This window comes from Bubalus bubalis, chromosome 2, assembly GCF_019923935.1.
Source record: "Bubalus bubalis isolate 160015118507 breed Murrah chromosome 2, NDDB_SH_1, whole genome shotgun sequence".
In the NCBI taxonomy this organism is placed as follows: Eukaryota; Metazoa; Chordata; class Mammalia; order Artiodactyla; family Bovidae; genus Bubalus; species Bubalus bubalis.
This window is the reverse complement of record NC_059158.1, coordinates 26276886-26336503: the sequence shown is the minus strand read 5'-3', so window position 1 is coordinate 26336503 and position 59618 is coordinate 26276886. Positions and strand designations below refer to the sequence as shown.

The window sequence follows — 59618 nt, the reverse complement described above, 5'->3', positions numbered from 1 at the left end:
GGTGGACGCTAGGAGAAGAACCCAGTGTTTCAAGGACTGATGCTCAAGTTGAAGCTCCAATACTTTGGCCACCTGATGGGTAGGTTCGACTCATTGGGAAAACCCCTGATGCTGGGAAAGATTGAAGTCAAAATGAGAAGGGGGTGGCAGAGGATGAGATGGTTAGGTAGCGTCATCGACTCAATGGATACCAATTTCGGCAAACTCCGGGAGATAGTGAAGGACAGGGGAAACCTGGTGTGCTGCAGTCCATGGAGGTCACAAAAAGTCGGACACAACTTAATGACTGAACAACAGCAACATGTGAAAGAAAGAAGTATGGCAGGGTACAAGGGTGCAGAGGCAGGAAGCTTGCTCAGTTAGTGTGCTTTTCTTTGAACTCCCGCCGCCCCGCCCCCCAACATTCAGAAGATTCTCCTATTTCCAGTTTGAGATGCCTGGCTATCTCTGTGAGTGCATTCTCTGGGATCCTGGGAAGAGTCTACAAGTGTTGACACGCATCCTGTGGTCCTTTTAATTCCTGGACTGTGTCATCCACGCTAATTTGCTAGTCAATTTGTATAAGCTTCACCAACTCTTCCCATGAGTGTTATCACTACAAGATAAAACCTGCAGCAGAGTCAACTGCATATGATTTCATCACTTTCAAAAAACCACGGATGGCAGTTTGTGATTGCTTTAACACTTCTGTAACTTTTTCACAAAAGTAAAATTTGAAGTAAAAATTTAAATATAAACGTACATTTTAAAATGAAAACACTTCAGAGGAGTTGGTTTGTCAGACACTCTTTGGATTCTAAGACAGGGATGGCTCTAACAACACAAGAAGCTCTTCAGTTTGGACTGTAGGACCCTCAGAACTAGGATTTATCTCCGCTCCCATTCCTAAATGTTTGGGTATTTTAAGCGCCATGCTGCAGAAGTTCCACTGCTTTTTAATTTTTATACTGACTTCTGGAGGAAAATCTGTAAGAAGGAGAGATTTTTGTTAAGAAAGCTGAATCTGAATGAGAGTCTTTGGGGCCAAGTGCAGTGTTAAAGTTACTCTATTTTTGTGGCATGGACTTTAGAAATCACCATATTCTTCCTCCCCTTTAAATGATTCCTCTGTAGGATCTCACTTTGTCACTGATTCTTTTTCTTCCTGGGTTTTGGCCATGTGGTAATGCAATGCTTCCCTTTGATTTGAAGGAGCACAGTCATGGCCCTAAGCCCTGGAGGTCTTGGGAAGGGAAGTCCAATGCCATGTCCATTGTGTCTCCTGCTGAGGCCAAGGTGACATGGATCGGGTGGAGTAGGAGGAGGATTCATACACACCGAGGAGCTTTTAGAGCTGTTTCCCAAGCATTTATAACCACATCACCTCCATCTCTATGGACCCGAGATATCACAGAGGGGCCTCCAATACAGTCACAGATACAGAATAACTTGCCTATGTCCCCTCAGGATTTGGACTAATCTTCAGACGGTTTATCCCTGGGAACACAACACCCTTTTTTGGGGGCACAGCCTTCCCAGAGGTCAGGGTTGCTGACTTGCTTCTGTTTGGTCAGCTTCCTCCTGCACATGAAGCCCCCTGGTGGGTTCACTTCCACCTCCTACTGTCCCTGTAACAGGCAGATTGAACCCCTTATTTTAGGCTCAAATATTACCTTAAAGGGAAGGAATCATTCCCCTCTCTCAAATCTAATGATCTTTTAAATTGTGTCAAAAAAAGGGCACATTTGCAAGTGGAACAAATCCAAGAAATACTATTTTAAACAATATTTCAAAGCTTCAAGTTCCTTCCAAATAGCAGTGAGAGTCAGACGTTCTTGTCTGTAGTTTGTTCCAGAGCATCAAGGCTGATGGAGGAAGAAGGAATAGAAGGACTAAGTTAGCCTTCCTTAGGTGCCATACTTATGAAGAAAGATCATCATCCAACTCTGAGCGTCAACTGCCCACCCCATGCTTTGGGGAACATTAGACCCATGATTCAGCATTTGGGTGGGCATCTCAGAACTCTATCAGTGCTTTAAGTCAGAAAACAAACCAAGCAGACAGCAGAATGACAGACAGACAGCTCAGCCACCAGGATATGAGGACTTTTTTTTTTTTTTTTTCCCTTTTGCTGGAGAGAACTCTACATTTTAAGACCCATTGCTAAGGGACTCCATGAAATAATTATTATCTTTCTGGCGAGTTCACCTGACAACTCTCGAAATAGATTTCTTACCAGGTCCCCCAAATAGAAACTGGCAGTGATCACCTGAATTTCTCTGAATTCATAGCAAGGCTAATGTCCTCTCACAATAATCCTTTTCCTTTTTTTCTGATTTTCATTTAGTTCCTTTATTGCTTTAGTCGCCCTTCTTTCCAAGACTCCATACTCCTAGTAATGAAGCCTAAGACCTAAATAGGAATTTTGTTTCACAGTTATATTCTCATCCTACACTTTCAGGATTATTTTAATGTGAGTAGTTTATAAATAAAGAAGCTTGCCCTAGTTTATAGCAAACCTAGAATTTAAATCTCAGGGATCCTAAACTCAGTGTTCCTTTTGTCATCTACTAGCTGAGAAAGTCATGAATGTGTATCATACAAGACAGCAGCATCTGGGGGAGAAAGGGTCTGGAGTGAGTGAGATTTTGAACAGAAGCCCTTGGGGGCAGACAGTGAACAGGTTTCTGCTGCCCTCTCGTGGTCATATTCACGAATTACACCCTTTCCTTCTATTCTTCCGCCTTCTCTGAATCCTCACTTTTCCTGCTTTCCTTAGTGTTATGAGCAGTTTGTCTTGTTTTCATGCCCTTCTCTTTCAAATACCAGCATGTCCCTACACAAAATGAACAACCATAATCACAGCATAATTGACGGCACAGTTCTTATTTCAAAACTGGTGTCCCCTTGAGAAAGCATACGTAAGGGCTTTTTGTGAAGAGATGCATACAATTCTAAGCAGAGCTTATTTTAAGTGGTCAGTGGGTACTAATGTGTCTGATCTCTAACACAAGGCAAAGATAAGTCCTAAAGTCCTGGGAAAATCCCAGCACTTTACATACCATCAAGATGATACAGAATGTGTGTAACAAATAGCTTTTGATACCGCAAAATTGAGTGTGAGAAAATAAAGTTCTGTTTTCCTATTACTGATCCGAATTTTTATATCAAGCCCTATCATGTCTTAGAGCAAAGGGGTCAATCTAGTAATTTCCAGAATACTCCACTTTCTTGACTATTAATAATTTAAAAGCAGCCCTCTCTGCCCAGGCTTATTTCTAAGTCCCCAGGCAGGAGGTGGTGCAGGACTGCTGGAGAAGGCAGTCCTCATATTTACATAATGACTCCAACTGTATGTCATGGTCACGCTGCCCCTGGTTGTCCCTGTCCTTCCCGAATGGGTGATGATGACTGTTATATCCATGCCATCACTCTCCTCTTCCTGTATCATCCATGCCAGCATTTGAGGCAGTAATCTTTCATTCTAAGAGTTGAATCTTCCAGGGTCCACCTCTTCTTGCTTCGAGTAGCTTTCCCTTTGCTGCTGCTCTTTGGGGCTGTTGTTGGAGAGACACACCTATGGCATCACTGCCATTCTGGGAACCAGAGGTGAAGTGGGGCAGTGTCCCCTTCACCCTCATCGAGAGAGAGAAATGGGGTAAAGGAGTTTTCACCAAGGTTTAATTACTTTTTTTCTCCTCTTCAAACACCTCATTCACCATGAGAAAGGTCTTTATCTGCACTAAAGATTGCAGGGGAAAAATTCTTCATTAAGAATAGCAATCTCAAGTTAGCTAGCCCAAATGTGGGCAGACCTTATCAGGGGAGAGGAAGAAACTTCAGGAAAAAAATTCGTTTAAATGCTTTCACATAGTAATGTTGCATATGCTTACATTTTATATTGAAATGAATATTTACAGTTGAATTGTCTTGGAGAACTTTTTAATTCTTGAGAAGCCATACCTCAGGGATACTGTGGGTGTGGTTCCAGACCACCACAATAAAGTGAATATGGCAATAAAGTTTTTGGCTTCCCAGAACTTATAAAAATTAACATTTATATTCTGCTGTAGTGTATTCAGTGTGCAATAGCATTATGTCTAAAAAGCTATGTATCTTAATTAAAAATACTTTATTACTAAAAAATGCTAACTATCACCTGTGCCTTCTGTGAGTGGTAGGAGTACCATCAAGGCTCACTGACCACAGATCACCACCCAAATATAATAATAATGAAAAAGAAATACTGGAAGAATTGCCAAGCTGTGACATGGAGACATGAAGTGAGCAAACGCTGTTGGGAAAATGGCGCCATTAGACTTGTTTGGCTTATGGTTGCCACAAACCTTCAATTAGTTTAAAAAATGCAACACCTGGGAAGCACGATTAAAGCAAGTACGCAGATCCCAGCGATACTTGCCCTCTGATTCAAGGAATGGACTTAAGGGGAACTTAAAGGAAAATCTAAGTTAAACCAATGTGCACGTACATGCGTGCGCACGCACACACACACACGAATGTGCCTATAACTTCCCTCATTATAATTTTTGTGCCTAAACATAGTATTGAAAAGCTTTTTAAATTTCTTTGGTTCAGTGTCTGTAATAATTAAGCTCTTTATTACCCATCAAAGGGAGATAAAGAACCAACGTTAAAAGAGCAATAAACTAGCACGGAGAGACCTTGGCCTGGCGCTCTGTTCCTGGAGAAGGTAGCTCCTATCTCTGGGCCTCGGGCTTCTCATCATTAGAAGAGGGGAAGGATACTTGATACTCAGTCTTGCGTCCAACTTTAAGCCCCGTGGCGACCTGACAATACGCGGGAGTCCTTAACGTGTGGGGAGGTAGAGGGGCTGTCTAGACAGGCCGCCAGCCTGAGGTGCTGTGAGGATCTGCCAAGGCGCCCCAGGCCGGATGTGAGGTGGAGCCTGGCTTTCTGGGAAGAGGTGAAAGTGTAAACATTACAGTTTGGTCTGAGAGTTGAAGGTCTGAAGGTCTCACAGAACTCAGGTCTGAAGAACTCATAACTAAACCCAGTCAACGTTCACTTGCCACCCGCGTTTCACTTTTCAAAGGATTACAGCTAGGAGGTGAAGATGTGATTCTGACTGCAGTTTCATCTTCAGGGATTTGGCTTTTCCTTCTGTTTGGGGGAGGCGGCTTGACACCTCCTTCACCCACAGCCCAGGGGACCCGGGGGGCCTCCCCCCACCTTTGACTGTGCCTCCATTCTTGCTCCAGGCAGCACTTCAGGCTCTGACCTGTCGGTGGAACCTGCTCTGTGGATGAAGGGTACACCTGGGACCAGGTGAGGAGAAAGCCCAGCAGCCCCCTGCCTTCACCCTGAAGGAAAGAGGGAGACGTGAGTGGACTGGAGAGTCCCTGGTGGGGGAGGACGAAGATGGGGAGTTGACTAAGATGAGGAAGCCGGGCGCAGAGACACCTGGCAGGGAAGCTCTGCCGCTTGTTGTAACACCCCTACTGGTATTTCGTACTCACTCCACCCTATGTTTTTCAAAGCGCTGCCGAAGCGTATTTGAGCCTCACAATATTGCAGTGAAGCAGGCTGGGTGAAGAAGGGGCTCTAGATTAAGCCTTAGAAAACCAGGATCATATTACTCGTTTGTCTTGTCGGAAGCTGTGCTTGTGCCCCTGAGCCTTGCTTCCTTGTCTGTCATGTGGTGATGATACAACCGGAAAAATCTTACGAATGATTGTCCCCTTCAGAGAGCAGAGAAAGAAGAGGTTCAAGAAATAAAATGAGATTCTCAAGGTCATGGAGGTAAACACAAAGTCACCTTGTTTCCGAGAAATCTCAGGTTACTTTACTTTATAAAAAGTCACTGTATTTAAGTTAGTGTAGATAAATAGGCTTCAAACTTCATGAGCTGATTTAATTCATTATTACCTGTTGATTACTACGGTTACATGGCATTTTGAGAATTTAACTTTTGAGGCTTTTTACTAAAAAAAGAAAATCTTCTAATAACCCTTACTGTGTGGAAATTTGTAATTTTGTTTGGCATGGATTTGAACAGTGCATATGTAGACCTTGAAATTTGGAATTGCTATTTACCCATCGCCTAAGTACAAACTACCACTTATCTCATCCTAATAGTTGCACTTTATCCAGAAAATGAAATGAAATACGGAATTTTAAGAATTTGAAGAAACACATGCATACCCTATCATATTACTTGACAATATCCAAGTTTACCACATTTAATATCAATGGTGGTTTCAGAAGAGTCTTGGCTTACATTCAAATGGTAATACAGAGATGTCAAAAGCTTATAATTAAAATGCTTTGATTTAAAGCTTACAGTGTAAGTCCAGTTATTCATTTACAAAAAACAAAAAAAAAGTGTCAAAGATTTTCAGCATGCTGATAGCAGATGGTCTATGGCAGCTCTTTTCCTTGCTACTAGGATTCTCTGGTAGCTCAGCTGACAGAGAATCCACCTGCAATGAAGGAGACCCTGGTTGGATTCCTGGGTCAGGAAAATCCCCTGGAGAAGGGATAGGCTACCCACTCCAGTATCCTTAGGCTTCCCTGGTGGCTCAGCTGGTAAAAAATCTGCCTGCAATGCGGGAGACCTTGGTTTGATCTCTGGGTTGGGAAGATCCCTTGGAGAAGAGAAAGGCTACCCACTCCAGTATTCTTGCCTGGAGAATCCCATAGACTGTAAAGAGCTGGACACGACTGAGCAGCTTTCACTCTTTTTTCGTTGACATTTGGGACTGGGTGATTCTGTAGGGGTTTTCCTGTGCATGGTAGGATGTTTAGCAGCAGTGGTGGCTGGTACTTATTATATGTCCCTCTCCCCTTAGGTATGACAACCAAAAGTATCTGCAGAAATTGTCGAATGCCTTCCAAGGGCAAACCCTCCTCCCTCCCCACCGAGAACCCTGGTTTAAGGCATTTATTCTCCCTGTTTATACTCTCACCAATCTCTTTCTGAGCCTCATTGAAGGTTAATATGCATTTTCACAGCTTTCTTTGAAAGCTTCCCTGGTTTGGACAGCTTTTTCCTAGAGTACTTTTGCCAGTTTTCTCTCTGCTTTCCATAAAAAGTCTAAAGGAACATAAACTTACAAACTGATTTGTAGCAAGTGTGGGTCCTTCTTAGTCTGCCTCAGTGAGTGATGGTACTTTGGCATGGATTTTGCAGGTTTTCTTAGCTTTTACTTGCTGGAACAACATGTTTCTGAGAAGGAGTTAAGAAGTCAAGATGGTAATTTCCTTCCAGCTGAGGGGACGTGACTGATCCTTTTCAAGCAGCAAACTACTACTGTTCTATGCTATCTTCTAACCCTCAGGCTCATTTTCCGAAAATATTTGACCACTCTTTCAGGTATTGTGGTCTTGTGGCTGGGCTTGTATCACATTTCCTGGAGATATTTTAGATGAAAGGGGATTCCCTGGTGGTTCAGGGATAAAGAATCCACCTGCAATGGAGGAGACGCAGAAGACACAGGTTCCAATCCCTGGGTTCGGAAGATCCCCTGGAAAAAGAAATGACAACCCACTCCAGTATTCTTGCCTGGAAAATCCCATGGACAGAGGAGTCCGGCAGGCTACAGTCCATGGGGTCACAAAAGAGTTGGATACAACAACAAACAACAACAGTGTATCACTTTAGAAAGTAAACAGTCATAATACAGAAAACACAATCTCCTGGACCATTTGGTTCATCATCTCCATTTCAGATGAGTGTTGATTTTTCCTCCTGCTCTATAAAATCGTATTGGTGTTAGTTTTGGCGGCGGGGTGGGGGGTGGGGGGAAAGCAATAACTTATTGCCCTTGTGCAAGTTTTTATATTTGGTGTGAAGTTTTTCTTTCCATGAGATTCTTGACACAGCTGATAGACTAAAATCTTAGATACCTTTCAGCCTGAGTGTTTCATTTTCCAAAACTAAATCTAGCATTTTAATCTTGGTAGTTTTAAAATATTTTAACTGTGTGGAAGTATTTTTATGTTGTTCGTTACAATGGGCATGTTGAGTTTGCCCATCTCTACCAATTAGGCTTTTTCTTTTATTCATTTCTATGTGTCTTCAGGATGATACAGAAAGATGATACTGAAAGGTTATTCAAGGTCATTTCCTTGGTCATCTTCTTCTGTATCACCGTTTCCACTATTATTATCTTTACTTTCCAAGGCATCCCCTTGCCCCTGTGTTCTCCTGGTGATAGAGTCCTGCTTATGATGACTTCTTGCTCTTTCCTTTACATCCAGGAGACTGTAGAGATGAAGGACTTTGCAGAACAGACTGAAAGGGGAGGGGTGAGAAAAAGTAACTGAATGCCCTCTAATTCTGCATGCTCAGAGTAGATGGACCTAAGGAGACTTTTTATAATCAAAGCATCATTGTCCCTTTAGCCCCAAAGATCTTTTCATTTCAATCAGAAATCTACCTTAAGTGCCCCAAATAGCATAAAGTACAACAGTGTAAGTAAGAGGTTGGAAATGATGGATAAAAGCAGAGAAAGGGAGCCAAGCCCATTTCATCATTTGATTGTGGAAGATATTGATGTTGCTTCCCTGTTACGTCTCCGTAACCACTGGAAACCACAGAAGCGCTTGTGCATTACAGCCACACTTAGGTACAGTTGTATTTTCTCTTGTGTTTACCCCAGGGAGGATGGTGGAGCTTCCTGGATACAGCCTGTCTGGTGTGTTTGCCTCCTTCTTCTTTATACTTCTCAGCATGAAGCAATCAGGTAGGATGCTCTTCTTCCCTTTACCATATATTCCAGTGTCTCAGAGGTCCCGTCTGGGTGACGACTTCCAAATTCAAAAGAGCTAGTATAATATTAAGAGTAGGGATCCAGGGGTCAAAGCCCTTGTGTTCCACAAAGACCTCCTTCTCCTCCAGCTGTGTTATGTTTGGAAAGTTACTTGAATACCTTCTGCCTTAGTTTTCTCATCCTTAAGATAAGAATAACAACCTAACTGTATCTCATAGGCTCACATGGGCTTTAATATTAAATGAGGGTGTACATGAAAAACACTTGAATCAGCACCTGGAACACGGTGAGTCATTCATTCTCCTGCTTCTATTCAGGATAACTCTGCAGGGCAAGAAAGGAGGCTGCTTCTTACCGTAAATTAAACAGTGTGAAAATACATGGAAATAAACTTGAAGGAGAGTTGCAAGAAATGGGCTTGGAAATCTCAGTAGCTGAATTTTCTTGGTTGAAATATTGTAACTTGAAAACAGATTGTGAAAAGTCAAAGTCAGTGGGTAGCATCAGAACCCCCAGTAAAATGCAGGATGACAAGGTGGGAAAAAATCATGGCACAGGACATCGGAATCACTTTTCACTTTCATGATTGGAGAAGGAAATGGCAACCCACTCCAGTATTCTTGCCTGGAGAATCCCAGGGACAGAGGAGCCTGTTGGGCTGCTGTCTATGGGGTCGCACAGAGTCGGACACAACTGATGCAACTTAGCAGCAGCAGCAGCAGACAGAGGCTGCCAGGAGCTATATGATGTGGTGAGGCTGCCCTCCTCTCTAGTGATGCACTTTCCTAAGCTGTAAAATTCACCCAGATGGCACAACTTGCATTCTAGTGTTATGCTCAGATTTCATCAACACAGAATACCAGCAGATATCCACCTGTGCTCCATAGTGAGCACTATCGACTTGATGCTGAACAACAACTCAACAAGATGAAGTTCCTTCTTAGGAGTTTTGGATCTGCACAGAGAAAGTGCAACTGGCCCTGGAATATTTTAGGATGAGAAAAAAACATAATATACATGACATGAAATTAGGAAGTATAGGAACATGCAGAATTATGAAACATCTCTTCAATTTGTAGATAACAAAGAAGTCAAACATGACTTAAAATTTTATCGAAAGGCTCGAACTCTTTATACTAATCACTGCCTTTAATCTGCCAAAAATATCCTTGCAAAAGCTGCATTTTACATAGCCCTAGTAATTGGAATCTTGCCTGTTTCAGAGAAAAACAAAACAAAACAAATCCAGTTCATTACTTAGGACAAGACAAGAACAATTCTGAAAAGCCTAAAAATCTATTGAATAAATCTATTATCTAAAATTTAGGAAAAGTGATTACAACGTCAGTCACTAAAGTGAAATTGTTATTGTTCAGTCGCTAAGTCGTGTCTGACTCTTTACATCCTCCTGAACTGCAACATGCCAGGCTTCCCTGTCCTCCACTATCTCCCTAAGTTTGCTCAAACTCATGTCCGTTGAGTCAGTGATACCATCCAACTGTCTCATCCTCTGTGAAATTACTAACTATAAAATAAATCACTGTAAAATATAAAATAAGCCACTAACTAATAAAGTTTTCAATTAGAAAATCAGTTTACACTTTAACTTATTTGAGAATAAAAGCAGTGTAGAGGTGGTAATTGTTAATCTTAAAGATGAAGAAATTGAGATTGCAAATCAATTTCTCAAGAACAATGGGTTTCTCTCCAAATCACACATCTGGTAAGTGATCAATTCAGCACTCGTACTCAGGTTTTTGAATTACATGCTATTTTCAGTACACAAGATTGTCTCTGTAACCACCAAACATACATATCGTAATGGCTGGATTTCTTTAAAACATTGCAAATAAAACCTCCCCTCCTCCAGGTGCCTCTGTTTTGATAGACTAGACATCCCAAAGCAATCGTATTGCTCCTCCAGGTGACATCTCCTGATTCCTCTGTGTCACTCTTTTGTAGATGACTTCAGAGTGACGGGTTCTGCCCATCCTATCCTGGCCATGGTCGGGGAAGATGCCCTCCTCACTTGTCAACTCCTTCCCAAGAGGACCGCAATGCACATGGAGGTGAGGTGGTACCGCTCGGAGCCCAGCACTCCTGTGTTTTTGTATCGGGATGGAGATGAGGTAACGGAGATACAGATGGAGGAGTACAGAGGCCGGGTAGAGTGGATAGAAGACAGCATCACTGAGGGAAGCGTGGCTCTGAAGATTCACAGCCTCCAGCCATCCGATCATGGGCAGTACTGGTGCCGTGTCAAAGACGACAACTACCTTGCAGAAACAAGCCTGCTACTCCAAGTAGCCAGTGAGTATCTGGGGAAAGACACAGGCTCTCAGAAGGGGAGGTATATTAACTTGCATTAAGCTCATTTCCAGTTGAACAATTCTCTTTTAATCATGGAGGCAATTGCTGATGTCCAGTCTTCTGATTCATTTGGAGGCAAGTGGTTCTGTAGGCTTTAAAGTGAGCTCAGTTATAAACAATTTCCTCAAGTTTAACTTACACGGTTTTGGCTATTCTTGAGGATTATTTAAAATTGATGACACGTAGTTATTAGCAATTTTGCTGAGGCAAGAATTCATGCCATATGGGTTAGTGTGCAAAGGCAAGTCAGCTGCTGTGTGAGCGAGTCTAGTTGACAAGCCCCGCATCTCTGTTCTCTGCTGCTGCTGCTAAGTCGCTTCAGTCGTGTCTGACTCTGTGCTGAGCCTCAAATACACAGTCACTGGGATGTGAACTCACTGTCTGAGTAACGCTGCCTTCAGTTAAAAAGCTAATGATGAGACTGCAGAGGTTAAGAACATTGTGCCTTTATGGAGATTATGGATACTAGTGTTCAGTGAAATTGGGGCTCATAGATGATTTGGAGACATACCCATTGTGAGTGGCAAGGGCCTGCATGATGCTTTTGTGTTAGCAAAGCAGGAAGGGGTTGGAAGAAATAAATCACACTGAAGAAAGGATCGCTCTGTGGAAAAACAAATATCTGGAAGTAATGGATCATATGGCTCCCTGGCAGAAGTAACTACTTCATGTGCTAAAGAGAAAATTGCTGTTGTCATTTAGTCACTAAGTCGTGTCTGACTCTTTTGTGACCCCGTGGACTGTAGCCTGCCGGGTTCCTCTATCCATGGGATTTCCCAGACAAGAATACTGGAGTGGGTTGCCATTTCCTTCTCCAGGGGATCTTCCCAGCCTAGGGATTGAACCCACATCTCCTGTATTGGCAGGCAGATTTACCTTTACCACTGAGCCGCCAGGGAAGCCCAGAAGAAAAAATTAGGCAAATCCATTTACCTTATCAGGAAAATTGTTCTAAGGAGAATTTAACCTCTCTAGCTGATGCTGCTCTCTTCTTTGCTCCCCTACGAGGTTGATCTCCAACACCTTCTTTTTCTCAACACCTATGTGTGATTATTACTGTTATTAAGTTCAAGTTGACTCAAGATAGATGAAAAGAATCCACAAACTTCTGAGATATGGAGTGGGGAGGGCCCGTACCAAGGCATTTCACTTTCAGGTACATCTGAAAAGAAGCTATGCATTTTCTAAGGCTCTGGGTGAAGAAAATCGGTCTCTGTTCTCAACAAGTGGTAGAGACAAAATTGTCATCTATGGAAAATAGAATCCCCTTTGTTTGGGTTTGAGAGTTGTGTTAAATAGAGAAAGAACTTCATGATTATATAAAACTCGGATTCTCAAAAACATTTCCCATGGAATGGAATGCTTAGATACAGAAAGTCCTCATGAGACTTCCCATTTTGCATACCCCAGGTTATCTGTTTTCTCCCCCAGGTCACAACCACCAACAAAAGGAATGGGAAGAATATTCTCTCTGGAGAAGAGTTCTCACTTTACAGTAAATATTCTGTTTAAATTGGAGTCAAGATATCATCCAACATGTCCAAGTGCCTGACATAATAATATTAAGATGAAAAAGGCAAAGTCTGTCTCACAAGGGAGTTCATGAGTAAATTGTAACAAATCTTAGTTTTCAGTGCTAGAGACAGAAGCAAAATGTCATTATGTAACTCTTATTTTCCTGTCTGAGTTTGAATGAAAATACTGCTCATATGCTAGAATTTAAAGATCCAGACTAAGGTATAAAGTGTATGTGAGTTCCAGTTTGAATGGGAGGAGGACTTTGGGCCACCTTTTGCTCAGCAGAGCCTTGAAGTTCTGCTCTCTCCCTATGAGCAAGGTCACTGGACTCCCAGCTCTGTGATTTGTGCCTCCATGGGCTCCGGGACTCAGGGCTGTGTCTTTCTACCGCAGATCTGGGGTCTGACCCTTACATCCACATGGACGGATCTGTGGAAAGTGGACTCCAGCTTGTGTGCACTGCAAAGGGCTGGTTCCCGGAACCTCAGGTTTCCTGGCAAGACATCAAGGGAGAAAAGTTGCTGACTTTCTCTAATTATAACTTCCAAGATGAAGATGGCTTGTTTTATGTAGAAAGCACTCTTGTGGTCAGGGATGCCTCTACAGAGGCTGTGTCCTGCTTCATCCACAACCCCTCACTCGCCGAGGAGAAGGGCTCAGATGTCTCCATCCCAGGTCAGTGCTCTGCATCTAGGATCAAGATGCTCCCATTAGTAGGAAAGGTTGAAGGGACTGTTCTGTAGCACCTAATATTTTTTAATCAAGAAGAATATATAATATTTAGTAATATGCATTGTGTGTGTGTTAGTTGCTCAGTCATGTCTGACTCTTTGCAACCCCATGGACTGTAGCCCGCCAAGCTCCTCTGTCCATGGAATTCTCCAGACAAGAATACTGGAGTGGGTTGCCATTTTCCTTCTTCAGGAGATCTTCCTGACCCCGAGTCTCCTACATTGCAGGTGGATTCTTTACCATCTGAGCCACCAGGGAAGCACCAATATGCATTAAAAACTATAAAACATTTATGGCTGGAGATATACATACGCTATATAGCTATATTGTTAATGGCATTCCATTTATTTTTGGATTCTGCCTTTTCTTCTTTATTAATTTTCTTTTCTCACAAGTATGTGTTACACTGTGAAGGAAATACAACTATTCGTTCAACTGAAATGTTTTCTTGTGCTGTATTTTTGCCAGTTACATCTAGGAACTTATCATCTGAAGATAATCAGAGATGGAGACAACTATTTACACAGTAATGCATCTTTATTATAGCCTCATTTATAAATAGCAGCAAAAATAGCAGCCAGAAACCCAATGCAACAGTGGAGTGTTAAGTGTCTTATGTTACTATACATTATAGCATTGATGAAAAATAGTATTTAAAATACTATTTAAATTTAAATACTATTTAATATTTAAATAGTATTTAAAACAGTATTTAAAAGATTATTGGCTTTAAATAACTTAAAATTGCACTAAGACTTTTGGGACACCCTCTACATTTAGATATAAAGATGTAAGTACATAGCTATTTACATAAATGGTTATAGGGAAAAAGTTAAATGTTATATGTTGCTGTTAAAAGGAGTCAAATATATATACATATGTATATATAATTACAAAGCATATATTAATATACCTCTCAGTTTGTAATTATGGGTGATAATTGTCTTTGTCCACATATTATAAAGGTATAAAAATACACTTTTCATATATATGGAATGGAGAGGGAGCGTCTAGGGGAAGGCACAGGACAGCTAGTGTGAGTTTCTAGTGTGAGTAAGCAGTGCCATCGTGATAACTGGCCTCACGCACCAGCTGCACCCTCTCACCCTGCTATGATTTCTGCACGTGCTCTTTGTCCCAAGGGGCCTGCATTTATTAAAAATAATATTATTGTTTCAATACAATAGTTAAATATGTTAAAGATAAGCAGAAACAAGCAGAACCATGGGGTGGTAGAATTGAGAACATTCTTGTGCAGAGAAAGGGAAAAATAGCTGGACCACCAGGCGAAAAAAAAATGTCATTATTTTTCTACATTTTATTTCTTTCTTATGAATCAACTGTTTTGAGAAAATGTAGACCTTGCTTTTTTTGGGAGGGGGAGGAAATATTTTCTCTCCTTTCTCTTAGAACAAATTCCTTAATATGTTATTCTCATTCTTTTTCCAGAAAAACTCCAAACAGAGCTGGGTAAGCAGAGATGGTTGGTGTGCATGAGTGTACACGAGCCTCTGCCCTCCCTCCACCCCTGAGGAAGGCGATGCTCCCTGGACAAAGCACACACAGTGAAGGCGACACTTCGTGACCCAGATGAGAAACTGGGGCATGATCTTCCCAAGTCTCACCTTAGTACTGGAGGGACCAGCAAAGTGCAGTCTCACGCAGGCACCTTTACACTGCATAACCTGCTACTTTCTGTGTCCGTGGGGACCATTGTGAGCCCCAGATGGGTGCCTAAAATGGGTGCAGATGGAAGCTCTGCCCCACTGGGCGGGAGGAGAGGGAGTGTGTAGGGGACGGCACGGGACCGCTGGTGTGTTTCTGGCGTGAGTAAGCAGTGCTGTCGTGATAACTGGAGGTCCTCACCCACCCACGCCTGCACCCTCTCGCCCTGCTATGGTTTCTGCACCTGCTCTTCACCCCTGGGGGCCTGACCTCATCACTGTTGGGAGGAAGCTGTGACTTTCCTGGATGCAGCCTGGGACCCTGTGCTCCAGGTGGTCATTTTCCTCTTTTTCTTTACTTACTAGTTGGACTGCAGATATTATTTTATGGTACCTAAGATAAGTGGTTTAAACAATAACCAACGGATTTTTAAGCCTCTTTCAGTTTCTCCTTTGATGCCTTGTATCTTCCCCCCTCTCCTCCTTTCTGTGACCTCTTCTCTGAGCCCATAAAAACCAGTCTGCTACCCACCTGCTCATTTTCTCCTTCCGTTGATACCCTGCTCTCCTTTAAGTCACCTGCTACAGGAATATGTGTGAAGGTGTGTGTGGGTGCCTGTGTGCACGTTAGGTTTCAGCCCATATGGGAGTTTTCAAGGAAAATTAAGGTGGAGAGCACACCCCAGTCTCTGCCAGAGTCTAGTGTGATACTTTGGACACCTTTGGGCCATAAAGATAAAGAGAAGGACCTTGGAACAGTCAAAGGTAACTCTGTAGACTGAGGAGATAAGATAACTCTGTAGACTGTGCCCCGATAAGCCTTACCCTCCAACTGAAATCCCTTCCCTCCTGGGGCGGACAGAAAGCTTGACTGGCAAAGCTTGTCAGTTACAGCTCAGAAAACCGAGCCAGTGTTGGGCAGGCTGGCCTACATGTCTGTCCCTTAGGAAGATCCTCTCATTTCTCTGAGTTATTTGAATCAAAATGACATGCTCCTTGGAGACCCAGCACACAAAGTACAGTCTGATGTCCTGTTGTTTCTAAGTGGTGCATGCCTTCTGGGACCAAAGGTAAATAAGATGAAAAGACCAGAACTTCCCTTCGCTCTGCCCTCAGGAGCCTTGAGGATGAGCTGGTAATAGAGAGATCAGGGAGTTCAAAGCTGCCACTGTGTTGTTAGAGCTTGTGACTTAGAGCTCAGAGGCTGCTGGCAAACCAAGATTTCTATAGAAGTCCTGAAACTGAAATCCTAGTTCCTACTCTGGCAAATGTTATTGGTTATAAAAATAATAACTAATTTTTTGAAATGATAATCACATGCCCAGCATGATGCTAAATGATTTTGGGGAGTTATTTTCTTTTTTTCCAATAATTTAAAAGGTGAATAGATTTATCATCATTTTACAGTTGGGGAATAATCAATTTTAGCTCTTAATTATCAATCTCTGGTAGGGAAATCTAGTTTGAGATTTAATATGTACCACAGCCTGGATTTCTATTATAAATTATCTTTTTGTTGTTTAGTTGCTAAGTAGTGTCCAACACTTTGGAGAAGGAAATGGCAACCCACTCCAGTATTCTTGCCTGGAGAATCCCATAGACAGAGGAGCCTGGCAGGCTACAGTCCATGGGGTCGCAAGAGTCAGACACGACTTAGTGCACTGTCTCTCACTGTCTCTCACAGCCCATGGATAGGAGAAAAGAAAAAAAACCTCATATAGATAACAAAGATGAGGAAATAGTCTGCTTTATTACCCTAAGACACATGGATGGAGAAATAGCAGCAAACTAACTCCTAGCTCTTTTTTATCCTGACTCCTACATTTGTATTTAGATTTTAACAGGTTCATATAAAGTAGAAATAATATGTTTTAGGTAAAATTGCAAAACAAAGCAAACAACATGCTGGAAATAACTGGGAGACAAATTTTATCAAGAATAGAACAGAATAATCTGAAAATTAGAATTATGTTTCTAGAGAAGTACCTAGAAGATTACCTATGAAATACATAATGAGGACATTTTGCCTTTGATCATTGATTCCTCACACAAACAAGTGACACATTTATGCCTGGATTTCTATTATAAATTATCTTTTTGTTGTTTAGTTGCTAAGTAGTGGCCAACTCTTTGCAGCCCCATGGACTGTGGCCCACCAGGCTCCTCTGTCCATGGGATTTTCCAGGCAAGAATACTGGGCAAGATTCTAGGCAAAAATAACATTATAAGATCATTATAACATTTTTCAAGATCACCCGAGAACACTGACTAGTGTGTGTTTAGAGGCTCACATATGTGGGACCTTGGGCACTGAAATATGATGACTGGATCTGACGTATAAGGTATTATAAGGGCGTTTCTTCATACTTCATTACTAAAAAGCCACCTCGTTTTCATTTCGTTGCCATTATCAAGGTCTATAATGGGATTGGCTCCAATAACCTCAGGTCGTGAATCTCTTGCCTCACTCACACTGCATTGCTATCATTGTAGTCCTTTATATACGGATTATTTTTTTTGAAAGTGAAAGTTGCTCAGTCACGTCCGACTCTTTGTAACCTCATGGACTATACAGTCCATGGAATTCTCTAGGCCAGAATACTGGAGTGGGTAGCCATTCTCTTCTTCAGTGGATCTTCCCAACCCAGGGATCAAACCCAGGTCTCGCAAATTGCAGGTGAATTCTTTACCAGCTGAGCCACAAGGGATGTCCAAGAATACCGGAGTGGGTAGCCTATTCCTTCTCCAGGGGATCTTCCTAACCCAGGAATTGAACTGGGGTCTCCTCCACTGTAGGAGGATTCTTTACCAACTGAGCTATCAGGGAAGGCTTAACTCCAGGCAAACCTTTTTATTTTGATAGTGACATATATGTCTTGTAGTATAAGAAACTGAGACATACACAGATTAAGAAGTAGTTTAAGGTCATGCAAATTTGAAATGATAAAATGTTAATTTGATTTTAATTGCAATATTATTTTCTTATGGGTCTATAAACTAAATGAGATTATAGGAAAGGGCTGCAGGTGTGGGTTTAATAAGTGATAATCTTCAGATGCAACCATGGGGTGGTTCTGCCTTGCACAGGGGCAACCTCTATCCTGATTCCACCAGATCTCCACCTCTGTAAAGAATACCTTTGAACCTCAGGCCCCCCCTCCGCCGGATGTCCCGAGTCCTAAACACTACTTGAGATGTTCTTGCAGATGACACTATTTGCTCCAGTTTGAATCTTCCATTGTGCTTTGTCTGCTGTATTTAACAGCTTCCTTAAAAGTGATTGGACCTTCCCAGCCCATCCTTGTTAGAGTGGGAGAAGACATACAGTTAACCTGCTCCCTGGCCCCAAAGACTGATGCACAGAGCATGGAGGTGCGGTGGGTCCGATCCCACCGTCATCCTGCTGTTTACGTCTATACGGATGGGGCCCATGTGGCTGGAGAGCAGATGGCAGAGTATCGGGGGAGGACTGTGCTGCTGAGTGATGCTATCAGTGAGGGGAGGCTGACCTTGCAGATAAACGATGCCAGGACTTCAGATGATGGGAAGTATCGGTGCCTTTTTGAAAAAGACGGGGTCTACCAGGAGGCCGATTTGGATCTGAAGATCATAGGTAAGGATTCTAGACAGATGTTCTGAATTCAATGTCTGTTCCTACTGCTTTTAACTTGCTGGGTCCTGGAAAATTTCTCTGGCACCTGAAATTTTCTTAATGTCCATTCACTCACCAAATGTACAGTAAATTCTCCCACATGCTGGAGCTATCATAGATACATAACGTCCACAAACTCGAATGGACCAGACCTAATTATTTGTGTGTAGAATTTGTATCCTTCCCAGGATCTCCATAAAGTGGCCATACCTCTAGTGAAATGTGAGATTCTTACTCCATAATGACACAGGACTCATTATTTCAGTGTGTTACTAAAATATTGGGAAAGATGTAGTTATTAGGAAATATGGTAATTTGAAGGTTAAACTGTTGGGTTGGCCAAAAGTTCGCTCAAGTTTTTCCATCTTAAAATGTCTTAAAAATAAACTTTTTGGCCAACCCAACAGATCTACCATATAGGAAAAAAATAAAAATGTCGACAGTATTGGCAGGGATGGAGGAGGGACAAGATCACTCCCTGCATCATGATTTCCCTCTGTCTATGTTTGTGGGTGAAAACTGATTTTTCTAAGGTTGGCAACTGCCATTGAGGACATTGCCTAACTCACAGATAATCTGTTTCTCCCACGGGTGGTGTATCCAAATTAATAAATATGTTTAGAAAACATCCATGGGAGCACAAGTTAACAAGTTTAATGAACGTCATAATTTTCTGCCATTAGAAACATGTATTTATAAGATTTTGTTCTTTGAGAATATTCTCTTATCCGTTTTTCTGGCCATGTTGATTCATGACCTTATCAGAGTTAATTTTTGGGGTATAGAAGAATAAAAATTGGATTTGAAATTTATTGCATCCTTTAATCTGTCCCAGAATAATTTTAGGAATGCAAAACATAAAAATATGCAAACAAAAGGAAACAAGGGTTCCAGCTAGTCTCATTCCTGCTGCTGCTGCGAAGTCGCTTTAGTCGTGTCCGACTCTGTGCGACCCCAGAGACCGCTAAGTGGCGTATAAACTTCGCTTACCCCATAAGCTTCATTTTCTGCTCCAAGCATCTGAACCCCTCTTTCCCCTCGCAGTGAACTCACTATGTAACCACTTGCAGAGGCTCTCAGTTGCCTTCCTTGATCTTTATTCCCAGGTCTGGGTTCTTCCCCTCAAATCTCCATGGAGGGACCGAAGGATGGAGAAGTAAAGCTAAAGTGCACTTCGGAAGGCTGGTTCCCACAGCCCCAAATGCAATGGAGGGACATGGAAGGAAACACAATACCATCATCTTCCCAGGACCTGACTCAAGGCAGCCAGGGGCTATTTCAAGTGGAGGCATTTCTACTGGTCACAAACAGCTCTGTTGTGAATGTGACCTGCTCCATCAGCAGCCCCTTTATTGGCGAGGAGAAAAAGACAACTTTTTCTACTTCAGGTTAGTGATTCCGTGTGCTCCTCTCAGCTTTGTGAATTAAATACGAAGACCAACCGAGACTTACTCATTTTACTGCTTTTCTATTTTTTTTTCCTTTTATGATGAAGTCTATTGCTATCTCTTGCAAAGCTGGTCTTCAAGACATCTATAGATTCTACTCTTTTGAGCTTCTCCCTGAAATCCCCCTCTAAAGCCATAAGGTTATATGGTTATATCATCAGCTACTAAATTCCAAGAATTGACTCTATCATCACTGTATCTACAATCTCTTTTTCAGTGCAAAAACATTGACATCCCTTCCCCCTGCCCCTCATGACAGGTTTTCTTCCAGATTAGAAATTAATTTTCCATGGCACCATTTTCATGGCTGCAGATTCAGTAAATTTATCTTTTTGCCATTCTTGCTGTTCCAGTGTTTGTGGTGATGATAGAGTTGGAAAAGAGAAAGGGGAGAAATGTGTGTGTTTCTGAGAGGGGCTAATGGGAAAGCTAGCATGAACCTCTAGTCTCTCCTTGGCTTGTGCAGAGCAGGGAGCAACAGACCAACTTTCTTCTGGACAGGACCAATTCTCATCCTCCTCTGCAGCCTAGGAGCTGCTCAGATGAGAAGAACAATCCTGAAATTCTCCCAGTTTCAGGATTTAATGTGATTCTGGGGCTTCCTTTTCAGAGTCCAGGATGATTTATTCATGGAACATACTGCTGATTTGGGGATTGCTTCTTCTTCTTCTTGTTGGAGTTGTAGGCTTGATCTGGAGGAAAAACTGCAGAAAAGGTGAGTTAGGAGAACAGAAACAGTGTGGAACAGGCTTTGCGGTAGGAACCTTTTCAGCAGACACTGAAGCACAAAGGCATCCAGTGGATATTCAGTAATTAATGAAACATGAGAGTCCATGGCTTACATGCATGTAATTGAGGATCAGTGTTGAATGAGATCAATTTACAGTAATAACAGAAGCAAAAGGAATAAAAGATAAAAATTTAATCTCCTAGTGCACATTCCCAGGTGATCTAGTGGAGGGAGATTAAGAAAAAAAATGGCATAGACATCCTTGCTCTGAAGCTGAGACTTAACTGGATTCTGTCAGCATGAACTGATTTCACTGAGATCATTAAAATACGATGATTTACTTATCAGTTTTCCTTGCTCTGAAGGAAGGGCTTCTCATATACTGGTGATTTTGTGAGCCATAGAAAGTTCTTCCACTTTAACTTTCTTAAGTCGTAGTACCTTTTTTCCCTGTTAGGATGTTAATATCATGAAATTAATATTTTAAAATATTCCTATGTTGCTTATTATCAGAATGGATTTTCTTTCTCTGCAGTGAATGAGACATTGGATTCAAAAACAGCTCACCCAGAATGAATCCTTTCTGAGGGAAACAAGCTTGTGACCTACAGAGAGTCACGCAGCCAGATGTCCCGCAACAATTTGACGGCTTCCTTTGCAAGCTGGGACTGGAGGGGCTCGTCTCAGGAGGGTGGTACTGAGAGGCGGAGGTTAGGGATAGGACAGGATAGGCCTTGAGTGTTGCCAAGGACAGCATCCTGAAGAAGTTGTGTCTGTATTATCTGAGAATGCGTTGGGATAAGGGGTTGCTATGGGAATGAGTACTGGGCCATTTCCTCTCCTCTAGGCCTCCACTGCCTGAAGATGTCTCTAGGGCGTTAGAATCTCCCTTGACTATACCTCTGGAGGCTTCTCCTTTGATAACGTGAACAAGTGCCCTATTTATGGTGCGTGAGTTCTCAGTTGTAAATTTTAGCACTGTGCCACCTGGGAAGCCTTATCTATACTTTCCCCCAATATTCTTATCTGATATTCTGCACCCCCTTCTTTCTTTGGTCTCCTAGTGTAGGTTCTTCTGAATCTTTCCTGCACCCAAAGGAGTCTCAGCAGCACCTCCAAGGAGAACAATTACTATGGATTCTGGAAACCAGGGTTATATTCTAAGTCCCAGTTCTTTTCTCTTTTCACCAACTACTAGAAGGGGACCGGCCCACTCACTCACTCAGCTAATCAAGAGGATTTAACCTTACTCTCGTGTCATATCTGACCTGGAGACTTAGCCTTTCTGTGAGCTGTCGTATCCCAAGCTCTCTAATATCCTGCCTGCTGATCACAATCTGATATCTGATAACAAAAGACCTTTAGAAAATCCAATGGAAAATGCAACTTAGCCTAGAGGAGGAAGGGCAGGGAACAATCAAGTATTTGATTTGTGTCTCTAGAAGGGTAACAATTATCCCAATGGGACTGAGAAAACAAAAAATACAGTTAAAATAAGGAAGAGAAAATACAGCTAAATGTAAGGAGGAAAATCTGATCACTAAGATATAATCTTGAAAATCTCATAAAGAGTGTAATTTCTGCATCAAACTTTCTCAGAAAGTTAATTGAGAGTGTGGAGTGAGGAAATTTTTCAGAAATACTAGTCCAAGAGGAAACTGTGTTACATGTCATGTATATGAAAATGTCAATTTTAGTTTTAGAGAGCAAAAGCATACAATTTAAAATTAATACTTACAAAATAAACAGAAGCAATATGTACAACACAAGCAATAAAATGCAGTGTAAATAAAAAAATATTTTATTTTATTTTATTTTTTTAAAAATTTCATTTTATTTTTAAACTTTACAATATTATATTAGTTTTGCCAAACATCGAAATGAATCCACCACAGGTATACCCGTGCTCCCCATCCTGAACCCTCCTCCCTCCTCCCTCCTCCCTCCCCATACCCTCCCTCTGGGTCATCCCAGTGCACCAGCCCCAAGCATCCAGTATCGTGCATCGAACCTGGACTGGCGACTCGTTTCCTACATGATATTATACATGTTTCAATGCAATTCTCCCAAATCTCCCCACCCTCTCCCTCTCCCACAGAGTCCATAAGACTGATCTATACATCAGTGTCTCTTTTGCTGTCTCGTACACAGGGTTATTGTTACCATCTTTCTAAAGATGTATATATATATATACATATATATATGTGTTAGTATACTGTATTGGTGTTTTTCTTTCTGGCTTACTTCACTCTGTATAATAGGTTCCAGTTTCATCCACCTCATTAGAACTGATTCAAATGTATTCTTTTTAATGGCTGAGTAATACTCCATTGTGTATATGTACCACTGCTTTCTTATCCATTCATCTGCTGATGGGCATCTAGGTTGCTTCCATGTCCTGGCTATTATAAACAGTGCTGCGATGAACATTGGGGTACACGTGTCTCTTTCCCTCTGGTTTCCTCAGTGTGTATCCCCAGCAGTGGGATTGCTGGGTCATAAGGCAGTTCTATTTCCAGTTTTTTAAGGAATCTCCACACTGTTCTCCATAGTGGCTGTACTAGTTTGCATTCCTACCAACAGTGTAAGAGGGTTCCCTTTTCTCCACACCCTCTCCAGCATTTATTGCTTATAGACTTTTGGATTGCAGCCATTCTGACTGGCGTGAAATGGTACCTCATTGTGGTTTTGATTTGCATTTCTCTGATAATGAGTGATGTTGAGCATCTTTTCATGTGTTTGTTAGCCATCTGGATGTCTTCTTTGGAGAAATGTCTATTTAGTTCTTTGGCTCATTTTTTGATTGGGTCATTTATTTTTCTGGAGTTGAGCTGTAGGAGTTGCTTGTATATTTTTGAGATTAGTTGTTTGTCAGTTGCTTCATTTGCTATTATTTTCTCCCATTCTGAAGGCTGCCTTTTCACCTTGCTAATAGTTTCCTTTGTTGTGCAGAAGCTTTTAAGTTTAATTAGGTCCCATTTGTTTATTTTTGCTTTTAAAATCACAGTTAATTAAAACAAAGAAGCCACACATAGGAGAAGAAGGAATGTGAAAAAACAAAGATTTGGAAAAAGTCTTAAAGTCTTCTGAAGTGAGACTGAGGGACACCTCCGAATGACAGACTGCACTTTCTAAGAAGGCAGACATCACGATTTTCACTGTCCTTTGAAGATTATTCATCTGTGACATTCTGGAATTTTCTCTTTTGGATCATGTTTTTTTTTTTTCCATACTTAAACTCAAATTTATATTTGAAGTTATGTACTGTAATATTCTAGTATGTAATATTATTCTTTCACAAGTGTATTCACGCTTATTTTATTTAGCTTTAAAATTTTTCCAATTGTGGTAAAATACACACAAAATTCATCATTTTAGTCATTTTAGAGTGTCTAATTCTTGTTGTTGTTTTAACTAAAAGGGAACCAAAATCCATAAACAGTTTTCAGGGCTTTATTCAGACTCTGATTTTACAGTTTCTTGAAGAGAGAAATCTCAATGGCAGAATGCAAAATGGGAAAGATGCTATTAGTAAGATGAGAAAGATATGTAATTGCTGAAATGATGTCTCAAATCTGAATTCAATTAAGATTAGGAAGGAATGTAATCAAAGTGTATTTAATTTTCCTATCCATTAAAGTTTTAAGGAAAAGAATAAAGTGTCCAAGACATCAGTATTTTTTCCATTCACAATACGTGCAACCATCATTAGTATTCAGTTCCAGAATATTTTCATCTGAAAGGAAACTCCATCACCGTTAAGTAGTCATACCCATTTGCCCCTCCCTCCAGCCTCTAGTCCACCTTGTTTCTGTAAATTTGCCTAGACTGGGTATTTCACATAAATGGAGTCATAAAATACTGTGCATAGACTTTTGGTGTGTCTGTAATTTTTTTTTTTTTTTTTTTTTTACTTAGTATGGTGTTTTTAAAGTTCATCCATGTTGTCAAATATTCCAGTACTTCATTTCACCTTTTTTTCATTAAAAGATTTTATTTTTTAAGAGTTTTTTTCCAGGTTTACAGCAAAATTGAGTGGAAAATCCAGAGTATTCCCATATCCCTCCCCTCTCATCCTTTAGTTTCCTCTATTATCAACAATTTGCATTGGTGTGGTGCATATGTTACAACATATGAACCAAAATTGATACAGTACTTTCAACTTAAGTCTAGGGTTTGCTTATGTGTCATACACACACACACACACACACACACGCACACACACACTCACACACACACACATAGGCTTTCCTGGTAGCTCAGAGGTAAAAGAATCTGCCTACAATGTAGGAGCCGCAGAGGATGAGGGTTCAGTCCCTGGGTGGGGAAGATCTCCTGGAGGAGGGCATGGCAACCTACTCCAGTATTCTTGCCTGGGTCTCAGAGTCAGATACAACTGAAGTGACTTAGCACACAGACACACACACACACACACACACACAAATATGTGTGTGTGTGTGTATGACAACAGTAAAATATCCCAAACTGAACCCATTGTCCTTCCTGTTCCATGCCACACTTTCAATATCATTGTATTCATTCTGTTGCTACCCCTACATATCTTCATCCAGCACAACCATTTGACTATGCCTATTAATATATTCCCCACCTTTCCTTTGTCTCTGTCTTGCTTGTTATTCAAGCCCTTCTTTTTTTGTAAGTAAAGTTAATATTCTGGGCTCTGGGTTTATTCTTCTTAGATTCAAATACTGACTGCCACTTAGTGGCTGTGTGTTAGGGAAATTTTGCTGTGGAGGTGTACCTTCCGAGTGAGACTGTTAAAGGGACTTGCCACTTAAAGATCTACTGTAAGGGCAGAAAAATTTAAGGGGTCTAAGTTGATCTCTTCTACTGTCAGAAAGAGAAGGTTCATTTCATAGGAGAAGCTTGTATTTTATATTCTTAAAGAAGTAGACTTTGTAATAAATAGCTGGAGAAGGCTTAGGTTCATTAAAGGTAAAGGGAAAACCCTCAAAAGTAGGAAGAACTGTGTCAGAAAGAAACAAAAAAGCCAGTATTAACAATAGCTTATTCTTCATGAAGGCTGAGGATGTTTCTTCATTCCTTTGACAGTTTATTTTTTCTCTGAAAATATAAATTGCAACATTCATTTCTTTTTTATTCACATACAATTCTGAACTTGCTGATCAGTAAGAACTTGTTTAAAAGAGGGGAGAGGGGCTCTTCCTTCCCAGAAGGCTTGGTCTCCTGTTGAAATTGTTTTACAGCTATTTATCAATCTTCTCCACACCTTGGCAAAGTCCAACTTTAGGAGCTGATGGACACTAAAGCCTGAAGAAAGGACAAGCTGAGCCAATACCTATAAAAGACTTGAGTAGATGTCTGTATCTCCAACAGTAGTATTCAACTGGTACCCTCCCCTTTAAACATCACTCCCAACTCCTTGGCTTCCCAGGTGGCTCAGTGGTCAAGAATCTGCCTGCCAATGCAGAAGATGCAGGAGATGTCAGTTTGATACCTGGGTCAGAAAGATCCCCTAGAGAAGGGAACGGCAACCCACTCCAGTATTCTTGCCTGTGAAATTGCATGGCAAAGAAGTCTGGTTGGCTGCAGTCCCTGTGGTCACAAAAGAGCTGGACATGACTTAACAACTAAAGAGCAACAACAACCCTCCTCCATATTTGATAACAAAAATAGTGACAACAGAGATTTTCACTTTAAATGTAGCTTTAAACATCTTTACTTCAAAACACAATAAGTACTAGAACTTAAGAAAGGCCCATATGTTTCCTTGGAGTTTCCTTGTAACAAATCATTGCTGCCCACATCAAGTACTTCCCCAAAGATAACACTAGAGGAAATTCCCCCAGACATTTTAGCTGTCCATTTCTCTTTCTCCCTCTATCTCTCTTTGAAAGGGGGTAGTTTATACCTAATGAGAATGACCTACTCTTCAAGAAGGACAGCTTTCTTGGACAACATACCTGTAAGAAGCCTGAACAGAGGCAGCGGAGGTGCTGACATTCACTTCTTATAACAGAGAGTTAGCTTCTTGGGGGACACTACTACTTAAATGAGTTAGAGAGGTCTTTGGAGAAGAGTCAGGACAATTCTCAGGGTGATCTGAAGTTGAGCAGATGGTCAAAGATGCGCCAGTACCCCGAAGGCTAAAATAAGGAAAAAGCGTCCCACAGAAGGTGATGCCAGTAAAAGAATAGATGTGGGACCCATCGGCCATGTTATAAAAGGACAGGTTCCCATCTTCCCAATCCAGGAAAACTCCTATCCTGCGGGGCTGCTGCCTAAGCGATGGAGAGTTTTTCTGGGAGTTGGGAAATAGGACTTTTCCTTCCTCGTGTACCAAAACCCAAAAATTCTTATCTGGACTTTCTACAAACCAGCCCTCTCTCTTTGCTGTCTCTGAGCAAATGCCCAGAGCACATCGAGTTGTAGATCCAGCTTCTGTCCTCGTATTTACTTCTACCTCCCAGTATTGTCTCTCCATGTCCCTCTGGGTGAAGGACTTATCTCCCAGAACACTGAAGATGGCTTCAGAAACCCCTTGATCTTCGTGTGTTGAGGCATCACCATTCTGGGAAACATTATTTTTTAAAGAAATGTGTTGATTGTTCTCAGATAAGACGAGGTTGGGGTGAGCTGTTTTCGGATCCAGAGTGAAAGCCACTGCAGGTATGGAGGGGAAAATAAAGGTCATTCCACAGTGGAGACTGGTTGGCTTTAGGAAAGATGCAAATTACGGGAAAGGGAGGATGGATAAAAACGAGAAAAATGGAAGATTAGGTAAAACAACATATGTTCTCTCCTATGTTCATTCACAGGAGACATGTGATGTGTAGCTCATAGAAGGCCAGGAATGAATGGGACCTTGGGTAACCATGTGTTCCAGACAGGCTGAGAACGCTTAACCAAGAAGTCTGTCTCATCTGAAAATCCCCAGGGTCATGTATTTCAAGTTGGGGCTTCTCTAACCTCCTGCTAATGCCAGTTGCTTTACTGCTTGCTCTTAATAATTAAGACATGTCTTATTTCCAATCACAATGTACTCACTTTCATTTAAGTTTCTTTGGGGCCATTTTTCTGTGAGATTAGGTAATAACTAAGCCATCTATAGTACTTATCTCACGCTCTTATTATACTTTTAATGGTTGAAATCCCAGGCTCTGTGGTCAGAAAGATCTGAATTTTATAATTACTCTGCTTTTAGTATTGGCAATCTTGAAGTTACTTTGCTTCTCTCGGCTCCACTTTAATCTCATGAAGGTGTACATAATTATGATATCTCAGCACAGAACTACTGTGAGAAGACAATGAGATAATATGCAGAGAACTTAGTACTACATTTTGTCCATGAGAACACTTGGTAAATTTTAGCTTCTGATGGTTATAGTAACACTATAGTAATAGTAGCAATAGTGTAAATACTAGTAGTAATGAGTCTGCTTCTGGTCAAACCAAACATCTTCAATAATTAAAATTTTTCTCATGAGAATGTGTATGGGAATGATTAGAATATATTTTAATTTTTGGAGGATTAAATTAACTAGGCAATGTTTGTGGATACAGGGATATTCAGAGTGAATAGCAAGCAGTAGAAATAGAGGGTTGTGATTTTGGGAAGATTCTAAGATTGTCAGGGCCCATTTTCCACTTGCACTGAGATGCAATGAGCCTTTCTCTGTCTCAGACAGAGTATACAGCAGGCTTCCTTCTGATTGAACATGAATAGTGAATAGATCAACAGTAGCACTTAAGTCTCAGAATAAATATAAATTCCTTAAGGGAATTCCTTGAATCCACCATTTTTCTTCATGGCAATCTCTTATTCCTTCATAATGCATCACAGTTTGTACATGCACTTTCCCATAAAGTCAGAGACCAAATCCACTTTATTTACTAGGCACTAAATAAATAGCTGTATAATTTAATGCTGAATGAATGAATGATGTCAGAATGGTAAGAAATCTGGTTACATTTCTGCGTTAGATTGAAGTGAAAGCCATGAAATGAATAACCAGTTAAGTATTGTTGGGAGTTTATACAAATAGTTTCTCAATTGTATAGAAGAGATTATGTGAGACAAATAATAGTAAAGTAACTCACCTGCTTTGAACTGTTCCTTCCTCCAGTCTAAAAAGGAAAAACAAAATTCAGATGGAAGAATATGCCAAGTTAATGTCCTCTGAACTAGTGAGAAGCTTCTCCCTTTATCCCCTTGTGTCTTTTTGGACTCCTAGATTCAAAATAAAATCTCCCGAGGATAGCTCCTATCTGAAAAATGCTCTGAAAATGCCTCACGAAATCCTGAAGTACCTGAAGCCCCAAGACAATATCAGTTACTCACCAGCATATAACTCAGCTTTTCTCCAGTCTGAAATAAAACAAAGGCATTAGAGTCTCCCATTTACAGCAACGTCACTTCAGAAAGTGAAAATCTGAGGGTTTACCACAGTACAGTATACTGTGTTCATGATCTCAATGACAATTCTGATGTACTTATCTTATTTTACATCTCCAGTTTTATTTCTCACATTTTTCACATTCTACACTTATGATTAAAATATGCAGGTTCATTTTTTTTTTTTTTTTGGTTGGGGAGAAAGCAAAGGTAGGCTTAAGTTTTGAGAATATATTGGAAAGCCTAAAATTTTGTGTGCTGCCTTGATACTCTTGAGCTTCACAGGGTTCCAAATGCCTAACTGTGAGTTCTCCTGCTCTAGCTCAGATGGTGAAGAACCTGCCTACAGTGCAGGAGACCCAGGTTCAATCCCTGGATCAGAAAGATCCTCTGGAGAAGGAAATGGCAACGAACCCCAGCATTCTTGCCTGGGAAATCCCGTGGACAGAGGAGCCTGGCTGGCTACAGTCCATGGGATCACAGAGTCAGACACAACTTAGCGACTAAACAAGAAATGACAACCTGCTCTCAGTAGACAGGTCCTCTAGCCATCAGGAAAGTCTCCCCTCTCAGCTAATTTCCCTGTTGGCCAAAACAGCTGAACCCCACCTGATCTTCAACCTAATGAATTTTACCTCCCTGTCAGCCTGCACAATTAATCAAACAAGCCAATTACATACTTCCACAGAAACAGGGTCACCTCATCCTCTTGTTACTACAAAACCTGCCTCCCACAGGCCTTGCTTTATTTGTTCCACTCTCAACTGCGACCTCCAGGTGCTCCGGCATGGCACATGGTGTCTTTCTCTCCTAGGATGCGAGTATATATGTGAGGATATATGTGCTTAAAAAAACTGCTGTTATTTGTCCGGTATTGGATATCATGTGGTTGACCATTTTATACTGTTTAGGGAAGCAGGTCCCTCTCTCACTAACGAGGTAAATAGAAGGCAACCAGAAGAAAAGGGCTGATGAGAGGGTTTCCCCAACTGTAACAACAGTATAACTCACCTTGCTGATATAACTCTTTCCTTCTGGCTGAAAAGGAATAATAGTCTGTGAGATGCCAGACATACAGCATACAGTAAGGACTTTATCTCCTACTTTAGAGCAATGAAGATGGAAAACTTACCAAGCTCTCTCTTAAGTGATTCTAAAAAGGAAAAAAAAAAAAAGGGTTTAACAGAAAATATTTTTTAGACTATGTTATTAAGCCCAGATTCTAAATGCTACTTCCATGTATCTAGAACAACAAAAAAAAAATCCTTTGAGAATTATCATTATGACCATTAAAAAAAATAAGCTCTATCTATGCCTATACCAGTGATCTTTCCTTCTCCAATGGACTCAATTATAATATTTTTTTCCTCAGGAAGTTCTTGAGCTCCATGTTTTGTTGGAGGTCTTGGGGCTCTGACTCGTTCTTACACATATCTCTGCATTCCCCAAAGATGCCATCCACATGCACAGCCATGCTAACAAATATATAAAGTCACACATCCCCACCAAGTCTGATGCCCAGTTTTACCTTTAGATGTACTTTCTTCCTTCTTTTCTTCCTCGACTTTTGATAGCTTCTTCTTTCCCTGTCGTTCTTTCCAGGCCAAATATACAATAGCACCAGCTGAAATCCCAAGTATCACCAAAGTCACAGCAAATGCTGCCTTCCAAGGAGAGGGCCTAGGGAAGAAGGATTCTGACACAGGATCCCCAAAACCTGGTTAAAAACATACACCAAGCAAGCTTATCCCATCCCATGTGCTAAATATTGCTTCCTTGTGTGTGTGAGTGTGTTTAGACACTCAGTCATGTCTGACTCTTTGCAACCCTGTGGTCTGGAGCCCCAAGGCTCCTCTGTCCATGGGATTTCTCAGGCAAGAATACTAGAGTGGGTTGCCATTTCCTCCCTCCAGGGAATCTTCCCAATCCAGGGATCAAACACACATCTCCTGTGTCTCCGATTTGCAGGTGATTTTTTACCCACTGAACCATCAGGGAAGCCCGTATCCCTTCCTTACTCCTCTCCTATCTCCCAAATGAGCAGCACGGACCTGGGATAAAAATGGTTTCCACTTGCTCTTGTCCAAAGAAGGGGTTCTTCATGGAACAGGACACTTGTGTCATTGAGCTGTCTCTCACAATGAGGGATGCCTCAATCTGAAACAAGCCATCATCATCTTGTGTCTCGTCCTCAGAGACAGATGGGATCTTCTTTCCCTTCACATCTTCCCATTGTACTTCAGGCTGGGGAAACCATCCCTTGCCTGTGCACTTCAACCTTATTCCTCCATCTTCTGGACCCACCAAGAAAACACGAGGACCAGAACCTAGACCTGGAGAGGAGAGTCATTCATCTGAGACTTGGAGAGTTTTTGTCCAGATGTCCCTCCTATTTCACAGCTACACCAGTGGAGAAAGATGGACAAAGCACTATAGTTCTCAGTGGATGGAAGGGGGTTCTTTTCTTTTCCCGTGAGATCAATGGTTATCTGAAGTTTAAAAGGTAAAAGAGCATTGAAGCTGATTCTGGGACTTATACCAATGTCTGTCATATCTCCTCAATACAAGCATATCTGCAATTGGCCATAGAAGGATAATAGGGAAGGAGCAGAGTAAAATCTGTTGATGTTAAATTCTTTCAGAAAAAGATTACTGTATCTATATCACATGTCTATTTCATCTGCTGCTTAAATTGAGACTTCTCATAGTCACTTCCTTAAATAATTTCCTTTCCTTTCTTTCTTCCTCTGAGTAAGGCTTACCTAAAAGATGAAGTTAACAAGGTAAAGTGAGTCCATGAAAGAGTCAAGATGTTTTAACTTCTCCATTCTCACGCCTTTCTTTTCTTTCCACTCCTCCTCTTCTTCAATTCTGCATGGGCAGGGTCTACTAGTAGGTTCACATAACCAACACCAGTGTTAAAATATAACACTACCAGAATACTAGATGAATCCACCATGTCTTTGATAATGATGACTGTTCTGACTTCTAAGACTATGTATTATTTGTCTTTATAAAACTGGATATCATAAAATATGGCTCCACCATGTCTGGCTCAGTCCTGTTCAACAAACTGCTTCTAAAAGATTGGACCTGTCTTCATACCCAGAAGTCAATAAACTAACAGGAAAGGTACTAAAAAATGCTGTCATTTGCATGAGGTTATTTCTGTAACTATGAAAGCTTTGACCTCTTACTGGGCGGATATTAAAGTGAGATCACAGTAACACAGCTCAGGAGAGTTTGTCACTCTTTCCTTCAAGACCTAATGGATTAGACTTTTCCACTAAAGTTATACACAAAGAAGAGGATAAAATGAGTGTATAGATAGTTTGACGAGTAGTATTAAATGAGAGTATTAATTTAAGGTAAACCTAACATATTCAAAGAATGAGAAAAACTTTACAACTAGAAAAACAATATGTTTGTCTTGGCAGAGAGTATAAAGCTTTAGAAATGGAAATACCAAAGAAATAGACAGATAAATCATTAATTTAGACTTACACTAGTTACCCATAAGAAGTTTATGGGAAGCAATGTACTGTACATCTGGTGGAGATTTCCTACACTGTTCACTATTGATATGGAGATAAGTGAATAGATACATTACAAAAAATTATTTTGAACTTATCATGAAATTGTATATCAAAAACATCTTTCTACAGACGCGAGATCTAAATGTAAAAGCAAAACAAACAAAAAAGAGAGAAATGAACTACTACAACTACATTCAATGAGCTACATAGGAAGATCTCACACATAATGGTGAATAAAAAACAAAACAACCACAACAAAGCAGACATAAAATAGTCCATGTATATGAAATTAAAAAACAAGCACAACGAAGCAGCATCTCAATGTACTCTGTCAAACCCTCATTTCCTCCAAACAGTGCGCGCGGGACTGGACCACTAACATTTCTAGTTAAGCCTCTGTCCCTCACAGTAGCCAGCTGGGATTCTCATCTCTGGGAGTAATGGTACATTTTGCTTATCACTGTGTTTTACCTCAAAATATGTGAGGAGAGACATAGAGGGAAGTAAATGATCTATTTTTTTGATAGATATTTAGGGAAATCATTTATTTTTAAAGTACATCCTAATAAATGCATAAATAGATTAAGATGACTTGAGGTTAAATTCAGTGCCTAGGATGTTGACACCTCCAAGGATACCTACTTTTGCCTTTTGTTCACCATCCTCCTCCCCTAATCACATACAGAACACTTACATTTCCCTTACAGTGATCTGTATTTTATGATAATTACTCACCTATCACCTTTAGCTCCAAAATGGCTTCTTCGAAATCAGTTCCTTTTTTAAAAAAGCACTTGTACATTCCATTGTCTGAGACCCGGAGGCTGTGGATTCTCACAGCTACTCTTCCCTCGGTGATGTAGTCTTTCACCAACTCAGCTCTCCCTTTGAAATCTACTAGTTGTTCTCCCACCTGCTCCATTCCATTCTGATACACAAACACAGCCTCTGAGAACTGATTGCGAAACCACCGGATCTCCATATTCTCCACATTCATGGCTGGGTACACACGGCAGGGCAGCACCGTGTCTGCACCCAGCATGGCCACGATGGGTTCCGAGGGGCCAGTCACCGAAAAGGAATCTGTGGAATGGAGTCACAAGTGAAAAGAATATTGCAATACCCTGCCTGTGCCTTTTAGAGCACAGCATCATCACAGGTCCCAGAGACCCATGGGCATTCTCTCTCTCATTAACGCAGCAATAATTTGTCACACATATTCAGGCTGAAGATGGCAGTGAACAAGACAAGGAAGATTTCCACCCTTGTGGAGCTCACAGTCAACAGAGTGATTGTGTATTAAACAGATGATTTTTAAATTGCAATGGTAGTAATGGAGGAAGATGAAGGAGTGCTGGAAAATCATGAAGCTAGAGTTTTGGCAGATCTTGGGCATCAGAAATGCATTCCTCCAGAAATTGAGATCCAAATGATTTAGAAGGCAACAGAAAAGAAATTCTACCTGGTCCTCACCTCTAAAATAATAGTGATTTATCTGCCCTTGTGTATGGGCAAATGCATTATTGTATCAAAGTAAAAGATTTGGAATTAACCTAGGTCTATAAGAGACACAGCAGAGTGGTTTAATGATTCTACTCAGAGGGTAAGAGAATCCAGGTATATAAAATATTCTCACCTGAGCCCCTCATGGACAGCTGGAAAAGCAGGATCAGAAAAAGGTCTCTTAGCAGAGAGAAGGCCAGGGAACACACCATCTTCTCCAGAGTACAGAACAGTATAACATTGAGGGAGTCCTGAAAATAGCTGGAGTAAAGATAAAAACGGGACCCACGAGGTAAAAAAGATTACAGCTAAGTGGTTCACAGGACTTCTAAGAAATGGCCTCCTGAAACCCTAGTGTCTCTCTCAGGGACCATCAGGGAAGCCTTTGACGTTCACAAAAGAGGGCCTTTTGTTTCCCCTTTTCCCAGAAAACAGTCTTTAGTTCAACCGCCATGCTCTGATGTGATAAATCTGACCACAGTCTCTCTAAACCCCTCTGAAGAAGAATCAGAGGGGTTTAGAGAGATGGAAAGACAGAGAAAAGGCAGTGAGCAGCCACTGAGAGAGATGGCTTGAGCATAAACATTGCTCTAGCCTTGACAGATTTTCTCACCATACATTCCTATATGACGAAAGAGCAGATACAACTTGGCTTGTCCCCTGTCTACCCCAGGATCTTTGACCAGATTCTCTCACTTCCCTCCCTCTCGCGCATCACCAAGAAAATGTACTACTCACACAGATTGTTCACGTCTTCTAAGTTCTTCTTAGGGGGATGAAGGCATCCTGGAAGTTCTCACTGACGCTGCCACAGGCACCAGGAATCCATGCTCTTTGTCGTCCCTCCAGGTGCCCCTCTGTGGGCTGCCTGCAGGTGTCTCCTGTGATACTTGCTCCAAGATGCCAGGGGAAGACCAGACGTTAGAAACCTTGGGGTCCTGAAGGAAGCCTTAGGTTTTTTTTTAAAGGGTTTCAGAGAACTAGAAGAAAGATGGCCCCTGCTCGGGAAATTCTCAGCAGTGCAATTCTCCTCTATCTTGCCAACATATTCAAAACTGAAAGTCAAATAAGAAAAGAGAACTTTGACCTGGCATGAATAATAAATCCATCTAATAATTGCACACTTCCAAGGAAAGGGTCAAAATCCAGAGGTTTCTTTTTCTCTGAGAGTGTATTTATCCAGGCTGCTGCTGCTGCTGCAAGTCGCTTCAGTCGTGTCCGACTCTGTGCGACCCCATAGATGGCAGCCCATCAGGCTCCCCCGTCTCTGGGATTCTCCAGGCAAGAACACTGGAGTGGGTTGCCATTTCCTTCTCCAATGCATGAAAGTGAAAAGTGAAAAGTGAAAGTGAAGTCACTCAGTCGTGTCCGACTCTTAGCGACCCCATGGACTGCAGCCTACCAGGCTCCTCCATCCATGGGATTTTCCAGGCAAGAGTACTGGAGTAGGGTGCCATTGCCTTCAAAAAATAAATATTAGAACTTGACTGGCTGAGTTAAAATCTTGGTAAGGTCACTTACAAGCTCATGGTTTTGATCAAGTTACATAAGCTCTCTGTGTGCCTCAGTTTTCTCATCTGAAAATGGGTTTAATAATACTACCTACCCTAAGCTGTCATGAGGATTACATGAATTAATATATGTAAACCACTTAGAAGAGTGTCAGTAACTTTTACGTTCTGCTGTGTGGCTACATAATTGATTTGTGTTTTGAAGATCCTTCAAATCCTACAAGTTTTAGAATAATTGCCTTTCTTGTCTAGAATGACAGACATTCTGAGTTAGAGTCTGAAAAAAATTTAAAAACTCTAAATTACATTTTTGATATTCTGGATCTAAGATTGAACATCTCTGTATGGATTGTAAGAGATATAGTAACAAGAGATAAGCAAGTATAAACCAGACATGGGGCTTCCCTGATAGCTCAGTTGGTAAAGAATCCGCCTGCAATGCAGGGAACCTGGGTTTGACCCCTGGGTTGGGAAGAGCCCCTGGAGAAGAGAAAGGCTACCTTTCTCAAACCATTATTCTGGTTTGAAGAATTTCGTGGACTCTATAGTCCATAGGTTCACAAAGAGTCAGACACAACTGAGTGAATTTCACTTTCCCTTTCACAAACCAGACATAGTCTAACAAAATTTTAAATATGGCAATATTAATTTTAAAATGAAAATAAAGTTCAGAGAGAAATCATTTAGAGAAACGAGATGACCCCTTCAAATGGTGACATTCATCATGAGCACATAACTTCCAGGGACTGCATGGTGCTAACAGCCTACAGCAGAATTAAAAAATGCAAAATCAGTTTGGAACTCAAAATAGTTTATAACCATAATTAATCAGAAATGAACAGAACCATTCCAGAACATATAAATGAAGTTAGAGAGGTTTTACATAATATAACAACTATGTCACATAAAATCTTTTACTTTTTGACTTGGTGAGATTTAACAATTTCTTTCAGTTTTTAATGAATAGAAATCCATTAGTAGAACGACCCAGTATGACACTCACCTAACTCCTTCTTCCACTGTGCTTAGAGTGCCAAGCCGCCCCCAGATCTGTCTATAAAATTAATACCAAACTATCTGCTTCTCCCAAGTATTCTCTTTGAAACTTGCTTAAGTATCTAATCTCACTAGAGATTTGGATTTGCATTTCCTAAATAGGCAGGGGTTTGACATGAGTATGAATAATGCTATCATACTTTTGGAACACGATTAAAATTTATAAAGTCACTGCCGCAGGAAAACCATGCCGTCATCATGGAGGCAAATACTCTATTGGAAGAAGGTATCAGAAAAAGGAGATTAAGTCACCCCATGATTCCTCCATTTCTACATGACTAATGTCAGGACATGCATGCATGCTCAGTCTTGAAGTAGTGTCCAACTTTTGCGACCTTGTGGACTGTAGCCCCCAGGCTCTTCTGTCCATGGGAGTTTCCAGGCAAGAATATTGGAGTGGGTTGCCATTCCTCCTCCAGGGGACTTTCCCCACCCAGGGATCAAATCCAAGTCTCCTGAGTCTCTTGCATTGGCAGGAGGATACTTTACCACTGAGCCACCTAGGAAGCCCATACTGCCAGAACACATTTGCTAAATCTCCTATCTTTCACTTTACTCCAAGTCAGATAACAAAGAGTGGGAGTAAACAACTACGGGATGTAGCCCAGCAGTATTTGTACCTTTTCTCCGCTCCAAGCCCTTGTGTTTAACCTGCAACCTTCACTTTTCATATAAGAGAAGTTTTATGAGAAAAAAGAAACAACTTCTGATTCCTTGCTTGTCCAGAATTTTCTTTTACACTTAATGCTAGTTTTGTTGTTTAGAAAATTCTAGTTTCTACTCAGGAAAGTGATGAAATAAAATTTATATTTTAAAGCAGGACAAGGAAATTTAAGCACAAAATTCTCTCTATTTGTCTGTTCGGGTCTCTTTCCTCCCCCTGTAATATGTAATGTGCTTCTGCATTGTACATTAACAAGACCTCCTCAAAGGCGAGAATGCTGGCTTGACTATATGATAATTTTTTTCCTTTCTTCTAATACTAGCAATGTAACTTCTTAAAAGAACAGCATTCTTTCCTGACTCTGTAAGGAATCGTGGAGACTTACTACTTGCTTTGTACATGCTTACCTGGACTAGCTCTGGTGAACTTTCATGTAAGATGTCAGTATGTCATTTTGATGACAATCTTTTGTCTTAAAAATGTGTACGGTGGTGCCTCCAATTAAAATAAATAAATTTATATTAAAAAAAGCACATGGGGAAAAAAAATGTGTACGGTGTACTTTCAACTTCTAACAGGTGGGAGAGTTCTCAGAGCTTCTGAATCTGTCTCTGAATTATAATCCTCAGTTGACTTGAATGAAATTCTCCCTTTGTTTTCTTCACTTGATTGTTAATTGCATTTCTGTTGACAAAAATGAAGACTCCATTCAACTGTTTTCTAGTAATTACTATTGAATGACATGTATGATGGAATCTGATTTTTTTTTTCTTTTGTACATAACAAATTTTTCTGCACCCTGGAACTTTGAGGTTTTGTGTTTTGTTTAGTTGTTTGTTTGTAGCTTTAAAACGTTACAAGAATTCATGTATAAATGACTCTTCTTCTCTAGTAGTCAGCTTTTTGTGAAGTACCCTTCCTTCTGATTCTTGCCTCTTATCTTTTCATCTTGGGAAACATTCTGGGTGAATGCCGAAGTTCTGGGTGGATTTGCTCAATCTAAATTTCCTAATTTTTAAATCTTTTTGATTTAAAGTACCACGTAGTAACTCCCTTTTTCTAACCCAATATTTTGATCTTCAGCAGTGTCTACTCAGAGATGACACCTCCATTTGTTTTCTATTTAAAAACAATTTTTCATTCCCAAGAATGCTGATTGTTTCTCTAATCCTACATCTTCTATGAATGAATCCTTCCTAATATACTTCATATTTGCATTAAAGATTTTTATATACACACATTCTTCTTTAGCTTTTTAAGTTAGAGAAATCTGAAAATTAGAAAGAACCAAAATTATAGACAGAAACACCTTTATTTCCTCCACTCAGAAATACATATAGCTGAGTGGAAATATTATTATTTTGCTGTGATTTTTCTATTTTTTGCAAAAAGCAAGATCATACTGTTCACACTGTTTTAAAAACTGCTCTTTAAAATTAATAATGCCCTGTAGCTCTTTCCCTCTCTCTCCCTTTTCACCTTTCTCTCTTAAACACACAAATGCTGATATGTATTCAATGTAATTCCCTCTAAATATTCTTCACAGATTAATTGGCTCAAACAATTCTCTATAATTGGGAAAAATGCCTAAATATGTATGTGAATTTTTAAAATTTATTTTTTCTAACTGTTGGAAATGTATATTAGTCTATCTACATTTTGAGATAGAATATATACACAAAGATGTATCATACATTTCAGAGTAAACAAAAGAGGCAAATAATATTTTCAGATAGTTCCTTTTCTCCTTCAGTTTTCCCTTCCCGTTCTTTAGTGTTTCAGACCTAAACCATAAGGTAGGTGTCAGACCCCTAATAAGACAGGATAGTTTTATGGAGGAGTGCTGCTTAGAGTGGTGTGAAAGAATTTGAGTGGAAGGAGATGGACCTGTATGAGGAAGGGAGACAGCCCTGAAGGAAATCCAGAATATATGGTCCTATATTCAAACAGTGTAATATTATGTGGCAAGAAAAAATTTTAAATGCATTGATACACACAATGCGGTTGAGCCTCAAATAAACATTTTGTTTAGCCAAAAAACCAAGCACAAAAGGGTGTATACTGTATGACTCCATTTTGGTGAAGTTTCTAAGAGTAGGCAAGATTAAGCTATCACAATTTATATCAGAATACTGTTTTTTTTTTCCCCTTTGGAAAGGATTGATGGACAGTGAACATGAGAGGATTGATGGACAGTGAACATGAGGAAAATTTCAAGAGACAAAAATGTTCCATTGTTCAATGAGGTGGTAATTACATGAGTGTGAGCATTTGTGAAACCTCATTGAAATGCATGTTCTAAAGCCATGCATTCCATTCTTCGCAAATTATATCTCAGTACATTTGATTTCTTAAAAAAGGCAAATGTACCTATCTCCAGAGAATATTTATTTAGGGTTTTGGTATTCATTTGTCCAGACTTACATATTAATATTTATGCAATTGCCTCTTTTGTCCCTGATTATCTGTAAATCTTGTGTGACATGAAAAGAACATGAATTACGCTTGGAAAGCCTGTGAAGTGGGAAGAAAACTCTGTGTGAGCATTTTGTATCTGGCACTCTATTACTGTGTTTTTACATCTATTCTATGTTGGGGAACCCCAAGGTTTTTTTTGAAACAGAGCCCTAATATTCTCAGAGCACAGAGTCCTCCATTCCTGATGTCTTATTGTCCCCCATGCAGTTCTGCACATGGCTTCCAATGTCAGCTATGGTGTGGTAGGAGGAAGCGTGCTGCTATTGGGTTTATCCTCTCAATCATCTAAATTTGTGAATCAAGCATTTGGATGACCAACTGACTTGGATATTATACAGGAAGATGATTCTTTCTCCCCAGCTGATGCAATTTCTGTCCTTTGCAGGTGGGATCAGGGAGCCATAATGAACACTGTCGATCAAAGCAGCTTTAGAGTTTCCATCATTCTATGGCTCAGCCCAGTCCAGAGTCCTCTGGGATGAACTATTACTTCCACTTTCAAAGTTAGTAGCAGTGCTGGAGGCAGGCTGAGACTTTCTCATTAAACCCATTCCAGAAGAGGCATTCAAATGCCCATTCTTCTTGGCAGCATTATTTGTCCTCCTTACTAAGAATATTCTCCTAATCGAGGAATGGGTTAGAAACCTGCTGTTTTCATCGCCTGCAGCCACACCCTTGGATGCTGACCACGAGAACAACCAGGTGCAAATCGTGTCTGGAGCCAGATCGTGTAGGTGCACTAAGGAGACCAGGAGCTTGGCCCAGAAACCCCCTTGGCTCAACCTGGATGGTGAGAAAAACACATGTGGGACGTGCAGGTGTGTCTGTGGGACATGTGGGTCCTGAGAAAAGAAGGGCTTGAGCTCTGGGCTCATGTGGTGAGAAAACTCCCTTCCCTTTCAGGAATTAAGCTACAGGAGTATTTGTGGTCAAAATAAATTAATATATGAATGAATGGATGAACAAGTGAATGGAGGGGAGAAATAGTTTGACTGAGGAAAGTGGATGAATTTTGAGTCTGATTTCATTTCTCAATGTTGAACTCAAGGTTTTCAATTTCAAGAGAGCCCTGGCGAGGTGGTGAATCCATAGATAAGCAAGCAAGCCCACAGGACACAAGAGAACGGTTTACCGTTTCCTACACCTGCTGGGGAAACGGTTTTCAGAAAAACAAAAGAGGGAAGGAAAAAAAAAAAACAAAACCCCATGGGAACGGTTGGGAGTTGGTGGTGTTTGTCTTAAGGTCTGTAAGGGAAAATGGCCAAAATCCTGTGTATAAAAGTAAGTCTTTGCACATGGGATTTGTTTTCTTTTCTTCTGAGAACTTTCACTCGGCTGGCTTCTCACCACCTTCTCAACATCCTTGGAATGAATGTTTTGTGCTTCCAGCGTGCTCCATGTTCTGCTCTGAAGAAGATGGCAGGTTTTCCTGGCCTCTTTCCTGCTGATGTTCTCCCCGCTCTCCTTCTCTGGGTGTCCATGTGGGGCTCCCCAGGTCAGTGTTTTCCCTCATACCTTTCATTTGTTGGTTTGTTTTCAGTGGCTCTTCTTATACAGTAGGTCCACCAGTCCCAACTCTGCACCCTCTCAAAGGCAGTTATACCTGGGAAAATTATGGCTCTGTCTTCTGCCAACAGAAGGCTTGACCAGTCAGGTGAAGGGTGGGAGCGATCTCCTTCACATCAACATCCTTTGAGCATATCTCATAAAAATCACAGCTATAATATTTATCTAAATCTTTACTGAATGTGAGTGATCTTAGTGATCTGTTTAAATTTGATGTAACTGTTAAAATATACTTTGTAATGTTTACACTGCCAAGAAAACCCAAATTTGAAAACAAAGAATTTAGACTCAGGATCCCTGAGCGGGTTATGATCTTGGACAAACCGTTTATTCTTTCTGGGACATGAATCCATCTTTCATAAAGTAAAAGGGGCCCCTCAAGTTGAAATTTTCAGACTCCAGGTTTGAAGATAACCAGCCATGAGGTCTCAATAATGATATTTTCTGATACTGTCTCTTTAATTGGATATCAAAAAACACAAATAAGAAAAATACATTTGGGTCTCACATTAAGAAATGCAGGTGGGTCTACCATCTCATCTCCTCCCCTACCGCTTCCCCTAATCTGTCTGTGATTTTCATGCAGTGTCCGGGTTTTCTGTGATGGGACCAGCTCAGCCCATCAAGGTCTCACTAGGAGCAGATGCCACTCTGCCCTGCCAGTTGTCCTCTGAGCAGAGTGCAGCCCACATGCAGATCCGATGGTACCGAACCCAGCTCTCCCCGGCGGTGCTCGTGTACCAGGATGGGCAGGAACAGGACGGGGAGCAAATGCTGGAGTACCGTGGTAGGACAGAGTTGGTGGAGGACTCCATCGGCAGAGGGGCTGTGGCCCTGCTGATCCAACACGTTCGTGCCTCTGATGATGGCCAGTATTGGTGTCATTTTAATGATGGTCACATCTCCCGGGAAGCTGTTGTGGAGCTGCATGTGATAGGTATGTTAATTTAGCATACCTATGTTGAGAACGTCTGGATCCCTAGACTGGTATTTCTCAGGATCTTCCATATGTTGCCTTGCAGAATGTCAGCTTCCTAAACTGTACAATGAGGACAGAACCACATGCTCTGCTTTTAAACACCAAAGGAGGCAATCTTCCTGTAGATATTTCGGTATCCAAAAAGATCTCAAAAGTTTATTAATTTGTATTAATTCAGATAGATACTGGCATCTTCAAATATTTTTTACCCAGTCAGAAGAGAAAGACAACTTGTAGAATTAAACTCACTTTTTCTTTGATTGTCCCCATGCTTTTTTCTTCTTGGAATGACCCCAAAGCTCTCTCAGTCCTAGTACAGTGCAAAAGCATTAAGTTGATTTCAGAATCAACTTAATATTGATTTCAGAATCAGAGGTAAGCCTAATGCTGACTGTGAGCAGTTTTGAACTCTGAACTTCAGTTTACTTATCAGCCTGCTGCTGCTGCTGCTGCTGCTGCTAAGTCGCTTCAGTCCTGTCCGACTCTGTGCGACCCCATAGACGGCAGCCCACCAGGCTCCCCCGTTCCTGGGATTCTCCAGGCAAGAACACTGGAGTGGGTTGCCATTTCCTTCTCCAATGCATGAAAGTGAAAAGTGAAAGTGAAGTCGCTCAGTCATGTCCAACTCTTAGCAACCCCATGAACTGCAGCCTGTCAGACTCCTCCATCCATGGGATTTTCCAGGCAAGAGTACTGGAGTGGGATGCCATTGCCTTCTCCGACTTATCAGCCTAGTGATGGGCAATTAGACCTTCAGCCTGAGGGACTCCTGAGCCCCCAAGGGACCACAGGCCTCAGGGACATGTCTTCTTTCCTCAGGCTTGGGCTCTGCCCCTCATGTTCGCATGATGGGGCCTGAGGATCACGGGATCCAAGTTCTGTGCTCCTCAGGTGGCTGGTTCCCCAAACCCAGGGTGCAGTGGAGTGACATGGCGGGAGAGAAGCTACTATCCCTCTCTGAATCTCAGACTCAAGATGGAGATGGGCTCTTCCATGTAGAGGCATCTCTTGTGGTCACAGACAGCTCTCTGGGCAATGTGACCTGCTCTATCCAGAACCCTGTCTCTGGCCAGGAGAAAGCATCAGCCATCTTCCTTCCAGGTCAGTCAGGCACAAACCCCGAGGCAGAGCTGGGTGTCTTCCCAGCAGGGAGGAGTGAAGGAGGGCTGAAGGGAGCCTTGGAGAGTGGGTGGGGCTTCCTCCAGGTTCGTCTCTCACTGTGTCTCCACATGCCTGTGTCAGAGCCCTTCTTCCCCAGAACGTCTCCATGGAAGACAGCCCTGGCTGGGACACTCCCTGTGCTGGTGCTTCTCCTCATCGGGATCAGCTACATTGGCTGGAAAGAACATAAAGCCAAAAACGGAGAAGTAGAGAAAAGGAAGAAAGCATCTGATGAAAGAGACAAGGTGGCGAGAGAAAAGGAAGAGGCACATTCATTCAAAAGTAAATCGGGCAGCAAGTCAAATCAGAGGTTCTTGGAAAAGCTGCAGATACTGTGTGTGCAGGGTAGATGGGGAAATAAAAAATTGTTGAAGAATCCTGGGGAAAACACAGGGTGCCAAGAATTCCACAGAACTGGGAGTCCTATGCAAAGGAGAAAACCACATGGGAAGTTAGGAGATCTGTGGGCAGTGGTCATAAGCCTCCAATCCACACCATGCCCTTTCAAGCCTCTGTACCCCAACCTGTTTCTCTTTGTAGAAATGTCTTCCTTTATCTTCTCTTCCTTTTTATCCTTCAAGAATAAGCTCCAGAAACACCTAAGAAATCAAACTCCCAGGAAGCATGGACTTGCCTTCCTGTGTGACCCCAGGATTCTTCCCACATAACTTTTCTTAGAGCTTGCCCTTTTATATTTGACAAAGATATTCATTAATCTTTCTCACCTGCTTAACGATGGGCTCCTTAAGAGAAGGTCAAATTGAGTTCACTTAACTACTCACTGGGCTCAGGAGCAACTAAAACTCAATTTGATGGATTTTCTATCTTTCTCTTTCAGGGAAGCTTGCGGAAGATCTCAGTGAGTCTTACTTCTTCTCATGCCCTGTATAGAATTTGTACCCCTTTTCACACCTGTTCTGGGTCTCTCACTGAATGTTGTTTCTTTCAGAACAACGAAAGGCATTATACAATAAAGGTAAGCAACTCAGTCATGTCAATTAATACCCTGACGTCCAACAAGTTCTCAGTTCCCTATTCTCAGAGAAAAGACTAAAGGATTCATGATGATTAGTGGAAGAGAAATTATGGAGAGGAAGACAAATTTGAGGTTGCAGATTAATGTCTCATCTTGTCTTTCCTGTATTTGTTCTGTTTTAGACTGGAAGAAGGCCCTGATATATCCTGGTATGTAAACCTCTGGCCCTCATCTTGCCAAATGCCTCTGGTATTCTGAGCATAATAAGCAGGGTGATAAATATAAACACACGTACACACACTTGAAAGTTGTGAAATTTTTATTTGGTATCACTCTGTAGTGTTTTGTATTTGGAGACTCAAATAACCAATTGTCTTCCAGAGCTGATAATGAAGGAGAAATAACTGCTGACTAGTCAATTCCACTACAGGACTGGGGTAGGACACAGCATGAATGTGCATTGTTAGCCCTTCCCCTATGGAGAAGAGAAAGATGGAACTCAGGGTGACTTTGAGGAGATCTGGGAAGAATAAAGAATATATTATGTCAGCATTTTTACTCTGCAAAAAAAGTTTAAAAGATCAGAAAATATATTTTATATTCAGAGAAGTATATTAACTATGATTTTACTTATTTTACCTATTTGAAATAAAGTAAAATTCAATATATAGGGAGAAGGTTTATGTATGAAAAAGTTGAAAAACAGTTTTTCAAAATATTTTAATATCTTCTGCATAAATATGTTTATCTGGAGGTAGGGGGAATTGGCTATTTTTATACGTTCCACTCCAGTGTTCTTGCCTGGAGAATCCCAGGGATGGCAGAGCCTGGTGGGCTACCGTCTATGGGGTCACACAGAGTCGGACACGACTGAAGCGACTTAGCAGCAGCAGCAGCATACCTTCTGAAATCTGAGTCTACGTATTCTGTAGGCTTATAACTCATTTGTTTCTGTTTGTGTGTGTGTGTAATATGGTATTGGATCTCAAAAACACACTAGGGCATTCCTTGAATATATATCTATGCAAGTTTTATATGCCAGGCATGCTAGATGTTGGTGGCACAAGTTATTATCTCTGACCTTGTGGAACTTAAAGTCCACTGGGGGAAGGAAATCAGGAACCAGGCAACTACACACAGCCTGATGAGTGCTCTGATAAGAGAAGGTCAGAGGAACTCCTCCCAAGGATTAAAGCTGATTAAGCAGTTTTGTTAAGAGTTTTCTTTTATGAGATACTGAGAAACGTTCCTGTGTTTCTAAAGGAGTGAACAAAGAACTAAGGACAACTTTTGACACTTTTAATTCCAAATCTGTCAATTACAACTGGGAAGTCAGGTTATTTTATATTTCTTGACCTCAGTGTCTTTATCTCTTTAAATGAAGAGACTGGAATACATGATCTCTGATGTCCTCCTTGACTCATATATTTATAGATTCCATGCATCCAAGTGCTACACTTCTGATGGGAGGGCAGTTTAGTGAGAAACCACAGAGCTGCTCCAGCCAAGAATTATGGATGGGTCCTTATCTACCTATTGTCTCAAGATTCAATGAGAATACCCAATCTTCAAATAAAATCACAAGGCCTGTTATAAGAGAAGTGGCCACAGGCAGAAGCAGATGCAATTCTTTTTCCCACTAGGAATCTGTCTCTGGAGAAAAATATAAGCTATCTGATAACAATCTGGGTCAAAGTAATAAGGGCTCATTTAAATGCTTTGGTCATAAACTTAAATGATCTCTGAGGAGATCATAGGCCAGAAAAACTGTAAATAGATAGAGGGGTTTAGAGGAGGAATAGAATAGAATTAAATTAAAAATATGTTTTATAGCTCTCATCATCAATGAGGAGGCCCACAGAAGTCTGGAGAGCACAGTAGAGTGGCATGTAGAGGATCAAACCCTACTCCTGGGGTCTCCAAATGTGCCTTAAGTTGGAGAACAGCCCCAGCTTCCGGCTGAATTATGTGATGGTTTCTAATCTGAGCGCACAGAAAGTGTACTACTTGTCCTGTAGTTTCTGGACACTACCAGAGTTTGAGGAGTTTTGAGGAGGAAGGGAATGTCACCACGAGAAAGTGATGAGTCAGGAAAGTCATCTTATTTCCTTTTCATCCCCTGGGTGTACTTCCGTCTGGTTTCAGTTCATGTTGCTCTTTTTCAGACTGGAGGAAGGAACAGTTTGAACGTGGTAAGTGGTTCTTTATTTATCTTTTTGACCCCCTTCTAACCTGCCCTCTGAGATCTCCTCTGAGACCCTGCTTATCCTTCCTAACATCCTCTCCTAGTTGAAAAGACAGGCACTACTGTTCTGGTAAAGAGAAGGAGGACATGAAAAGCATTCAGTGTTAGCCTGAACTGACAACTGCTGCTAGGATTAGCTACTCTGGTCGTGCCTCCCCTTTCAAATGCTGACAAAGCTTCCCTGTCTGTGGGGTCCACTTGGTTCTGAAACAGAAATTAGCATAGCCCCTCAGCTGAGGAGACCCCACACTAAGTAAAAAGGGCTCAAAATAGCAATTCAGCTGTTCTTTGTAGAGAGGTCAGCTCACAGGGAGCCTGTGACTGAGGAAAATAGGACTAATTTGCAGAGAACATGGCAGGAACACCGTTCTTCAGTAAACATTTCAAGATCCTGCACACACTGGCACTCTGTCAAAACACTGACCATGGCAAAGATAAGACAAGTAGCATAGAATGGGTAGCAAGAATAAGTAGCAAGAGAACCCATCAAACCCCCCTCCCGCCCAGCTCCACCTCCCCCAACACACACACCTTCAGAGGAGAGGTGTTCTTTTCACCACTCCTTACACATTTGCTCTGTTTTGTTAAAGTTTCTCCTGTACAACAGTTTTCTGAAATATGCAGTCTTGGCTTTATCCTTTCCTTTTTATTTCTTCCAGTTCTTGTGACTGAAAATCATGAAAATGTTCATCAGAACAATTCTGACTTCGGAAAGGAACCTCAGGCAGTATTATGTAAAAAGCAAGGAGGTGGCAACCTTCTCAAACTTGATCAGAAAGGATTCACTAAGGGGAGATATTACTGGGAGGTGGACATTGAGGACACTGATGAATGGACTCTAGGCATTTATGAGGAGCCCACAGAGAAGAGTGGGCTACTCAGTGATCTAGAGAAGATGAAGTTCAACGTCTTAGAGAAGAAGGGATGTGAATACAGGGCTCTCACTTGTTCTCGCCGAGGCATTTTCCACAAAGAGTCTCTCCTGATTGAAAAGTGTCCACTAAAGATTGTGATTTTCTTGGATTATGAGGATAGTGACATTTCTTTCTATAACATGACTGATGAAACCCACATCTTCTCCTTCACCCACGCCAACTTCTCTGGGTCAGTCTATCCTTACTTCAAACTGAAATCCATGGAGTTCTCCCCATCTGCATGATATTGAGTGACTTAGAATAAGAACCTAGAAATTGTGAAGATAGTAGCCCATTTTTTGTAAACCCAAGGATTCCAGTCTTGACGGGTGTCCTCAGGACCACCGATTATGAGGCCTCTTGATTTAAGTCTCCATGAATCTGCATGACCAAAGTTTCCAGCCACATCAAGCAGTGTTTCTCAAATAATTTGCAGAGAAGAATCTTTTCCACATCTTGTGGTTGTTGTAAATATTTTTTGCATTGTATATTATATATCACAGACATACTTTTCTGAATAAACTACTGGAAATGATGAAGTGAGTACAAAGACATGTGATTGGAAATTTTATTATTAAATATCATATACCTAACATTTTCTATCAATTCACTCCAAATGTTGTAATACTTTATTTCTATATTTGTTTCATGAAGAATTGGTAAGAAACAGTTTACAAATATGCACTGATCTATGGATCACACTTTTGGGGCTTCCCAGGTGGCACTAGTGGTAAAGAACCCATCTGTAATGCGGGATTCTCAGGAGATGTGGGTTTGACCCCTAAGTCAGGAAGACCCCTGGAGGAGGGCATGGCAACCCTCTCTAGTATTCTTACCCAGAGAATCCCATGGACAGAGGAGTCTGGCAGGCTACCATCCATGGGGTCACAAAGAGCTGGCCATGACTGAAGTGACTTATACATGCACACATGGATCACACTTTAGTAGCACTGATTAAACAACAATTAGATGCACAACAGCACTGAATAAAAATGACAGAAGAGTTTTATTTTCAATTGTTGAAGGAGAAAAGTTAAACTATAATTTGATGAGCAGCTAAACTGTATCTTAAATGCAAGGATAATTTGATAAAGAAAAAATAAATATCAATCACAATCCAGTTCTAACAAATGTGATGATGGCAAGATGATGAGGTCTGGGGAAACCAGAGTCAAATGAGAGCGCATCGAGGTATAAACAGTGAAGGGAAAGTAAACAAACATCTACAGGCAAAAGAATGAAGCTGCCCTCTATCTCACATCATATGTGGAACATTAACTCAAGATGGATTACAGATCTAAATGTAAGCATAGGGGTAAATCTTGGTTTTGGCGCTTGGTTTAGGTTTCTTAGTTATGATACCAAAAGTTCAACCAAACAAAGAAAAACATAAATTTGACTTTGTTACAAGTTTTGTGCACCAAAAGACACTATCAAAAAAGTGAAGAGGCAACTCATAGAAAGAGAGAAAATATTTACAAATTATTCATCAGAGTTTAGTATGAACAATATATAAAGAATTTGTAATACTAAATAATAAAAAGAAAAGCAATTCAAGTTTTTAAATGAACAAATGATTTGAACAGATATTTCTCTGAAGAAGATGTGCAAATGGTCAATAAATGTGCAACACAATTAGTTACTTGGGAAACGTAAACCACAATGTGGGCTTCTCTGGTGGCTCAGCCGGTAAAGAATTTGCCTGCAATGCAGGAGACCTGGGCTGGATCCCTGGGTTGGGAAGATCCCCTGGAGAAGGGAAGAGCTCCCCACTCCAGCATTCTGGCCTGGAGAACTCCATGGACTATAGAATCCACGGGGTTGCAAAGAGTCAGACACATCATGCCCTCTAAGATGGATATTCTATGTCCTCCCTACATTCCCCCCTCACCAAGTGGAAAATAACAAGTGTTGGAAAGAATGTGGAGAAATGTAAAACAACACAGTCACTGTGGAAAATAGTTTAGAAGTTTCTCAATAAGTTAAATGTAGAATTACCATTGTTGTTGTTCAGTTGCCCAGTTTTTTTTTTTTTTTTTGAATCTGTGACCCCATGGACTACAGCACACCAGCCCTCCTGGTCCTTCACCATCTCCTGGACTTTGCCCAAGTTCTTGTTCATTGCATCAGTGATGCTGTCCAGCCATCTCATCTTTTGACACCCTCTTCTCCTTCTGCCCTCAATTTTTTCCCAGCACCAGGGACTTTTCCAATGAGTCATCATTTCCCATCAGATGACCAAAATACTAGTGCTTCAGCTTCAGCATCAGTCCTTCCAGTGAATATTCAGGGTTGATCTCCCTTAAGATTGACTGGTTTGATCTCCTTGCTCCAGCCCACAGTTCAAAAGCATCAATTCTTTGGCATTCTGCCTTCTTTACGGCCCAGCTCTCACAACCGTACATGACCACTGGGAAGACCATGGCCTTAACTATACACACCTTTGTCAGCAGAGTAGTATCTCTGCTTTTCAATACACCGTCTAGGTTCATCATCGCTTTCCTGCCAAGAAGCAATTGTCTTCTGATTTCATGACTGCAGTCACCATTCACAGTGATTTTGGAGCCCAAGAAGAGGAAATCTGTTACTACTTTTGCTTTTTCCCCTACCATTTGCCATGCAGTAATGGGGATAGATGCCATGATCTTAGTTTTTTTAATATTTAATTCTTAAGCCAGCTCTTTCACTCTCCTTTTTCACCCTCATCAAGAGGCTCTTTAGTTCCTCTTCACTTTCTGCCATTAAAGTGATGTCATCTGCATATCTGAGGTTGTTGATGTTTCTCCCATCTATCTTGATTCCAGCTTGTAACTCATCCAACCCAGCATTTCTCATGATGTCCTCAGCGAATTTGTTTAACAAGCAAGGTAACAGCTGAAAGCCCTGTTGTACTCCTTTCTCCATCTTTAACCAATCAGTTGTTCCATACAGGGTTCTAACTATTGCTTCTTGACCTGCATACAGGTTTCTCAGGAGACAAGTAAGATGGTCTGGTATTCCTATCTCTTTAAGAGCTTTCCACAGTTTGTAATGATCCATATAGTTAAAGGTTTAGCATAGTTGATGAAACGGAGATAGATGTTTTTCTGAAATTTCCTTTCTTTCTCTAGAATACAGTGAATGTTGGCAATTTGATCTGTAGTTCCTCTTCCTTTTCTGAACCAACCTTGGACATCTGGAAGTTCTTGGTTCCCATAATGCTGAAGCCTAGCATGCAAGATTTTAAGCATGACCTTACTAGTATGGGAGATGAGTGCAATTGTCTGGTGGTTAGCACATTCTTTGATACTACCCTTCTTGGCAATTGGGATGAGGATTGATCTTTTCCAGTCCTGTGACCACTCCTGGATCTTCCAGATTTGCTGACATAATGAATGCAAAACCTTGATGGCATCCTCCTTTAGGGATGTGGATAGTTCTGCTGGAATTTCATTGTATCCACTAGCTTTATTAGCAGCAGTGCTGCTTAAAACCTACTGGACTTCACACTCTAGAATGTCTGGCTACTACACCATCATAGTAATCCAGTTCACTAAGATCCTTTTTTATACAATTCTTCCTTGTAATCGTTCCATCTCTTCTTGATCTCTTCAGCATCTAGTAGGACTTTGCTATTTTTATCCTTTATTGTGCCCATCTTTGGGTGGAATGCTCCCTTGATGTTTCCAATTTTCCTGAAGGGATCTCTAGTCTTTGCCTTTTTGTTGTTTTCTTCTCTTATTAAGCACTGTTCATTGAAGAAGGACTTATTATCTCTCCTAGCTATTCCTTGAAACTCTGCATTTAATTGGATGTACCTTTCCCACTCTCCCTTGCTTTTCATTTCTTTTCATTCTTCTGCTTTTTGCAAAGCTTCCTCAGATAATCACTTTGGCTTCTTGCTTTTCTTTTCTTGGGAGGATGATTTTGTTCACTGCCTCCTGTACAGTGTTACAGACCTCTGTCCATAGTTCTTCTGGCACACTGTTAACTAGATCTAGTTCCTTGAATCTGTTCATTACCTCTATTGCAAATTCATATGGGATTTAAGTCATACCTGGCTGGCCTAGAGTTTTCCCCAGTTTTCTTTAGATTAACCCTGAATTTTGCTATGAGAAGCTGATGATCTGAGCCATAGTCAGCTCCAGGTCTTGTTTTTGCTGACTGTGTACAGCTTCTCCATCTTTGGCTACAAAGAATGTAATCAATTTGATTTTGGTATTGACCATTTCATGCAAAGATGAGCTCTTGAGAGTCTCTTGGACTTCAAGGACAGAAATAGTATGGACCTAACAGAAGCAGAAGATATTAAGAAGAGGTGACAAGAATACATGGAAGGACTGTACAAAAAAGATCTTCATGACCCAGATAATCACGATGGTGTGGTCACTCACCTAGAGCCAGACATCCTGGAATGTGAAGTCAAGTGGGCCTTAGAAACCATCACTAGTGGAGGTGATGGAATTCCAGTTGAGCTATTTCAAATCCTGAAAGATGATGCTGTGAAAGTGCTGCACTCAATATGCCAGCAAACTTGGAAAACTCAGCAGTGGCCATGGGTCTGGAAAAGGTCAGTTTTCATTCCAATCCCAAAGAAAGGCAATGCCAAAGAATGCTCAAACTACCACACAACTTCACTCATCTCACATGCTAGTTTTTTTGGAGAAGGAAATGGCAAGCCACTCCAGTGTTCTTGCCTGGAGAATCCCAGGGATGGGGGAGCCTGGTGGGCTGCCGTCTATGGGGTCACACAGAGTCGGACACCACTGAAGTGACTTAGCAGTAGCAGCACATGCTAGTAAAGTAATGCTCAAAATTCTCCAAGCCAGGCTTCAGCAATATGTCAACTGTGAACTTCCAGATGTTCAAGCTGGTTTTAGAAAAGGCAGAGGAACCAGAAATCAAATTGCCAACATTTGCCAGATCATCAAAAAAGCAAGGTAGTTCCAGAAAAACGTCTATTTCTGCTTTATTGACTACACTGAAGCCTTTGACTGTGTGGATCACAATAAACTGGGGAAAATTCTGAAAGAGATGGGAATACCAGACCATCTGACCTGCCTCTTGAGAAACCTGTATGCAGGTCAGGAAACAACAGTTATGGAACAACAGACTGGTTCTAAATACAAAAAGAATATGTCAAGGCTGTATATTGTCACCCTGCTTATTTAACTTCTATGCAGAGTACATCATGAGAAACGCTGGGCTGGAAGAAGCACAAGCTGGAATCAAGATTGCCGGAAGAAATATTAATAACCTCAGATATGCAGATGACACCACCCTTATGGCAGAAAGTGAAGAGGAACTGAAAAGCCTCTTGATGAAAGTGAAAGAGGAGAGTGAAAAAGTTGGCTTAAAGCTCAACATTCAGAAAACGAAGATCATGGCATCTGGTTCCATCACTTCATGGGAAATAGATGGGGAAACAGTGGAAACAGTATCAGACTTTATTTTTGGGGGCTCCAAAATCACTGCAGATAGTGATTGCAGTTATAAAATTAAAAGACACTTACTCCTTGGAAGGAAAGTTATGACCAACCTACACACCATGTTAAAAAGCAGAGACATTACTTTGCCAACAAAGCTCTGTCTAGTCAAGGCTATGGTTTTTCCAGTGGTCATGTATGGATGTGAGAGTTGGACTGTGAAGAAAGCTGAGGGCTGAAGAATTGATGCTTTTGAACTGTGGTGTTAGAGAAGACTCTTGAAAGTCTCTTGGACTTCAATGAGATCCAACCAGTACATCTTAAAGGAGATCAGTCCTGGGTGTTCATTGGAAGGCCTGATGCTGAAGCTGAAACTCTGATACTTTGGCCACCTCATGTGAAGAGTTGACTCATTGGAAAAGACCCTGATGCTGGGAGGGATTAGGGGCAGGAGGAGAAGGGGATGACAGAGGATGAGATGGCTGGATGGCATCACCCACTCAATGCACATGAGTTTGAGTGAACTCCGGGAGTTGGTGACGGACAGGGAGGCCTGGCATGCTGCAATTCATGGGGTCGCAAAGAGTTGGACATGACTGAGTGACTGAAGTGACTGACTGACCGTTTGGTAATGTCCATGAGTAAAGTTGTCTCTTGTGTTGTTGAAAAGGGTATTTGCTATGACTAGTGCATTCTCTTGGCAGAATTCAATTAGTCTTTGCCCTGCTTCATTTTGTTCTCCAATGCCAAATTTGTCTGTTACTCTCAGTATAGCTTGACTTCCAACTTTTGCATTCTAATCCCTGATGATGAATAGAATATCTTTTCTAGGTGTTAGTTCTAGGAGGTCTTCTAAGGCTTCATGGAACTGATCAGCTTCTTTGGCATCAGTGGTAGGGGCATAAACTTGGATGACTGTGATGTTGAATGGCTTGCCTTGAAAACAAACCGAGATCATTCTGTCATTTTTGAGGTTGCACCCAGGTACTGCATTTCGGACTCTTTTGTTGTTTATGAGGGCTACTCCATTTCTTCTATGGGATTCTTGCCACAGTAGTAGATATAATGGTCATCTGAATTAAATTTGCCCATTCTCATCCATTTTAGTTTGCTGATTCCTAGGATGTTGACGTTTATTCTTACCATCTCCTACTTGGCCATGTCTAATTTTCTTTGATTCATGGACCTAACATTCCAGGTCCTTATGACTGTATAATTCCACCCCAAGAGAAATTAAAGTATATGTTCACACACACACACACACACAAATGTGTACATAAGTGTTTGCAGCAGCATTTTTCATAATGGCCAAAAAAGTGAACCCAACCCAAATGTCTATCAATGGATGAATGGATAAACAAAATGTGGTACAGCCACACAATGGCATATTTTTTCACCATAAAAGGAATATGGACCCATGTAAGGATTAGAAAAATACAAAGAAGACTCCATAGCAGACTCTAGGTTTACACTAGTAGGCAGAGTTCAGAAGTTCACTGAATTTGAGAAGAATAAAGGCTCATACTAAATTTGGACTGCAGAAGGGAAAATGGAAAGGAACATGAAATCATTGCCTGCTCTGTAACAACCCTGGCTTAAGTTTAATTGGTTTTCATAAATTGTTAAGTGAACATAAAATATCTTCCTTTTCTAGTACTAGGCAGTCTCACTGGGCTTTATCTGCACAAAGGAAATAAAAAAGCCACTTAATAATTGAACTTTGTGTATATATGTGATCATTTGTGTGTGCATTCAAGTGAGGAAATGGACACCTGCAACTAGAATATTGCTTTATCATCCTACAAAGACAAAAGTCCAGAGTCTCCTTCCCTGCTTCTGAGACAACTCCATTCTCTATCCAGCTACAGCACTTGGGAGCAAGACCTGGTTCACATGACTGAAGCGCTCCATCCCAAGGATATAGCCCTGAGCAGTACAGTCCCTTTCTTCTGTACTGTTATAGGGAGCACAGAGACATTTCAAGCTCTGGCAATCCAGATCAGAAGAAAGCTGGGAAATTACTGTGGACCAACAGATGTGAATCAAACTCCCTTCTGAGTTGGTGACTCAGACAATGATTTGGTTTGTAAAACTCTTTATGAGTGGAGAAGGTGAGTTTGATTTTTGTCACTGTTATTGTTGGTGTTTATATGTGCTTGTGTTCATGAATTTAAATGCCTAGTGTCTCTATAAAAGTATTTGAGACACAAAGACAGAGTAGAACACAGGGTACAAGTCCTGGCATTTGGAGCTGTTACTCTTAGGTCTGGATAACCTGTTTTCTCATTCCCTAATTATCCATCTCCAAGTAGTTCTTACCTCACTCATCTATATCATTATATATTGATTATTCTTCTACCTCACTTCTTTCAGCACACTTTAATTTGTGGATACTATCATTCTTCCCATATTTCTCTTCTTCATGTCTGTGATGCTTCTGGTAATATGCTTCCTGAATATTCTGAAACTTCTCTCACAATTCAAACTCCTTGAGTAATTTCACTTTAATCTATCCATCTGTATATTCCCAAAGTAGTGAAAATTCACCTTGCAAAATTGAAAACCAGTACTCTCATACTGAGCACCTTGCATAATAATGAAATCAAGCCTTTAAGATAATATATTGATGTGGAATTGTAAGTGAATATTAATATGCATGATCAAAACATTTTAATGTGCACTATTTGGAGGTTCTAAGAGTGGAGCTGAAATCCAATCTCTAGTGATTATGGCTCTAATTCATATTAAGTAGTGAAAAAGTATATACAATGAGACTTTGAACAAATGATGAACCTTTTCTGTCTTGAAAGATAAACAATGATTTGACCAAGCTTACAGATCATCAATGTCTATTCATGCACAATTGGTGAATAAGGAAAAGTTTGCCCCTAAAATAAAAATTCTGTCTTGTCGTTAGTGGGGACCCTAAAACATAATAGATTTATATACTTTTTCCATCTGCAGAGATATGAGTATCACTGTGAACTGCTTAAAGCTTCCTCTGAGAGTAAACACATTGTCCTCACTTACTCTGGTCCTTGATAGCACACTTAGCATCCACCAAGGAAAGAAGATCCATCATAGCCCCACAAAGTCCTGCATCAATTTACCCAAGCTCTCCCCAGTATCAATTCAATGTCTCCTTTCTGGAGAGAGATAGAGATTACCTGAACACTGGAGGAGGCTCAAGCTTGGCATGTATGTAGAGTGTCCTTAAATGGAAGCAGCATTGTTTGATCAGTGAGTACACATAAACATATCTGTAGTTGGATTTTTCAGATTTCCATCTTGGAATAATTTACCCAATATTAGTCTGGCCATTTGTATTTCAATCCTGATAGCCGTGGTATCTTATAATTTCATGTGTAAGAAGCCACATGAAAATGGTAAGTCAGAGTCTTCTTGTGATCTAAAGCAAAACCTTCCTCTTCTTAAAATAATTTACCTTTGAGTTGAGAACAGAGAGGAGTATACTCTGAGCTTCTCAATGCAGACCTAATCTCCAAGCAAGAGATGTTAATGTACTTTTATATGGTTACATTTTTAGCTACAGTTCTTTGCTTAGTGCTGGGAAATTGAATTTGAAAAAAATTAAATAAAAAGGAGTATGGTAAAGGTATAATATGCAGAATTGTGAAGCCTCTGAACATTTTGAATAACATGAAAATTTAAAGGAACCAATGATATTGAGCTTTGAATGGAGAAAATTTTGGAAAGGTAAAAACTGTTTTCAAATATTGAACACCCTAATATTCAGCAAGTCAGAATAAGTATTGAAAATATTAAAATGGCCATCTTAGATCAAATGGTGAATAACTTCTTAAAAAACCAATTTTTTTTGGTCTTTTTAATTTTTATTTATTTATTTTTTTTACTTTACAATATTGTATTGGTTTTGCCATACATCAACATGCATCTGCCACGGGTGTACACGTGTTCCCCATCCTGAACCCCCCTCCCACTTCCCTCCCCATACCATCTCTCTGGGTCATCCCAGTGCACCAGCCCCAAGCTTCCTGTATCCTGCATCGAAACTGGACTGGCGATTCGTTTCTTACATGATATTATACATGTTTTAATGCCATTCTCCCAAATCATACCCCCTCCCTCTCCCACAGAGTCCAAAAGACTGTTCTATACATCTGTGTCTGTTTTGCTGTCTCGCATACAGGGTTGTCGTTACCATCTTTCTAAATTCCATATATATGCGTTAGTATACTGCATTGGTGTTTTCCTTTCTGACTTGCTTCACTCTGTATAATAGGCTCCATTTTCATCCACCTCATTAGAACTGATTCAAATGTATTCTTTTTAATGGCTGAGTAATACTCCATTTTATATATGTACCATGGCTTTCTTATCCATTCATCTGCTGATGGACATCTAGGTTGCTTCCATGTCCTGGCTATTATAAACAGTGCTGCGATGAACATTGGGGTACAAGTGTCTCTTTCAATTCTGGTTTCCTCAGTGTGTATGCCCAGCAGTGGGATTGCTGGGTCATAAGGCAGGTCTATTTCCAGTTTTTTAAGGAATCTCCACACTGTTCTCCATAGTGGCTGTACTAGTTTGCATTCCTACCAACAGTGTAAGAGGGTTCCCTTTTCTCCACACCCTCTCCAGCATTTATTGCTTGTAGACTTTTGGATCGCAGCCATTCTGACTGGCGTGAAATGGTACCTCATTGTGGTTTTGATTTGCATTTCTCTGATAATGAGTGATGTTGAGCATCTTTTCATGTGTTTGTTAGCCATCTGGATGTCTTCTTTGGAGAAATGTCTATTTAGTTCTTTGGCTCATTTTTTGATTGGGTCATTTATTTTTCTGGAATTGAGCTGTAGGAGTTGCTTGTATATTTTTGAGATTAGTTGTTTGTCAGTTGCTTCTTTTGCTATTATTTTCTCCCATTCTGAAGGCTGCCTTTTCACCTTGCTAATAGTTTCCTTTGTTGTGCAGAAGCTTTTAAGTTTAATTAGGTCCCATTTGTTTATTTTTGCTTTTATTTCCAATATTCTGGGAGGTGGGTCATAGAGGATCCTCCTGTGATGTATGTCAGAGAGTGTTTTGCCTATGTTCTCCTCTAGGAGTTTTATAGTTTCTGGTCTTATGTTGAGATCTTTAATCCATTTTGAGTTTATTTTTGTGTATGGTGTTAGAAAGTGTTCTAGTTTCATTCCTTTACAAGTGGTTGACCAGTTTTCCCAGCACCACTTGTTAAAGAGATTGTCTTTAATCCATTGTATATTCTTGTCTCCTTTGTCAAAGATAAGGTGTCCATAGGTGCGTGGATTTATCTCTGGGCTTTCTATTTTGTTCCATTGATCAATATTTCTGTCTTTGTGCCAGTACCATACTGTCTTGATAACTGTGGCTTTGTAGTAGAGCCTGAAGTCAGGTAGGTTGATTCCTCCAGTTCCCTTCTTCTTTCTCATGATAGCTTTGGCTATTTGAGGTTTTTTGTATTTCCATACTAATTGTGAAATTATTTGTTCTAGCTCTGTGAAGAATACTGTTGGTAGCTTGATAGGGATTGCATTGAATCTATAAATTGCTTTGGGTAGTATACTCATTTTCACTATATTGATTCTTCCAATCCATGAACATGGTATATTTCTCCATCTGTTAGTGTCCTCTTTGATTTCTTTCACCAGTGTTTTATAGTTTTCTATATATAGGTCTTTAGTTTCTTTAGGTAGATATATTCCTAAGTATTTTATTCTTTCCATTGCAATGGTGTATGAATGAAATTGTTTCCTTAATTTCTCTTTCTGTTTTCTCATTATTAGTGTATAGGAATGCAAGGGATTTCTGTGTTTTGATTTTATATCCTGCAACTTTACTATAGTCATTGATTAGTTCTAGGAATTTTCTGGTGGAGTCTTTAGGGTTTTCTCTGTAGAGGATCTTGTCATCTGCAAACAGTGAGAGTTTTACTTCTTCTTTTCCAATTTGGATTCCTTTTACTTCTTTTTCTTCTCTGATTGCTGTGGCCAAAGCTTCCAAAACTATGTTGAATAGTAATGGTGAAAGTGGGCACCCTTGTCTTGTTCCCGACTTTAGAGGACATGCTTTCAATTTTTCACCATTGAGGATAATGTTTGCTGTGGGTTTGTCATATATAGCTTTTATTATGTTGAGGTATGTTCCTTCTATTCCTGCTTTCTGGAGAGTTTTTATCATAAATGGATCTTGAATTTTGTCAAAGGCTTTCTCTGCATCTATTGAGATAATCATATGGCTTTTAATTTTCAATTTGTTAATGTGGTGTATTACATTGATTGATTTGCGGATATTGAAGAATCCTCGCATCCCTGGGATAAAGCCCACTTGGCCATGGTGTATGATCTTTTTAATGTGTTGTTGGATTCTGATTGCTAGAATTTTGTTAAGGATTTTTGCAT

At 40.7% G+C, this 59618-nt stretch overlaps 3 protein-coding genes across 8 annotated transcripts; 2 read left to right on the top strand and 1 right to left on the bottom strand.

Annotated features, from left to right (window-relative positions):
- Positions 1-4985: 4985 nt before the first annotated feature.
- On the top strand, positions 4986-25159 carry BTNL2 (butyrophilin like 2). 4 transcript variants are annotated; one of them, XM_045162822.1, is made up of 10 exons: positions 4986-5068; positions 5220-5286; positions 8622-8705; positions 10695-11042; positions 13014-13295; positions 14802-14822; positions 18282-18629; positions 19775-20056; positions 20727-20831; positions 21382-22647. In XM_045162822.1, exons 3-10 carry the CDS (start codon positions 8627-8629, stop codon positions 21420-21422), a joined length of 1506 nt encoding a protein of 501 aa, XP_045018757.1. In that variant the 5' UTR covers positions 4986-5068; positions 5220-5286; positions 8622-8626; the 3' UTR covers positions 21423-22647. The 4 variants fall into 4 exon arrangements, with proteins under 4 accessions (XP_045018757.1, XP_044784888.2, XP_045018758.1 ...); XM_044928953.2 differs by adding an exon at positions 23903-25159 and having other exon boundaries at positions 4992-5286; positions 21916-21972; XM_045162823.1 differs by lacking the exon at positions 21382-22647 and adding an exon at positions 23854-25159 and having other exon boundaries at positions 4992-5286.
- Positions 25160-25895: 736 nt separating this feature from the next.
- Positions 25896-35318, bottom strand: LOC102404197 (butyrophilin subfamily 3 member A2-like). Its single transcript, XM_006079872.4, has 10 exons — positions 35001-35318; positions 34396-34523; positions 33495-33842; positions 31275-31556; positions 30752-30919; positions 30356-30376; positions 30235-30261; positions 29170-29196; positions 28929-28955; positions 25896-27491 (listed from the first exon to the last, which is right to left on the bottom strand). Exons 2-10 carry the CDS (start codon positions 34472-34474, stop codon positions 26839-26841), a joined length of 1632 nt encoding a protein of 543 aa, XP_006079934.3. The 5' UTR covers positions 34475-34523; positions 35001-35318; the 3' UTR covers positions 25896-26838.
- A 5146-nt stretch (positions 35319-40464) lies between these two features.
- On the top strand, positions 40465-48348 carry LOC102403878 (butyrophilin-like protein 1). 3 transcript variants are annotated; one of them, XM_006079871.4, is made up of 10 exons: positions 40465-40761; positions 41361-41466; positions 42124-42474; positions 43336-43617; positions 43759-43959; positions 44516-44536; positions 44627-44653; positions 44836-44862; positions 46819-46845; positions 47558-48348. In XM_006079871.4, exons 1-10 carry the CDS (start codon positions 40651-40653, stop codon positions 48055-48057), a joined length of 1653 nt encoding a protein of 550 aa, XP_006079933.3. In that variant the 5' UTR covers positions 40465-40650; the 3' UTR covers positions 48058-48348. The 3 variants fall into 3 exon arrangements, with proteins under 3 accessions (XP_006079933.3, XP_045018754.1, XP_045018755.1); XM_045162819.1 differs by having other exon boundaries at positions 43336-43959; XM_045162820.1 differs by having other exon boundaries at positions 40658-40761; positions 41294-41466; positions 43336-43959.
- Positions 48349-59618: the final 11270 nt, after the last annotated feature.

Coding starts and splice junctions, on each gene's coding strand:
- LOC102404197 (XM_006079872.4), bottom strand. CDS start 34,474: ATGGTGTGTTCCCTGGCCTTCTCTCTGCTAAGAGACCTTTTTCTGATC. Junction 33,843..34,395: donor GCTGTCCATGAGGGGCTCAG/GTGAGAATATTT, acceptor TCCATTCCACAG/ATTCCTTTTCGGTGACTGGC. Junction 27,492..28,928: donor GAAGGAACAGTTCAAAGCAG/GTGAGTTACTTT, acceptor CCATACCTGCAG/TGGCTTTCACTCTGGATCCG.
- BTNL2 (XM_044928953.2), top strand. CDS start 8,627: ATGGTGGAGCTTCCTGGATACAGCCTGTCTGGTGTGTTTGCCTCCTTC. Junction 8,706..10,694: donor TCTCAGCATGAAGCAATCAG/GTAGGATGCTCT, acceptor ACTCTTTTGTAG/ATGACTTCAGAGTGACGGGT. Junction 11,043..13,013: donor CCTGCTACTCCAAGTAGCCA/GTGAGTATCTGG, acceptor TTTCTACCGCAG/ATCTGGGGTCTGACCCTTAC.
- LOC102403878 (XM_045162819.1), top strand. CDS start 40,651: ATGCTGACCACGAGAACAACCAGGTGCAAATCGTGTCTGGAGCCAGAT. Junction 41,467..42,123: donor GTCCATGTGGGGCTCCCCAG/GTCAGTGTTTTC, acceptor ATTTTCATGCAG/TGTCCGGGTTTTCTGTGATG. Junction 46,846..47,557: donor GAAGGAACAGTTTGAACGTG/GTAAGTGGTTCT, acceptor TATTTCTTCCAG/TTCTTGTGACTGAAAATCAT.